The following is a 61,577-nucleotide window of genomic DNA, read 5'->3' on the forward strand; positions in this document are numbered from 1 at the left end:
ATTAGCATTCGATACCTTCGGTGGATAGAGCGTAAATAGCCAACTGTGTATCTTTGAGCTAAAAAAAATTAACGAATCCAATTTTATAAATAGAAACGATCGTGATCATCAGTACGAATATTTTGGTTCATTAGGTAATGTGAAACGAGATTCGTGTACTTTTAACTCAATGCTTGAACATTAAATACATCATAAAAAAAATGTATGTGATACAGAAAGTTAGCTCAACCGATTATTCTTGTAACTTGGCAAGAAATTTGTATAATATCGTGAAATTTGTTGGTCCTTTGGTAACGCTCTCTGCGAGTTAGTAGGAAACTTGAGAGCGTATAACGCTAAAAAATGGGGTTAGATACCTGCCTCAACAGAAGCTGACCATCCGGTTAAACATCGATAACGATTTATTTGCACGAGACTTTCACTAAAGCTTGTTCAGTGAACTGTTTGAAGAACATGATAGACAGGCACAAACGTTTGATAAAATGACACAAACGTTTGATAGACAAGCACAAACGTTTGTAATGAAAAATTAAAGTACCCTCTGTTTAGAACTTCAGTTAATTTACAAACCTTTGATAGTCTGTCAACATTTAATAAATTAGTGTTCATGGAAAATTAATCTTGAAAACTGGATCTATAGTTGAGTCTCATACTACTAGCTGATTTGTTCGTAGAATTTCAAACTGAAAGTGAAAACAGAAATCTTTAAGTTAACCGGTTGTTCGTGCGTGGTCGTCATGGTATTCCACTCTTGTTAGTTTCCTCGAGCTGATTTTGACCGCAAGTTTTCTTTAAAAGAACTATACTAAGAAACAGTGAGAAAAATGTTTAGGAAGCTCAGCACCAGAGTAGTTCAAGAAAAGAATACACTTTAAAAACATGTTTGTCTGGCTTGTTACGATTGAAAACATTTCCATACTCGAATTGGAGTACTGAAAACATTTATATTTAACTATATTAACTCTGATATCTGAGCCGTACATTTGTACCTAACAATATTAACCATGATGTCTGAAAAGTTCAGCCTTGTATCTATAAGAACATATACTTATTGAAACAATAATTAGTCTGCTACTTAACTATCTCAACTCTCATATACGAACTGTTCAGCCTTGTATCTACTGAAACATTTATTTATTGAAACATTTATTAATCAGGTACCTAGCTATCTTAACTCTCATGTCTGGACTGTTCAGTCTCGTATCTGTTAAAACATATACTTATTTAGACACTTATTAATCAGGTACCTAACTATCTTAACTCTCATGTCTGGACTGTTCAGCCTCACATTTGTTAAAACATACACTTATTGAAACACTAAATAACTATCTTAACTCTCATGTCCTGACTGTTAAGTGGCCCGGCATGGCCAAGCGTGTTAAGGCGTGCGACTCGTAATCTGAGGGTTGCGGGTTCGCATCCCCGTCGCGCCAAACATGCTCGCCCCTTTCAGCCATGGGGGCGTTATAATGTGACGGTCAATCCCACTATTCGTTAGTAAAAGAGTAGCCCAAGAGTTGGCGGTGGGTGGTGATGACTAGCTGCCTTCCCTCTAGTCTTACACTACTAAATTAGGGACGGCTAGCACAGATAGCCCTCGAGTAGCTTTGTGCGAAATTCAAAAACAAAACAAACAAACAAAGACTGTTAAGCCTCGTATCTATTAGAACATACACAAATTAATCTGGTATCTAAGTATAAGCACTTTCACGTCTAAACGGTTTAGTCTTTTAGTGGCTAAAACTAAAACATATGGTTAATTATAACTGATAAATGCAATAGTTCTTTAATAAACTTACTGTAATAGCTAGACTCTAAGATCAATATAAAATTATTTCTCTGCGTCTTAAAACTCTATTCGATGAAGAACTTATCACTTGAAACCGCTCTTGTCTTTACTGTTATTTGAAGCTAATCTCCAACATCATGTCATAATTGTTTATGTTAGTGATATTTTAGCATTGTCACTATATTTCATTATTCTTGTATCTGTAGAGTGTCCCTAACGTTTTGTTTCAGAGTTACAAGTGTATTAAAAGCTTGAATCTCCTGAGTAAGGTGTTGAGCAAGGTTTGTGCACTGTTAGGGGTGACAGGTTGCAGTTTTTCTTTGCTGTTGTTGGTACATGAATGCCGTAGTTAATATCTTTATAACAAGTACCCCACTACCTTTAAAACCACCATTTTCAACACCTTCTTAGTCTACGATATGGTTGTTCCTATCTCGTTTTTCATTACTTTTAAAATCAGTTTTCCATGTCTACCTACTTCTCTTGATGATCCTCCTTCTCTTTTAACCCTTTTCTAATCACAGTTCTCCACACCTACCTACTTAACTTATAATGTGGGGGGTTCTGTTTAATTTTTTTACTTTTAACACAACACCTTCATATACCAGTCAACCGTTTACCTTATATTGAAGTTGCTTCTATTTCATTTCTCACTCCTTTACAAACGTAAATAAAACGTAGTATCATTTTCAATATGAGATCACATTCCTATGTTAAACAGTAATCGATTCCATTTCTTGCAAGGCTAAAGATTCTTAGGATTCGGGTATAATGCTCCCTAGTTTTAGACCACTGACCACCTGCATTCTTCTTTACAAGGACTTTGTTTGACTATTTAAACTGAAAACAATTTACTGTTACTTTTATTACACACCCACAGGTGAAAGTGCGGGACGTATTTAGCGGTATCGTTGCTCGAATCCCGGGCCTTTTGATTCGATACTATAGTTTACATCTGATCCCTTTTGAAAGAAAGAAACGCAAGTGAACACGTTTTAGAAGAAATATATTTAATTTTAAGTTAAAAACAGAAAATATTACATAATCAGCAGGAATGACACATAAACAGTGCATAAAGAACTACCGACTTTTGTTGGAAATATACGAAACCGTTGAAGGTAAATGATTTGATAACTGAAACAAACAAAGGTGTTCCCACATTTAAAGTTTTGTTGTGTCCATTTTCACTAATTATATTCTCGACATAAGTGTATATAAAATTCAATAAACACGATGGCATGTTGCTGCTGAGATAATCAAAGTTATGTTCGTTTTAAAAGAAAAAATGCAGAAAAGGATTGAATAGAACACACTCTGCATGTTTCATACTTCACGACGTTAAGTTGAGATTCTAGTCATGTGCCTAGTTCAATGACATTACCCAAGCGTTTAACAGAGTGTAATGAATCATTGGACCGAATGAAGGTATCACGTGACCTAAACTACTTCGTTAATGGTTAACTCTGGTGTTTTCATGCTCAGCTGCTTAAGCCTTTAAAAGATTAGAAATAAGTGAAAATATTAAGATTATGGACATTTTCTAATGCTATTTAACCGAAAGACTAAGGAAAAACTTTAAAAGTTGTAACACAAAGAAAAAGTTTTCCTTGTTTCCGGGGATATTTTTAAATGCTCAAAACACTATAAAAGAAATAGTAAGGATATATTAGTTTGTCATATTACTCGATATCTTGATATCCCTTCGATAATCTTTCACTTTCTTTACTTTAATGGTAAAAAGGAATTCAGTTTTATCAGTTACATTGGAATAATATCAGTCTATATTATGATATCGGTTTAGCTCTGTAAGGCAGGCTGGTTACTTACTGTAATGATAAAAAGAAAGCACGTTTACAGATTACACAATAACATCAGTAATTCATATCTTGGTATCCGTTTATCTCTCTCTATGACATGTGCTTTATAGTCAATCTAATGAAAAGAGGAAAGCAGGTCTTTTGATCACACTGCAACGATTATAATCTTACATTTGTATTCGATCACTGCTGTATCATATACTGTTTAATCTAATGACAATAGGAAATCAGGTTTACTGATTAGACTTCACAACAATAATCTGTTTCTTGGTATCCGTTCACCGCTGTATGATATACTGTTTAATCTAATGACGAAAGGAAAACAGGTTTACTGATTAGACTGTAACTGTAATAAACTTATCTCGGTATCTCCTGTATGATTTTTTTTTTTTTTTGGTTCGTCTACTGTCTAGAAATACCTAGCGTGTGTACCAACAATTAAACATTTAAACTCAGTGTGAATGCTGCGAATGTAATTTCTATTAATTTGAAAATGTTTGGTTGGATATATTTAGAAACAATCATGCTGGACAATTTTGCGCAATTGTATCAAGTTTCTTTACGTAGTGAAACGTTAAAAGCAAGTATATGCATGACGCATAATAGAAATGGATGTAACAATGAAATGGTAGTTGCATATTAAACCAAGTTCTGTGCAGGAATATTGTGTTCGCCATTGCCTCGCTATATAGTTCTATTATTGATTGAAGTGTTTTGATTAATTAATAACTTCTAATAAAATATAAGTTATGTAGATCAGAACTGAGAAATAACTCATGGATTACATACTGTTGACAGTACTGTCGTTTTAACTAGCTAAAAAGAAATATTCAAACTCTACGTTTGTTATTTAAGTAGCTTGATTCTATGCAGAGAGGGCGTTGAAATCGGACCTGTGAGAAGTATTTTCGTTATAATACTTTAAAAGACGCGATCCATGTTTGAGTGGAGGAACCAATGAGAATAGCCTTTTATTTCACGTTTCCATGACGACGCTGACCTCGCTGACATATTACAATTGCATCCGCCCCTTTGCGTTTCTGGTAGCTAGCTGATCGAATACGTGTCATCAAAATTGGTAAATAACATAAAATATATTATTCTATTTTACACGTCTTGTTGCCTTCTCTATACACAAATATGTGCCACCCGAATAAAAGTGATTTATTATATTTAGCATATTTCATTCTTCCTAATTATAATTAATAATCTGAGTAATACGCTTTTATATGACATGCAAGTCATGCTGTTAATATAAGGTAGTTTGTATAGTGAAAACTTCCGTAGTGAATACATGTCAAAGTTGACTACTTACTTTAATTTTTGCATTGGTAATAATTTTAGAAAAAAAATGCTTTCAACGGAGGGGAAGTTCACCTCTGTATTTTCTGCAGATTTAAACTACAAGCGATGCTCCAGTCATGACAAATAATTAACATCTTAGGCGATCAGTCGTATCTGTTGATAGTCATTAACTGCATGCAACTTATATTGGGAAAACTTACATAACAAGAGTCATATGATTGGAAGATAATAAGGCAAAACGATGTACAACCAATCAGAACAAGAAAGAATGAAACATAATGATATTACTAATTGTGACATCTTTACAAAACGACGACTTTGTGTGTGTGGTGCCGATATACATATAGAATATCTTAATGTTTTACCAGCAGAAATATGTGGTACTGATACACATATACAGCAACGAATATCTTGTTGTTTCGCCAGCAGCAGTGTGTGGTACCGATAGACATATAGTATAATATATCCTGATGTTTCATCACCAGCAGTATGTGGTACTGATATACATATATAGTATAGTATATCTGATGTTTCTCTGGCAGCAAGATGAAACACGATTTATGAACGACTAAATAACCTTTCAGTATTCTCATGTTTTCATATAGTAACTCTGATACCTGTATCGTGTGTCAAAGTACAGCTAACTTCGATACCTGTATCATATATGAGAGTACAGCTAACCCTGGTAATGATAACCCTAAAACGTGTGAAAGTAAAGCTAAATGTGATAAGAATGGATCTGTCATATGTTAAAGTAGAGTTAAATCTGATAATAATACCATTATCATATGCCACACTAGAGCATATGATCATACATCTATCATACGTTAAAGCAAGCTAAATCTGATAATAATACATCTATCATATGTTAAAGTACAGCTAAATCTCATAATAATAATATTTGAAAATACGTCAAAGGACAGTTAAACCAGATAATAATATATGCACAATACATCAAAGAATAGCGGACTCTAATAATAAATCCTCGTGTCATATGTCAAACTCTGATTGTCTGATTTAAAAAAAAATAAATATTTACTAGCATAAAATAAGGAAGCGTATTGCAATATCTTTTCAGCTTAAAACTACATTAATAATATTTAAATTAATAAATTAACCTTGTGGCTTTTGTGCGAAGACTGTCCAAGATCTGTGATAGGTTATCTGGCTAACTTTGTTATTTTTGTGTCATTACTGTTACAGAGTTACAAGGGATTTACACCAGAGGGCTGAGTTCTCTGTTTTAATGTAAAACCTTCAAGACGTTTAGTTGTAGATGACAGATTTACGCTATTGACTTCATATTTTGTATAAAGATAAATAAAACTGAAAATATTAAAGCTTGACACTACCACGATTTTAATAACAGCAACACGGTATAAATAGTGATTAAATTTTACAGGTATCATAAACCAGGCCTTACTAAGTATCTGGATTTCTAGTTTCATATATTGAGAAATAAAATCACGTTAGCACAAAATAGTAGCTTAAAAAAGTCACCTGAAAAAATTATTGATTTGTTTCTACATTGTTTATATTAAAAGTCTGTTTCTATATTGACTTATTTTATGTTACAACAGTCCGTGAAAAGAACTATAACAAACAGGACAAACTGACCCATTTGCTCTGTTGAATATATAGAGAGACCTTGAGAATAATTAGAAGAATATTTCCGTTGACAATATATACATTTCTTGTATTTTCTTTCTCTCTTTCTCTTTTTATTACGGTAGCCTGTAACCAAAATAGCCACAAATCCACGAACAATCCTGTAAGTAAATAATTACGAAAATGTATTTAAAAAGCTGCCGAGGTTCAAGGACTCTATACGAGGTTAAAATATGTAATAAATAAAACAGAAATACTTTTTATTTCTGTCTAATTAATTCAATATTATTATTGACGAATAGTTTCAGAGTGAAATATCAGAAAGAGTAGATTCATTGTTTCAACATGAATGTTGTGGAACAGTTTCAGAGTGAGATATCAAATCGAGTAGATTCATTGTTTAAACATGAATATTGTGGAACAGTTTCAGAGTGAAATATCAGAGCGAGTAGATTCATTGTTTAAACATGAATGTTGTGGAACAGTTTCAGAGTGAAATATCAGAGCGAGTAGATTCATTGTTTTAACATGAATGTTGTGGAACAGTTTCAGAGTGAAATATCAGAGCGAGTAGATTCATTGTTTCAACATTAGTACTCTGCTGTCACTAGAATAATTAAAGACACGAAACTCGGAAGATAGTTTGTAGTAGTTTTTACACTAGTATAGAACTGAGATCAGATAAATAATGGCCTGAGCTAATATGAGTCTAGCGCTGGAAATTCCATGATCAACAAGTTGGCTTCTAGAGAGGGATGCACATCCATTGCACTCTGGGTGGGTTAACTGATGAAACTATCCGAAACAGTGACAGGTGGAGCACATGAAATGTGTGATTGATTTTCTTTCCAATGTTTCTAACACTTAATTAAAATATGTTATTATGCACAAGCAAGAAAATTAACGTTTATGTCAACATATTGTTACAAAACAGACATCTGATGACATTAGAAGTTTAATACAACAAGTTACACTAGGAATGTTCATCTTCACTCCATGTTATTTAATATGAGTGATTTCACAAATTGCAATAGATATAGCTGTCTTAAGAAGAAATAAGTTTTAATTTAACTTATAATGGGAATGGCCAGATCCAGTTACTTTCAATAGTACAATCGTACACTAGAAATAGTCTGAAATATATGAATACAACGAAGCTTACTAGGAATGTTGTGTCTTCAGTTAATATCAGTAGCTGAAGCAGAGATACTAAGAAATACGTATGAACAACGAATGTTACTCCTTTGTTGCTTTTAAGTTAAGTTTTATAAAATTTCAGCATAACATGTAAACCGTTCTTTCTGCAAGAAATTATGGAGAAACTTCGTTATGTATTTTATTACGTTTTGTGAATTTTCTATTAAAATGAAAAGGAGTAAAATTAAGTTTTCAGACGTATGCTTACCACAAAACATTAATTTAGACAGAACCCAGAAGAATGAGAGTTAGAACCACTGCCATATTGGGTTCATTGAGGAACCAACTATTTTTACTGAACATGGTAATATGAAAATTCTGAAGTATTTTAGCTCTTCTCAAATATTGATAGGAAACCACATTTATAGTGAATATTTCATTAAAACAACTAAGCAAAGGAAATCGCGCTAAAATCTACAATAATTGGGTTATTTCATAGTAAGAATGATAAGTACATTTTATTCGGAACTTGAAATTAACTTACGATTTGAGGAGAAATTATAGGCTTAATCAAAATTCGCGTCATTTTATCAGTCACCAACGTTTAGATTAATATTTAAAAAAAAAAGACATATAATACTTCGTTGTTTGAAAATTCTTCCACTATATACGAAACGAGTCGCTTCTTCGTTTCACAATGTTAAAGCTGTGAAAACCTAAAGTTCTTCAGCTTAATTAGGAAGAGGAAATACCCTCAGTGTCTTTGAGTGTCAAACATTTTTTCAGGTTATGCAACTTCAAGTCGTATTGTCTTTCTACTTTGTCATGCACGATATAACTTTGACAATATATATTTACATTAAAGTCAGTTATATTGGATCTAAATATTCAAATAAACTCACTTTAATATTCTGGTAATTGTACATTTTAACTATTTTAGAATATTGCAGGACAGGCTGAACTGTTTATCTAAGAGAATTATAAAAACGTCTCTTGATTTTGTTAGTTGTTAAGTGCAAAGGTATCGAAACAAGAGTTTTAGTGACGTAAGTCTGCTAACTTACAGTTGAGTCACTGTAGGCTATGTAAGAACATCAGTAGCTGGTTTAGTTCTATATGTTCATACGATTTACGATTGTTTGAACTAACTATTATTAGATAGCAGTCGCTTTTCTTTTACTTCCATCTGTAATGATGCGAAATATAGGAGTATATCTTGACATTTACGGTGTATTCTTTAACATTAAAAACAAACCAACAACATAACCACAGGTTGTAAAATGCGAGTAAACACTCGACGTACGTATGCACGAGATTTCAAGATAGGTAAACTTTGCATTCCACACTAAAGCTTACCGTAATAAGCTAAATGTTTTTCAACATGTGAGGCACTTCAAATTCAAAATAGAGCTCAAATACACAGAAACAAAATTTACCTAGAGTTTGTTCTGGCAGCTAGTGAACAGAAAGAAAAGAAATGTTACTTGCAAATGATGTTTTATTTAATTATAAAAACACCAAAACATGAAAAAAACCATCCACTTTACACAGAAAAAACTAGTTCTAATAAAGGATGTTTCCCTTTATAATAGAAGCTAAATAAAGGACTTTATCAAAGATGTTTTATTGAAAAATACAAGATCCAATATATTCTATTTATAAAGAATTTCTAACTTCATAGTAGAACAATAAGGGGGTAGTTGTTATGAAGGATGTTTTAGTGAATAATACAAGAACGAAGAGATTTTCTTTATAAAAGATGTCTAACTTCATAGTAGAACAATAAGGGGGTAATTGTTATGAAGGATGTTTTAGTGAATAATACGATAACGAAGAGATTTTCTTTATAAAAGATGTCTAACTTTATAGTAGAACAATAAGGAGGCAGTCGTTATGAAGGATGTTTTAGTGAATAATACGATAACGAAGAGATTTTCTTTATAAAAGATGTCTAACTTTATAGTAGAACAATAAGGAGGCAGTCGTTATGAAGGATGTTTTAGTGAATAATACGAGAACGAAGAGATTTTCTTTATAAAAGATGTCTAACTTTATATTAGAACAATAAGGAGGCAGTCGTTATGAAGGATGTTTTAGTCAATAATATTAGGTTGAGGAATAATGCGTGAGCGTTTTTAAATAATTTCATTCAAGCATTACATGCATGACTATACAATACTTCAATGCATGAACACATTACACCCAAAACATTTATTATGATACTTTATTTCATGTAATACCTAGGTATATAGTATGCATTGTTGTAAACGAAATTGCAAGAAATTAAATGCGAAAAGCAGACGGTGTCGAAAATGCTAGATTTTGTCCACTTGACATTCCATTTAATGAGCTGAAAATGAAAGCAAAAATTAAAGACTTATGAAAATCAAACACACCATCTATTAGAACAAAAAATTATCTACCAAATGACATGAAATATTTTGCGAAAGCGTTTCATTTATGAATATATTTTTTAACTTGAAAAAACGTTTACGAATTATTTCTCAACCCAATACAAGAACGAAGAGGTGTTCTTTATGAAAGACGTTTAGCTCTGTAATAGAACAACAGTGTAATAACAACAATAGTTTATCTAATAAAGACTGTCTTAACAGTGAAGGGACAAAGGTATTCTTTATAAGGAATGTCTTACTTAAAATAATAATTATTACACAAGAACCGATAATTTTACAAAGGAAGAAACAGGATGTTTGACTTTAAAGTAAGTTTTCTTTATAAGTAGAAAAAGAATTTTCTTTCATAAATGGTTGATTGGTTGATTTGTAATGAATAAATGATTTTTAATTTCATAATGGAATAACAATGGAATTAATCCTTGTAAAAGGGCTATCTTGAAATTGTTCATTTTCTAACTTATACTCACGCGGGGCAAAGGCCAGGTCTGAGATTCTCAGGCTCAGGTATAACCGTATGACTGTTGTGTTTTTTTTCGGTTCTATATACCAAACTTATGGATGAAGTATATATTGTTTGTTTGTTGTTTTTTTTTAAATTTCTCACAAAGCTATTCGAGGGCTATCTGTGCTAGTCGACCCTAATTTAGTAGTGTAAGACTAGAGGGAAGGCAACTAGTCATCACCACCCACCGTCAAATCTTGGGCTACTCTTTTACCAACGAATAGTGGGATTGACCGTCACATTATAACGCCCCCACGGCTGAAAGGGCGAGCATGTTTGGCGCGACGAGGATGCGAACCCGCGACCCTCAGATTACGGGTCGCACGCCTTAACACGCTTGGCCATGCCGGGCCTAGAGTATATATAGTTTTTATAAATCGCTCACAGATGAAAGATCGGAGTCATCATGTCTTATTGAATCCCAGACTTTAATCAGTGATGTCGAGAAACCCACTTGTTGAGAAATTTATATGCAAAAACGGCTCGTTTGGGTTGAGAAAATATTTTACATAGAAGAGCGAACAACGTTTCGACCTTCTTCGGTCATCGTCAGGTTCACAAAGAAAGAGGTAACTGACCGGAAGCTGACCACATGTTTGAAAGGGGTTGTGTAACTGTGTGTCGAAATGTAGAGGGCGGTATTAGATGTTTGAATATATAATTTTATTTATTTTATTTTATTAATATAGGTATAAAGGTGTTCCTTTATATTGGTTTATTTTGGGTTTAAGTTGTTGTATAAGTAAGGCTTCTTTGATTTTGCGTTTGTTTATGTTTGTTTCTTTATTTAGTATTTGAGTGTTTTCTATGGTTATGTTGTGTTTATTTGACTTGCAGTGTTCGAAAACGTGTGAAGGTGACTTTTTATGTTCTTTGAATCTGGTTTCCATTTTCCTACTTGTTTCTCCAATATAGAAGTCGTGGCAGTTATCACATTGTATTTTATAAATAATGTTGGTGTTGTGTTTGTCAGTGTAGTTTTTACATAGTATAGACCTCAGTTTTGTGCCTGGTTTTTGAATAAATTTGGTATTAACTGGAATGTCATATTTTGTTACTAATTTTTGCCAAATGTTGGTTATTTGTTTGCTGATGTCAGGAATATATGGTATACAGCAGTATATGGTTTCGTGGTTTTTTGATTCGTGAGCTGTATTTACTTTAGTTGGTGGTTGATTTTGCTTTTTGTCTAGGTGTGTGCGTATAATGTTTTCTACGGTTTCGTGGTTTCTTGATTCGTGAGCTGTATTTACTTTAGTTGGTGGTTGATTTTGCTTTTTGTCTAGGTGTGTGCGTATAATGTTTTCTACGGTTTGTGGAGGAAACTTATTGATGTTGATGAAGTATTGTTTTATTTTGTCTAATTCATCGTTAATTTTATCTGGTGAGCATAGTTTTATGGCTGTGTTTATTTGGTTTCTTAGTATGTTGAGTTTTTGTTTTGTTTCATGTGCTGAGTCCCAAGGAATGTATAGTCCAGTATGGGTGATTTTTCGGTGGATTTCTGTTTTGAATTGTGTGTCAGTTCTTGTAATTTTGAGGTTAAGAAATGATATTTGATTGCTTTCTTCCTGTTCACATGTGAAGTTAATGTTGGGATGTATAGAGTTAATGTGATTGAAAAAATTAAGTATGTGTTCTGTAGATTTGAATCCCGCAACCGTGTCATCTACATATCTGTACCAGTATAGTGGTGGATGTAATGCTGTGTTAATTGCTTGTGTTTCAACTTGTGTCATAAAATATTGGCTAGAACTGGTGATACTGGGTTGCCCATGCTTAGGCCATTTGTTTGTATATAGTTTTGGTTGTTGAACATGAAGTTGGTCTTTATCGTGGTGAATTCTATGAGGGTTGCTAACTGGTTACTGGGAATTTCTATAGTTGGGTTAGGGTCTCGGATATAGAGTTCTAAGGCTATCTTGCAGGCTTCAGTGGTTGGAACTTCTGTAAAGAGGGATATAACATCGAAACTGGCCATTAAGGCTTTATGATTAAGTTGATTTAGATTAGACTTGAAATTAAAAGAGTCTTTGATGAATGAGCTGGCTGATGTTACATATTTAAAGAATGCCCATGCTATGTATTTACCAAGATTGTAATTAAACGATTCATATGTGGACATTATTGGTCGTAATGGACAATCTGGTTTATGAGGTTTGGGGATGCCGTATATTTGCGGTGTGCGTGAGTCGGTTTTACGTAGGTAGGAATAAAGTGTTTGTGAAATTGTGTTGGCTTTTTTCATTTGTAGTAGTAATTTGTTCAGTTGCGTCTCGTGTGTCTTTGTTGACACTTTATTCCTACCTACGTAAAACCGACTCACGCACACCGCAAATATACGGCATCCCCAAACCTCATAAACCAGATTGTCCATTACGACCAATAATGTCCACATATGAATCGTTTAATTACAATCTTGGTAAATACATAGCATGGGCATTCTCTAAATATGTAACATCAGCCAGCTCATTCATCAAAGACTCTTTTAATTTCAAGTCTAATCTAAATCAACTTAATCATAAAGCCTTAATGGCCAGTTTCGATGTTATATCCCTCTTTACAGAAGTTCCAACCACTGGAGCCTGCAAGATAGCCTTAGAACTCTATATCCGAGACCCTAACCCAACTATAGAAATTCCCAGTAACCAGTTAGCAACCCTCATAGAATTCACCACGATAAAGACCAACTTCATGTTCAACAACCAAAACTATATACAAACAAATGGCTCAAGCATGGGCAACCCAGTATCACCAGTTCTAGCCAATATTTTTATGACACAAGTTGAAACACAAGCAATTAACACAGCATTACATCCACCACTATACTGGTACAGATATGTAGATGACACGGTTGCGGGATTCAAATCTACAGAACACATACTTAATTTTTTCAATCACATTAACTCTATACATCCCAACATTAACTTCACATGTGAACAGGAAGAAAGCAATCAAATATCATTTTTAACCTCAAAATTACAAGAACTGACACACAATTCAAAACAGAAATCCACCGAAAAATCACCCATACTGGACTATACATTCCTTGGGACTCAGCACATGAAACAAAACAAAACTCAACATACTAAGAAACCAAATAAACACAGCCATAAAACTATGCTCACCAGATAAAATTAACGATGAATTAGACAAAATAAAACAATACTTCATCAACATCAATAAGTTTCCTCCACAAACCGTAGAAAACATTATACGCACACACCTAGACAAAAAAGCAAAATCAACCACCAACTAAAGTAAATACAGCTCACGAATCAAAACCACGAAACCGTAGAAACATTATACGCACACACCTAGACAAAAGCAAAATCAACCACCAACTAAAGTAAATACAGCTCACGAATCAAAACCACGAAACCATATACTGCTGTATACCATATATTCCTGACATCAGCAAACAAATAACCAACATTTGGCAAAAATTAGTAACAAAATATGACATTCCAGTTAATACCAAATTTATTCAAAAACCAGGCACAAAACTGAGGTCTATACTATGTAAAAACTACACTGACAAACACAACACCAACATTATTTATAAAATACAATGTGATAACTGCCACGACTTCTATATTGAGAAACAAGTAGGAAAATGGAAACCAGATTCAAAGAACATAAAAGTCACCTTCACACGTTTTCGAACACTGCAAGTCAAATAAACACAACATAACCATAGAAAACACTCAAATACTAAATAAAGAAACAAACATAAACAAACGCAAAATCAAAGAAGCCTTACTTATACAACAACTTAAACCCAAAATAAACCAATATAAAGGAACACCTTTATACCTATATTAATATAATAAAATAAATAAAATTATATATTCAAACATCTAATACCGCCCTACATTTCGACACACAGTTACACAACCCTTTCAAACATGTGGTCAGCTTCCGGTCAGTTACCTCTTTCTTTGTGAACCTGACGATGACCGAAGAAGGTCGAAACGTTGTTCGCTCTTCTATGTAAAATATTTTCTCAACCCAAACGAGCCGTTTTTGCATATAAATCCCAGACTTTGTTGTACACACAGTATGACTCCTTAATAACTGAGTCACTGCAGGCCCAACAGATTTCCTCTTTAACAGAAGAAATTGAAATACATTTATTCAGTGCAACGATTTGTTTTGCAATCGTCGCAAACCAGTTATAGAGTTTCTTATGCAAAGATCTCTCAGTGGCACAGCGGTAAGTTTAAGGACTTTTGGTGTCTCATTCCCCGCGGTGGACATACCAGATACCTCATTCTGACTTTGATTTAAAAATACCCTTATGTATGCTATATCTAGCTTAACGATTGTAACAGAACCATTTTAGTTTGAGCGACAGTTTATTTTAACAAAAACTGAACTTATTATCGTACAAACACAATTGAGTTGTTTGTAACTGACAACCTTGTTTCCTGTAAAGGTTTATAATAACTAAAACTGAACTTATGAATCTTTCAAACACAGTTGAGTTGTTTGTTTATAACAACGTTTTTTTCTGCAAGGGTTTATAATAATTAAAACTAAATATGGACACAGCTGAGTTGTTTGTAACTGACAACCTTGCTCCCTATAAAAATTTGTGCGTTATGAATCTTACAGATAACTGAGTTATTTTAGGATGATCTTTCTCTGTGTAAAGTTTCATATATTTATAAACACAAAATAACCCTATCAGTTTTAAAAGAATGTCTGACAATGTTATTTTCCGGACAATTTGATTTTATGTGAAGTAAGTTTTAAAGAACAATGTACTACAACATGAAACTATGTAGAATGGAAGGCAGCTGAAGACGAAAGGCGAAAGACTTTCGAAACGTCGTCCTCTACACTTGTGTTTCCACAACAGGTAGTTGACGTCCATTCTACAAAGTTTCATGAATACTCTGCCTAAACAATCTATCAAAGAGTGTACTACATATTTCGCTTGAAGACACACTTGAAACTGTTTTTTTTCTTAGTTCAGTCTCTACCAGCGTGAAGATTATTCCAAAGTCACAAATGATAATGTTGATTTGAGAACAATATTGTAAATTAGGAAGGTAGAACACCTCCACCTTTAAAATGGTAATGTCTTAAAACCTGTTTATTCTAGAACTATTGACTTTACCAGAAGGACAGTGAAAACCATAAAGAAATTGTATTTAAAGTGCCTGTAATACATCTTAAGATTTATAATTTATATGTTGACAAAACTTCACCAAAGGCTCGTTCAGAACCAATGAAAACATACTTTAAATTAGTATGTTTTAAGATTTACTTAATTCTAGGGTGTACTAAACTTTACAGAGGCATGTTCAGAATCGTAAGAGCTACATATTTAAAGTGATTATGTCTTTAAAACTATCTGTTCTAAGTTTAATCAGCGGCATATTTAAAGTGCTTGTGTCTTAAAACCTACCTGTTCTAAGTTTACTCAGTGGCATATTTAAAGTGATTATGTCTTAAAACCTACCTGTTCTAAGTTTACTCAGTGGCATATTTAAAGTGATTATGTCTTAAAACCTACATGTTCTAAGTTTAATTAGCAGCATATTTAAAGTGATTATGTCTTAAAACCTACCTGTTCTAAGTTTACTCAGTGGCATATTTAAAGTGATTATGTCTTAAAACCTACATGTTCTAAGTTTACTCAGTGGCGTATTTAAATTGATTATGTCTTAAAACCTACCTGTTCTAAGTTTACTCAGCGGCATATTTAAAGTGATTGTGTCTTAAAAGCTCTGTTCTAAGTTTAATCAGCGGCATATTTAAAGTGCTTATGTCTCAAAACCTACCTGTTCTAAGTTTACTCAGTGGCATATTTAAAGTGATTATGTCTTAAAACCTACCTGTTCTAAGTTTACTCAGTGGCACATTTAAAGCGATTGTGTCGCAAAACCTACCTGTTCTAAGTTTAATCAATGGCGTATTTTAAGTCATTATGTCTTAAAACCTATCTGTTCTAAGTTTACTCACTGGCATATTTAAAGTGATTATGTCTTAAAACCTACATGTTCTAAGTTTACTCAGTGGCGTATTTAAAGTGATTATGTCTTAAAACCTACCTGTTCTAAGTTTACTCAGTGGCGTATTTAAAGTGATTATGTCTTAAAACCTACCTGTTCTAAGTTTACTCAGCGGCATATTTAAAGTGATTGTGTCTCAAAACCTACCTGTTCTAAGTTTACTCAGCGGCATATTTAAAGTGATTGTGTCTTAAAAGCTCTGTTCTAAGTTTAATCAGCGGCATATTTAAAGTGATCATGTCTCAAAACCTACCTGTTCTAAGTTTACTCAGTGGCATATTTAAAGCGATTGTGTCTTAAAACCTACCTGTTCTAAGTTTACTCAGTGGCGTATTTAAAGTGATTATGTCTTAAAACTTACCTGTTCTAAGTTTACTCAGTGGCATATTTAAAGTGATTGTGTCTTAAAACCTACCTGTTCTAAGTTTACTCAGCGGCATATTTAAAGTGATTGTGTCTTAAAACCTACCTGTTCTAAGGAAAGTAAACTTCACTAGTAGAACATTGAGAATTAAAAAAGAACATATGATATCTAGCTGTTGTTTGGTGCTCTAAACCTAATCACAGGCAGTGTACGTGTCATAAATATTGGACAGGAAAGTTTGAACACCGTAAAGTGTCTTTTAAAATCACTACTTAAATAGTTTTGACTTTATTCCTTACTCCCTTAATAATAGTAGATTGGTGATAATACTAAACTGTTTGTCATTGTGCCGGATATTAAAGGTTTATGAACACTACATTAATGTATTTTTGTAGGTATACAGGCAAGTTGATTGAAAATGACCGAAAGCACACAGATCATATCGTGTATCAAGTTTCGAAACATCGTGTTTCGTGTTACATTGTCTTGAATAAAACTTATGATTTTCATTGACTGTAGAGTGAAATTTAGTTTCTATTGAACAAGTACTTATTAACATATAACTTCCATGAAGTAACTAAACACTATGAATGTATACAAGATATAGCTGAATTTGAGTTTGAGAACGATTTTCTTCGAAGGAGAAACACGTTTACTTCACATAAAATCGACATATATCGATACCATCTTGCTCATTGCGGGTATTTAAAACAACAAAACTGCACATAAGATTTAGAAATACAGTTCATATAATTTATTTGACAATAATCGGTATTTCGGATGAAAGGAATTTTGAAATGTGTTGTCACTATTGACACAACATGAACATCAAAGAAACTAAAACAAAAATTCAGTAATAATTCGTCAGCAGTTGAAATGTATCTTTAATAAAGAAATATAAATTACACCTATTTATGATAATGTAGCGTTGATTTGATTGTTATTTGCTGAAAAACGTAAAGCTACACAATGTGATGTTTATGTTGTACATACCATAGGCATTGAAATCTGATATTTTGGAGTTGCAAGTCTTCTGACTAATTGCTGAACCCCTAGGGGCTTTTAGTGCTGAAAATTAGGGAAACAACTGACAACGTTTGTGACAGGACAATTCACTGAATGTTATAGACACAACTAGGTCTGTTTGTCATAGGACAATCCGTTGAAAGTTTTGATACAACAAGTTCTGTTTGTTTTAAGACAATCTGTTGAAAGTTATAGGCACAACGGTTTCTTGTTATGATGACACGATTCTTTAAAAGTTATAGACACAACTGGCTTTGTTTGTGAGAAGACAATCCCATGAAAATTAGAAACACAACTGACACTACTTTTGATAGAGCTGTCCGCTGGAAGCTAAAGACACAAGGAACATTGTTTGTGATAAGGAAATTCACTGGAAGCTAAAGGTATCACTGACATTGTTTATGATAGGACAATCCGCTGAAAGATAAAGACACAACTAACACTGTGTCATAGGAGAATCCCCTGGAAGTTATAGACACAACTGGTTCTGCTTGTAATGTGACAATTCGTTGAACGTTATAGATACAACTGGTTCTGTTTGTGATAGGACAATTCCATGGAAATTATAGACACATGTGACACTATTTGTGATAGAACAATTCGTTGAAAGTTAGAAACACAACTGTCTCTGTGTGTGATATGTCAATCCCCTGGAACATAGAAACACAACTGTCACTGTGTGTGATATGTCAATCCCCTGGAAGTTAGAAACACAACTGTCTCTGTGTGTGATATGTCAATCCCCTGGAAGTTAGAAACACAACTGTCTCTGTGTGTGATATATCAATACCCTGGAAGTTAGAGATACAACTGTCTCTGTGTGTGATATGTCAATCCCCTGGAAGTTAGAAACACAACTGTCTCTGTGTGTGATATATCAATCCCCTGGAAGTTAGAGATACAACTGTCTCTGTGTGTGATATGTCAATCCCCTGGAAGTTAGAAACACAACTGTCTCTGTGTATGATATGTCAATCTCCTGGAAGTTAGAAACACAACTGTCTCTGTGTGTGATATGTCAATCTCCTGGAAGTTAGAAACACAACTGTCTCTGTGTGTGATATGTTAATCCCCTGGAAGTTAGAAACACAACTGTCTCTGTGTGTGATATGTCAATCCCCTGGAAGTTAGAAACACAACTGTCTCTGTGTGTGATATGTCAATCTCCTGGAAGTTAGAAACACAACTGTCTCTGTGTGTGATATGTCAATCCCCTGGAAGTTAGAAACACAACTGTCTCTGTGTGTGATATGTCAATCCCTGGAAGTTAGAAACACAACTGTCTCTGTGTGTGATATATCAATCCCCTGGAAGTTAGAGATACAACTGTCTCTGTGTGTGATATGTCAATCCCCTGGAAGTTAGAAACACAACTGTCTCTGTGTGTGATATGTCAATCTCCTGGAAGTTAGAAACACAACTGTCTCTGTGTGTGATATGTCAATCCCCTGGAAGTTAGAAACACAACTGTCTCTGTGTGTGATATGTCAATCCCCTGGAAGTTAGAAACACAACTGTCTCTGTGTGTGATATATCAATCCCCTGGAAGTTAGAGATACAACTGTCTCTGTGTGTGATATGTCAATCCCTGGAAGTTAGAAACACAACTGTCTCTGTGTGTGATATGTCAATCTCCTGGAAGTTAGAAACACAACTGTCTCTGTGTGTGATATGTCAATCTCCTGGAAGTTAGAAACACAACTGTCTCTGTGTGTGATATGTCAATCTCCTGGAAGTTAGAAACACAACTGTCTCTGTGTGTGATATGTCAATCCCTGGAAGTTAGAAACACAACTGTCTCTGTGTGTGATATATCAATCCCCTGGAAGTTAGAGATACAACTGTCTCTGTGTGTGATATGTCAATCCCCTGGAAGTTAGAAACACAACTGTCTCTGTGTGTGATATGTCAATCTCCTGGAAGTTAGAAACACAACTGTCTCTGTGTGTGATATGTCAATCTCCTGGAAGTTAGAAACACAACTGTCTCTGTGTGTGATATGTCAATCCCCTGGAAATTTTTACTCCTTTGTTGTTAGGATACAAAAATTATGTTATAAACACAATGATATTAATAATGAGTTATTATTAACTAAAACTTAGCAGTAGAAAGATGTTTTAGTTCTGATGTTGTTGATAGAGCTTTTAATAAACTAAGAAACAGGAATAAAAATATTAAATTACAACACTTACTGAAAAAAAACCGATAAAATAACGTTTGGTACTGTTCTCTGTACCAGGCTTATTCTGTCAAATAATGAAGAAATGTAAAAAAATACATATCTTTCCGATATACAAACCGATAAAAAATTATCCAACTTCTTAATACAGTTAAATATAACATTGGTTTAATAGAAAACATTTGGTATATGTAAAATATGATGTGAATATAAAATTGCTTACATTGGGCAAAATAGAAGAAACATAAAATTAATGAACACGAATGAAACGTTAAAAAAAACAATGATATTACATTATGACCTTTAGCATAACACATCAATGAAACTAAACAGAATTTAATGGGGAATTTATTTAGTGTGGATACACTTGAATCTATTGAGATAATTAAATATTATAAAGTACATTTGAATTATTAAATAAGTATGATAGACCTGGTGGAAATGTTGTCAGTAGATGGTGAGAAATTCTATAATATATAAACTGGTCCTCTGGTAATTATGTAAATGTGGGTTATATTCTTGAAAACGTTACATTCCTGAAGATGGCGCATTTATGTACTTCGAAGCATGTAGGGCGTACGAGACTGTTTTCCAGTTTCGTCGGGTTGTTTATTGATTTTAATATCGTATCATAAGTTACTGGTATATTATTGTACTTTTAAGAGCGAAAACTGTCTTATTTTTAGAATTATGTATTAAATAATCATTGTTTATGTCATAATCGTGAGTTTTTAACATTGGCACTGTTTATGAGAGGACAGACCGCTGGAAGTCAAAGAAAAGCTGACACTGTTTATTACAAGACAATCCGCTGAAAGTCAGAGAAACAACTGACACTGTTTGTGATAAGGCATTTCGCTGTAAGTTAAGGACACAACTGACAGTGTTGTTGATAGGACAATCCCATGGAAGTTAGAGAAACAATTAACATTATTTGTGATAGGAAGATTAGCGGGAAGTTAAAGAAAAACTGACATTTTTTGTAACAGGATAATACACTGCAAGTTAGAGAAACAACTGGTTCTGTTTGTGATAGGACAATTCGGTGAAAATTATAGACACATGTGACACTATTTGTGATAGAACAATTCGTTGAAGGTGAGAAACACAACCGTCTTTGTATGTGATATGACAATCCCCTGGAAGTTAGAGATACAACTGGTGTTGTTTGTTTTTAAAATTCCTTGGCACATGTGTGATGTTATACGCTAAAAACTCACGATTAAGTGGAATATCAACTTCAGAAGTTGGATTACAATATCAGACACAATAAAGTGTAATATCAACTTCAGAAGTTGGATTACAATATCAGACACAATAAAGTGTAATATCAACTTCAGAAGTTGGATTACAATATCAAACACCATAAAGTGGAATATCAACTTCTGAAGTTGGATCACAACATCAGACACAATAAAGTGAAATATCAACTTCAGAAGACTAAAGAAAAGATTACGAATATTGTGATTTGGTAAAAAAACAAGTTTCTCAGCTGAAAAAGAAAAAAACATACAGTGTATTTATTGCATTTATCTCTATCTAAAGAAATGACTGAAGACTGGACGGCGTGAGAAAAGAAGTTATGAAAAACTAAACAGGAAAATATTTCTAAATGTAAAATTACATTGGACAAAAAGTTTAAAATTTTATTAGCAAAGATAAAACAAGCAAATGAAGAATATTATAAACTAGAGTTATTACCAGAGAAATACAGTAGATTTTAAATAATCTTAACTTTATAAAAAATAAATCATAGTTGGTGTTAAACGATAAACAGTTTGGTGTTTTAAAGACTACATTGGAAACTTTCATTTATGGTAAACCTTTTCTATAATCATTCAACTACATCGTAAGTCTTGTCACACTAAAAAAACTAGTGGTTTTTACTCCTTTGTTGTTAGGATACAAAAATTATGTTATAAACACAATGATATTAATAATGAGTTAATATTAATTAAACACAGAGCAGTAGAAAGACGTTTTAATTCTGATGTTGTTGATAGAGCTGTTAAGAAACTTAGAAACAGGACAAAATATTAACTTAAAACCATTTACTGAGAAAAAGCTATGAAAGGATGTTTAGTAATGTCATTTGTACTAGGCTTATCCTGTCAAATAACGAAAAAATGTAAAAAAATACATATTTTTCCGATATACAAACCCATAAAGAAAATTATCCAACTTCTTAATACAGTTAAATATAACATTGGTTTAATAGAAAACATTTGGTATATATAAAATATGATGTGAATATAAAATTGTTTACATAGGGCAAAATAGAAGAAACATAAAATTAATGAACACAAAAGAAAAGTTCAAAGCGTAAATATTACTTTATTACCTTTAGCAGAACACATCAGCGAAACTAAACATACAATTTAATGGGGGATTTATTAAGTATGAATATATTTGAATCTGTTGAGATAATTAAATGCTACAAAGTACATTTAAATTATGAAATAAGGGTGAATGACCTGATGGAAATGTTGTCAGTAGATGGTGAGAAATTAATTCTATAATATGTAAACTGGTCTTCTGAAAATTGTATAAATGTGGGTTATTTTCTGGAAAACATAACATTCCTGAAGATGGCGAATTTATGTACTTCGAAACATGTAGAGCGTATGAGACTGTTTTCCAGTTTCGTCGGGTTGTTTATTGATTTTAATTTCGTATCATAAGTTACTGGTATATTATTGTACTTTTAAGAGTGAAAACTGTCTTATTTTTAGAATTGTGTGTTAAATAATCATTGTTTATAAAATAATGGTGAGATTTTAGCACTTGTACTGTTTATGAGAGGATATTCCGGTAGAAGTTAAAGAAAAACTGACACTGTTAGTGACAAGACAATCTGCTGGAAGTTAGAAAGACAACTGACACTGTTTGTTACAAGACAATCTGCTGGAAGTTAGAAAGACAACTGACACTGTTTGTTACAAGACAATCTGCTGGAAGTTAGAAAGACAACTGACACTGTTTGTTACAAGACAATCTGCTGGAAGTTAGAAAAACAATTGACATTATTTGTGATAGGACGATCCAAGGGAAGTTGAATAAAAACTGGCATGGTTTGTAACAGGATAATCCACTGCAAGTTAGAGACACAACTGACATTGTTTGTGATAGGACAATCACTGGATGTTATAGAAACAATTGACATTATTTGTGATAAGGCAATATCCTGGAAGTTAGAGAAACAACTGGTTCTGTTTGTGATACGACAATTCGTTGAAAGTTATAGATACAGCTGGTTCTGTTTGTGATAGGATAATTCCGTGCGAATTATAGACACATGTGACACTATCTGTGATAGAACAATTCGTTGAAGGTGAGAAACATAACTGTCTCTGTGTGTGATACGTCAATCCCCTGGAAGTTAGAGATACAACTGGTGTTGTGTGTTTTTAAAATTCCTTGGCACATGTGTGATGTTATACGCTAAAAACTCACGATTAAGTGGAATATCAACTTCAGAAGATGGATTACAATATCACACACAATAAAGTGGAATATCAACATCAGAAGTTGGATTACAATATCAGACACAATAAAGTGTAATATCAATTTCAGAAGTTGGATTACAATATCAGACCCAATAAAGTGGAATATCAACATCAGAAGTTGGATTACAATACCAGACACAATAAAGTGTAATATCAATTTCAGAAGTTGGATTACAATATCAGACCCAATAAAGTGGAATATCAACATCTGAAGTTGGATTACAATACCAGACACAGTAAAGTGTAATATCAACTTCAGAAGTTGGATCACAACATCAGACACAATAAAGTGAAATATCAACTTCAGAAGACCAAAGAAAAGATTACGAATATTGTGATTTGGTAAATAAACAAGTTTCTCAGCTGAAAAAGAAAAAACATACAGTGTGTTTATTGCATTTATCTCTATCTAAAGAAATGACTGAAGACTGGACGGCGTGAGAAAAGAAAAACTAAAATTATGAAAAACTAAACAGGAAAATATTTCTAAATGTAAAATTACGTTGGACAAAAAGTTTGAAATTTTATTAGCAAAGATAAAACAAGCAAATGAAGAATGTTATAAACTAGAGTCATTACCAGAGAAATACAGTAGATTTTAAATAATCTTAACTTTATAAAAAATAAATCATAGTTGGTGTTAAACGATAAACAGTTTGGTGTTTTAAAGACTACATTGGAAACTTTCATTTATGGTAAACCTTTTCTATAATCATTCAACTACATCGTAAGTCTTGTCACACTAAAAAAACTAGTGGTTTTTACTCCTTTGTTGTTAGGATACAAAAATTATGTTATAAACACAATGATATTAATAATGAGTTAATATTAATTAAACACAGAGCAGTAGAAAGACGTTTTAATTCTGAAGTTGTTGATAGAGCTCTTAATAAACTAACGAAAAGGGACAAAATATTAACTTAAAATCATTTACTGAGAAAAAGCTATGAAAGGATGTTTGGTAATGTCATTTGTACTAGGCTTATCCTGTCAAATAACGAAAAAATGTAAAAAAATACATATTTTTCCGATATACAAACTCATAAAGAAAATTATCCAACTTCTTAATACAGTTAAATATAACATTGGTTTAATGGAAAACATTTGGTATATATAAAATATGATATTAATATAAAATTGTTTGCATAGGGCAAAATAGAAGAAACATAAAATTAATGAACACAAAAGAAAAGTTAAAAACGTAAATATTACTTTATTACCTTTAGCAGAACACATCAGCGAAACTAAACATACAATTTAATGAGGGATTTATTTAGTATGAATATATTTGAATCTGTTGAGATAATTAAATATTATAAAGTACATTTGAATTATTAAATAAGGACAAATAACCTGATGGAAATGTTGTCAGTAGATGGCGTGAAATTCTGTAATATGTAAACTGGTCTTCTGATAATTGTATAAATGTGGGTTATTTTCTAGAAAACATAACATTCCTGAAGATGACGTATTGATATTATTCGAAAAATATGGAGCGTATGTTTTCCAGTTTCATCGGGTTGTTTACTGATTTTAATCTCGTATCATAAATTATTAGTATATTATTGTACTTTTGAGAATGAAAACTGTCTTATTTTTTAGAATTGTGTGTTAAATAACCATTGTTTATAAAATAATGGTGAGCTTTTAACAGTGACTCTGTTTATGACACAACTATCCGCTAGGAGTTAAAGAAAAACTGACAGTGTTTATGATAGGAAAATCCGCTGAAAGTTATGGACACAACTGGCACTATTTGTGATAGGGCAGTCTCCTGGAATTTAAAGAAACAACTGACACTGTTTGTTACAAGAAAATACATTGGAAAGTAGAGAAAGAATTTATATTATTTGCGATAGGATAATCCACTGGAAGTTAGAGACACAACTGACAGTATTTGTGATAGGACAATCCGCTGGAAGCTAGAGACACAACTGACACTGTTTGTGATAGAACAATCCGCTGGAAGCTAGGGACACAACTGACACTGTTTGTGATAGGACAATCCGCTGGAAGTTAAAGACACAATCGACATTGTTTGTAATAAGACAATATGGTTCCCCGCTAGTATAGCGGTAAGTCTACGGATTTACAACGCTAAAATCAGGGGTACGATTCCCCTCGGCTGGCTCAGCAGATAGCCCGATGTGACTTTGCTATAAGAAAACACAATAAGACAATCTGCTGGAAATAATCGGATCTTTTTACTTGTATTGTTTCAAGTAGCTTTAACATAAATAAACACTATATATTGAATTAAGATTATCTTTAGATCACAGCAAATTCTTAAACCAAAAATAAAAAGTATAATTATTTATACAGAAATTGCTCCTAAAAATCTTCAAGAAAAATTACAGTTAATAATAATTAGCCCTAATAATGAGTGACAGGTAAACCACTAATAGCTTTTATGATCACTTTGTCTTCGGTCGTCATCACATGTGATCAGTTTTCCGCCCTTATCTTAAGAGCACGTGATTAGGTTGAGCTTGTTTAGTGAATTATTAATCACTAAGTTAGAACTGTGTATGAAAAGCTTCATGTAATATGTCTATCAGATTTTGACAAAGTATTTATTACTCTTTTCTTTAATAAATATATTAAAATCTATTTAATATTGTAAATACTAGAATGCTTATTGAATTAATCGAATTCAATGCTGTAATTTACATAAACACAAACTTACGTCCAGAACAATTTCAGAGTCTGTGTTTATATGACCTCTCGTATATAAGTTCTGATTGTTTTAATTCACTAGCATTTTTAAGGTGACCTTGCTAAAGTGAGTTTGCCAGATTTGAAAGTGGATTTTGGAAACGAGCAAACCAAAGGTAACTACTTCTTAAAAACAAAAACACGATACATGTTTAGATGTATGTTGGAGTATCTAAGATTAAGATAGAGATTATCAGTTATTGATGTCCTGAAGTTATTGTGTGAACTATGTGACCTATAGTGAGAAAACACGTGCACCGTGTAAAATAACTGACTAATCACAATCCCTGATAATGTTTAATAAAATAATAACTTTGAACAGTGAAGTGTTTGGTTTGTGTTAGATTATGTAAAAGTAGGCGCAAAGAACGTTAGCTGTTATGTTAATTTGTAAGATTAAATTTCATAATAACCTTATTAGGCTTTGTGAAAAGTGGCAAAACATTATAAATAAATTGTGCTTATCACAAAATTTGCTAAAAGAAAAAAGCTTTGAATCAATAATATACGTGTCAATGTTATTGCCCTCTTTCAGTGATGTTGAGAAAACCCACTTGTAGAGAAATATATATGCAAAAAAAGCTCGTTTGGGTTGAGAAAATATTTTACGTAGAAGAGCGAACAAAGTTTCGACCTTCTTCGGTCAAGAGCCGTTAGATCTAGTCAGGATTACGGAAACAAAACATTGTTGGTTTAAACAAAGTATCATCAACCTGCATGAAAATAACAATGTTACTTGATGTAATATGATTTTAAGATATCTAAACACTATTTATGGAAGTTGCAGACACAAATGTTTGTGACAAGACAATCTTACTTCGTGTGATATAATTTTAAGAGAAGTAAACACTGTTTATAAGAGTTGCAGACACAAATGTTTGTGACAAGACATATCTTACTTCGAATAATATATTTTTTAGAAAACTAAGAGAACTAAACACTATTTACAGGTGTTGCAGATACAAATGTTTGTGACAGGACAACCTTACTTCGAATAATACATTTTTAACAGAACTAAACACTATTTATAGGTGTTGCACACACAAATATTTGTGATAGAACAATCTTACGTGGTGTAATATGATTTTAAGATATCTAAACACTATTTATGGAAGTTGCAGACACAAATGTTTGTGACAAGACAATCTTACTTCGTGTGATATAATTTTAAGAGAAGTAAACACTGTTTATAAGAGTTGCAGACACAAATGTTTGTGACAAGACATATCTTACTTCGAATAATATATTTTTTAGAGAACTAAGAGAACTAAACACTATTTACAGGTGTTGCAGATACAAATGTTTGTGACAGGACAACCTTACTTCGAATAATACATTTTTAACAGAACTAAACACTATTTATAGGTGTTGCACACACAAATATTTGTGATAGAACAATCTTACGTGGTGTAATATAATTTTAAGATATCTAAACACTATTTACAGGTGTTGCAGATACAAATGTTTGTGACAAGACAACCTTACCTCTAATAATACATTTTTAACAGAACTAAACAATATTTACAGGTCAGTGATGTCGAGAAACCCACTTGTTGAGAAATTTATATGCAAAAACGGCTCGTTTGGGTTGAGAAAATATTTTACATAGAAGTTCGCTCTTCTATGTAAAATATTTCTCAACAAACTCTCGTTTTATATAAATATTTACAGGTGTTCCAGACACAAATGTTTGTGACAAGACAACCTTACTTCGAATAATACATTTTTAACAGAACTAAACACTATTTATAGGTGTTGCACACACAAATATTTGTGATAGAACAATCTTACTTGGTGTAATATAATTTTAAGATATCTAAACACTATTTATGGAAGTTGCAGACACAAATTTTTGTGACAAGACAATCTTACTTCGTGTGATATAATTTTAAGAGAAGTAAACACTGTTTATAAGTGTTGCAGACACAAATGTTTCTGATAAGACAATCTTACTTCGTGTGATATAATTTTAAGAGAAGTAAAGGCTATTTATAAGTGTTGCAGACACAAATGTTTGTGATAAGACAATCTTACTTTGTTTAAACACTAAACTATTTATGGGAGTTACAGAAACAAATGTTTGTGACAGGACAATTTCACTTCGTGTAATATAATTTTAACAGAACTAAACACTATTTATAGGTGTTGCACACACAAATATTTGTGATAGAACAATCTTACTTGGTGTAATATAATTTTAAGATATCTAAACACTATTTATAGGAGTTGCAGACACAAATGTTTGTGACAAGACAATCTTATTTCGTGTAATATAATTTTAAGAGAAGTAAAGGCTATTTATGGGAGTTACAAACACAAATGTTTGTGAGAAAACAATCTTACTTCGAATAATACATTTTTAACAGAACTAAACACTATTTATAGATGTTACAGACACAAATGTTTGTGACAAGACAATCTTACTTTGTTTAAACACTAAACACTATTTATGGGAGTTACAGAAACAAATGTTTGTGACAGGACAATCTCACTTCGTGTAATATAATTTTAAGATAACTAAGCATTATTTATGGAAATTGCAGACACAAATGTTTGTGACAAGACGATCTTATTTCGTGTAATATAATTTTAAGAGAACTGAACACTGTTTATGGGAGTTACAGACACAAATGTTTGCAAAAGGACAATCTTACTTCGTGTGATATAATTTTAAGAGAAGTAAACATTATTTACAAGAAAATGGAAATAAACTTACTGGGTTTACGTGAAGATATACTTGTTTTTCCAAGTTGTTTAAGAAAATGAAATATCTTAGGTACAACGTAAAAAAATAAATAACACTTCTCACAACTGCTACTGTTTGTTTTAGGACAGTATCGTACCGTGTGAATGATATTTGGTTAACTAACTACTAATCATATTATCTTAAAGACAAATTACAGTTTGTATTGCTTGTTCTACGAAAATTTTGTACTGTGAGGAAACTTGGAATAATTGAACACGATATACTTAACATTGAGATGTGATTGTAAAACAGTGTTCTTCACCATATCAGTGTTTCCTTCACTCCAGATACTCTGCGAAAGCCTCCCTAGGTTTGGTAGCTAAACTTTACCAGTTTGTATGCCCCAAGCAGTCATCACTCAGATCTGAGTTCTATCTGTTGGTGTGTATATCTTGATGTAAGTTTTATCTGTTGGTGCGTATCTCTTAATGTGAGTTCTATCTGTTGGTGTGTATATTTTGATGTCAGTTCTATCTGTTGGTGCGTATATTTTGATGTGAGTTCTAGCGGTTGGTGCGTGTTTCCTGATGTGTGTTCTATGTGTATGTGTGTGTATCCTGATGTGTGTTCTATGTGTATGTGTGTATATGCTGATGTGTGCTCTATGTGTATGTGGTTATATCCTGATGTGTGTTCTATGTGTGTGTGTGTATCCTGATGTGTGTTGTGTGTGTGTATCCTGATGTGTGTTGTATGTGTATGTGTTTATATCCTGATGTGTGTTCTATGTGTGTGTGTGTATCCTGATGTGTGTTCTATGTGTTTGTGTGTATATATTGATTGTTTGTTCAGTTTTTCATCGGAAACTTAATTTCCTGTAACTTGAAGTAACACCAACGCCAATGCGTTCCTAGTTCCATTTAAGCCAATAAATAATGTCTTGGTTCTCTGTTGATAATTAAATACCATAAGTGGAATCAACCCTCTTTTCGAGATATATTATAGTCCAAGGAGGCGCCGCTCAGAGTTTAATCTGAAACACTAAGTTTCAAGTATCTAATGGCTGTAATACTTCCTATTTTGTTGCATTATTCTAATTTGCATTTGATAGAATGAGCATTTCACTTTCTAATTAAATTCTCGTAGCCCATTATTTTTCAGCTTTAATTAACCATTTTAGGTGTACTTATCCCATTCTTCTAGCTGATCTGCTCCACAGAAGATGCACTGTAAAGAAATCATTGCAATAAGTCCATCCGCATGAGATGAACTAGAATCAGCTGTAATCTCCACGTCAGGCAGTTTGATATAGCTTACGTCATGTTGTTGATATCTTTCTTTGACCATCTTGCTGTGGCCACAACAAGTTGTGTTCCCTAATTCCCTTCTGTGCTCGAACTCTAGAGATGGTGCTTGCTCTTCACAAAAAGAATGTAGTTATCGATTTTTTTTTATTAAAAAACAAAAGTTGTCATAATAATTGTCTTGGAGCGGCTGCCATTCAGGTAAAATAACTGACTGGCTTCACTGAGACATTTTCTGTCAACTCAAAGATTTCGGAGCCTTCGAACGTTGGAAGTGTTTCTTAGTTGGCTGAAACACTGCAGATAGCTTCTGATATTTGGAGGTCTTATACAAATTATTTCAAACGTCATGGACACTGAGATTACGTCATGAGACACCAGAGCGACGCTTGTCAGACCCTGAATGAAGTTACATACAGTTGATCAGTTGGAGTCATGTCTTGCTGTGCAAATAACACAGATCATTGGTACCCATCGTCAAACATCACTGGGTCCTCTGCATCTGTTCTTCATTACTGCCACAATGAATAACTCAATATTCCGCAGAAACACATCTGGCGAACCTTTTCAACATTTAAGTCCTAGTTATCTAATTTGTCCTCAATGAGATATTCGACAGTGTCAAAGATTTAACCATCCATGATCAGCAGAGACATGTGTAGCTTTGTATTGCTTTCTAGCATTTCACTCTGATTCAACTGAAGAACTTGTTTCATTGCAGCATCCAAGTAAGATGTTTATCTGTGTAGCCTGTTCTTTTCATGCTGAGAATATTCTGCTTTAGTGTTTGTTTCAGATTAAATTAGCTGAATACAAACAGAAACAGAGTTTTGACTTTTCCTCCTCATATGGATGTGTGTCGTCTGTGTTATAGAAGTTGCATTGTCTGTATTTTCTCAAGTGGCTATCCTGGTTGTGTCTTCTCAGGTAACTGAACTGCTTGTATTTTCTCAGGTCGCTCCACTGGTTGTGTTTTTTCAAGTCACTACACTGGTTGCATCCTCTCAATTGGATACACTGGTTGTATCTTCTCAAGTGGTTACACTGCTTGCATTTTCTTAGATTACTGCACTGTTTGTATCTTTTCAGGTGACTGCATTGTTTGCATCTTGTAAGGTAAGTGCACTGCCAGGCCACTGAACCCTTAAAGGATATCAGGGTATCCTGGCTCGCTCGCACCTACGAGGTCATTGATTAACGTTTTCAGTATGGGCTGTGAGGGCAAACAAGTGGAATATTTGTTGGTGTGCGCCTCAGAACCAGGATCATTTGTTATCTTCCCACCTTAGACGAACTCGTGTGCACGTGTCTAAAGAAAGTAACGGGAGCAACAAACGGTGAATTAGAGACGGCGATCTTGACTCACAACTGAGTTTAGTAGAGACGGCGATCTTGACTCACAACTGAGTTTAGTAGAGACGGCGATCTTGACTCACAACTCAGTTTAGTGAAATCTCTAGTCATGGCCTCGATCGTTCTTAGATCCCTGCAGAATAATCAGTGGTTCCAAGAAATAGCAAGTGTGAGTTAGCGAAATGATAGACAAGAATCAACACTTAAATTTAAGCCTCTATTAAGTGCCACAGAAATAGGTCAAAGTCTTGTGTTAATTCAAGATTTACAGAAGCTCAGCATAATATTTGCAAGTTCATGGCATAACTGATAATCTTGCCTTCTGTTCGAAATAATACAAATAAATGCTATGTAATATAAAGAGATCTTATTTACTTTAAATTATTCTTGTTAAAGCAATAGCAGTTTTCGTTTTTTAACTGTACATGTCACTCAACTACCTCTTCAACAGCTAAAAAATCTTATGTTTATCTGTGTAATAATATATTATTTCCAATATATTAAAAATCTTTCGAGAAAAGATATAATACTGTGTTAGTGTGGACTGGCTATTTATACATGTAATGTTTGTATTATCAAAACTATACTGATGTTTGATGGTGTCCAGTGAAACAAATAAATTTTTCGGCCCTTAACTTACCCCATTATTTCGTTCTTTCAGTGATTTCAGTAGTCGCCCCTCCCCCTATTTGAGTTGTTGCCTTATGCGAACGCACAACCAGCATTACCAACGATACGGCCTTGGTCACTGTACACCAATCCTCAGAGAGATAAACTTCAAATCTAAATTTTATATATAATGTATTGTTTTTAAAATTCGAGATAAAGCTTTGTATGATATAAGATTATAGAGAAACAAATATGGACGACCAGTTTTTACTTACTTATTTATTATTGTTTTTTTTTTTTTTAAAGTTAGTGTTAAAAATGAACAGTCTTCAGAAGAAAGCTGTTCTTGTTCTTGGAACCAGGTTACAACTGAATATTCATCTTTTTACTTTACAGAATCTTTGAAACAGAAAGAGGTGTGAAATCGACTGAACATAAAATCATCTTATTTGAATTTGAGTATTTTTCTTTTAAAGAGAAAGTCACGTTGGACTATTTGTTGTGTCGACCAAACGGAATCTAGTAAATTACTCTTAAGTGATTTTAACGTTTTACTTAATGACCAGGAAACATTATTTTATTTTTGTTTGTCTAAACGGTATAACTAACGTGTAAAATATTCCAACTAAGTTTTAGTTCCGAGAAGTTATGTTGTGGTTTTATTTCTGAATACTTTTTGCACTATAAGGAATTATTTCAGAAAGTTTAAAAATTAGTTTATTTTATATTACTAAATATCTGTATAAAAATTGAGGGCTTTACTAAATGAATCCTATGCAAACCTTGTGAATAGTTTTTATTTATTCCTATGATGAAGTGGTATAGAAATAAAAACATACCTACCAGTTGAACTCTAGAACAGGGGAGAAAGCCACGTGAAACACGGTGTTCTGTTTGAGATTGTTACATACAGAAAGTCGAAGAAGGGTTTAAGATCACAGCTACTGACTTCCCACGACCCCGAACTTCCCGGGCTAGAAGGATTGACACCGCTGCGGACACGCCCACAGGGTTACGTAAGCAGATGGTGGCTGTGTCTATGAAGGGTTAAAACCTTTCTTTCAGCCGTTGGGAGAAAAAAAAATGAATGAAAGGAAGGGGATATCGACAAAAGGACAACAGGCAGGAAGTATCTGAGGCGTGTATAAACATACATATGTGCAGCGATCACATTTGGTGTATGCTAAAATCCGTCTGCAAGCGTGTGAGTTCGCTATAATGCCTGAAGCATGAGACGTTGCCATGGCCTACTGGCCTAGGCAAGGCAAGGGCGCCAGTGCTGAAAAACCTGCCTGGAAGTAACGGCGAGAATTCCTAGTTATACACACGTGATTACGTCTAAAAACAGACGCGTCACTGAGTTTTGTTTTTTATGACTTTGCTTGTTTAACGGCAGTAGTTCTGTGGTCAAGTTAGACATGTATTTTTCAACCGTAAGCAGACAAACACAAGCAGCCATGTTGATGCGATGACGTCATTGCGAGACGGAAGAGGTAAGCTTGCGAAAAACATCCTGGAATTGAAAGACTGTAACCGACGGATCTCTACCACTTCCATCATCGTCCCTGAGATAATAGTACCATCATATGAATATAGAATCAGACCTTATGTCTGTGTTGTGAACATCAGGAAGTATACGGTAAGTTGAAATACATCACAATTCTCCCGTTTGATGCAGCTTTATTTGACACAAGTACGTATCATTATTTACCTTCTATATCTTTCAGTACAGATTAATAATTGAATTAAATACTCATATGTATATATATATATAAATTAGAAGAAGAAATAAATCACTACTATTAACAAATCAAATTCATGTTGTAACAAGTCCGTGCTATAAACGACATTAAGTCTCATGCCAGACCAAGTGAATAATATCATAATGAAGCGTTATACAAACTTATAAATTAGAAGGAATATTTATTTCACAGTAAACCAGTCTTACAACTTATACAAACTGATAAATCAGAAGGAACATTTACTTCACAGTAAGCCAGTCTTATAACTTATACAAACTGATAAATTAGAAGGAATATTTATTTCACAGTAAGCCAGTCTTACAACTTATATAAACTGATAAATTAGAAGGAACATTTACTTCACAGTAAGCCAGTCTTACAACTTATACAAACTGATAAATTAGAAGGAACATGTACTTCACAGTAAGCCAGTCTTATAACTTATACAAACTTATAAATAAGAAGGAACATTTACTTCACAGTAAGCCAGTCTTATAACTTATACAAACTTATAAATAAGAAGGAACATTTACTTCACAGTAAACCAGTCTTATAACTTATACAAACTTATAAATAAGAAGGAATATTGACTTCACAGTAAGCCAGTCTTAAAACTTATACAAACTTATAAATAAGAAGGAACATTGACTTCACAGTAAGCCAGTCGTATAACCTAGACGAAAACATTAAAAAGAAATGATGGGAACGTGATTCATATAGTAGTTATTCGTGAGAAAGTGTTACCAGAAAACAACGATGAGCTCGTGCCATGACCATAAATGGAGAAGATTTTAAAGTTTATTTTACTATAATACAACACTGTAGAAACTTCTAAGAGTTTATCGTATATTAGAGTGTGTGTTTGTGTGAGTGTTTTTCTTATAGTAAACCCACATTGGGTTCTCTGTTGTGTCCACGAAGGAAAACCAACTTCACACATCAGAGTAACTAATATTGTATGATAACTTATACCTTGGTATATTATAAGTAAAAACAAAGAAGCAAATTAATAGGAAGACTAAATATAAATATGTTTACTTAATCAAAAGTAACACGGCATTAAAATAGGTTAAAACCTATCTCAAAGATAGTTATATTATAAATATTCAATCATATGAAAATCAAATAACAGTTTGCTCGATGGAGCAACTGACATAAATAATACTAAATGTACATATCACAAAACGTGGGCGACATAAGCAACAATAAATGTTGATGACACAAATGTAAGTGATGTATATATAATACTAAACGTTCCTAACATCACATGTAAGTGATGTATATATAATACTAAACGTTCCTAACATCACATGTAAATGATGTATATATAATACTAAACGTTCCTAACATCACATGTAAGTGATGTATATATAATACTAAACGTTCCTAACATCACATGTAAGTGATGTATATATAATACTAAACGTTCCTAACATCACATGTAAATGATGTATATATAATACCAAACGTTCCTAACATCACATGTAAGTGATATATATATAATACTAAACGTTCCTAACATCACATGTAAGTGATATATACAGTCATGTGTAAAAGTTAGGACACCCTATGAAAGCCTGTGTATTTCCGTAACATTTTTGGACATATAGATATTTAATCTCAATTTCAACAATACTGAGAGATTATAGGAATATAACTAAACAATTAAAACTGAAGAAAAGACTTTTCAAGATCTTCTGTAAATGTAATTCTACAAAAATGCATATTCTAACTGAGGAAAAAGTTAGGACACCCCATATTTATTCCCATTTAAAATGGCTCAACTCACACACAGGTGTATCACACCAGGTGCACGTGATTAGAAGATCGTTACTCAGCATTTTGAATGAGGCTTGCCCTATTTAAACCTCAGTTTTATGTGCTCCTGTTGAAGTAGAGTGAGCACCATGGTGAGAGCAAAAGAGCTGTCTGAGGCCTTCAGAAAGAAAATTGTAGCAGCTTATGAGTCTGGTAAGGGATTTAAACAGATCCCAAAAGATTTTGAAATCAGCCATTCAACTGTTCGGAAAATAGTCAACAAGTGGGAGGCTTTCAAATCAATTACCAACATGCCCAGGTCTGGTTGTCCAAGCAAGTTCACCCGGAGAGCAGACCGCAAGATGTTAAAAGAGGTCTCCAAACACCCTAACATGTCATCACGGGACCTACAGCAGGCTCTGGCTACTGTTGATGTGAAAGTGCATGCCTCTACAATCAGAAAGAGACTGCACAAGTTTAACTTGCATGGGAGGTGTGCAAGGAGGAAACCTTTACTCTCTAAGAGAAACATCAAGGCCAGACTGAAGTTTGCCAGAGAGAATGTAGACAAAGACCAGGACTTCTGGAATAATGTTCTTTGTACAGATGAGTACAAAATTGAATTATTTGGACACCAGAACATAAGACATGTTTGGCGTAAACAAATACAGCATTTCAAGAAAAGAACCTCATACCAACTCTGAAGCATGGAGGTGGAAGTGTCATGGTTTGGGGCTGCTTTACTGCAACAGGACCTGGACAGCTCACAATCATAGAATCCACCATGAATTCTACTGTGTATCAGAGGGTGCTTGAGGATCATGTGAGACCATCTGTATGAAAATTAAAGCTGAAGCGAAACTGGACCCTGCAACAATGACCCAAACATATCAGTAAATCCACCAAGGACTGGCTAAAAACTAAGAAATGGAAAGTCCTGAAATGGCCGAGTCAAAGCCCAGATCTTAATCCCATTGAGATGCTGTGGGGTGACTTGAAACGGGCTGTACATGCAAGAAACCCCTCAAACATGTCACAGCTGAAAGAATTCTGCATAGAGGAGTGGGGCAAACTTTCTTCAGAACGATATCAGAGACTGGTAAATGGCTACAAGATGCGTTTCACTGAAGTTATTTCAGCCAAAGGGGGTAACACTAGCTATTAGGGGGTAGGGTGTCCTAACTTTTTCCTCAGAATATGCATTTTTGTAGAATAACATTTACAGAAGATCTTGAAAAGTCTTTTCTTCAGTTTTAATTGTTTAGTTATATTCCTATAATCTCTCAGTATTGTTGAAATTGAGATTAAATATCTATGTATCCAAAAATGTTACACAAATACACAGGCTTTCATAGGGTGTCCTAACTTTTTCACATGACTGTATATATAATACTAAACGTTCCTGACATCACATGTAAGTGATACAAATGATAATAAAGAGCCATTTCATGGCATGCAAGTCGTATGAATAGTACTAAAAGTACATCCCCCAACATGCAAACTATAAACATAATTCTAAAGGTACATCCCCCAACATGCAAACTATAAACATAATTCTGAAGGTACACCCCCCAACATGCAAACTATAAACATAATTCTAAAGGTACATCCCCCAACATGCAAACTATAAACATAATTCTAAAGGTACATCCCCCAACATGCAAACTATAAACATAATTCTGAAGGTACACCCCCCAACATGCAAATTATAAACATAATTCTAAAGGTACATCGCACAACATGCAAATTATAAACATAATTCTAAAGGTACATCCCCCAACATGCAAACTATAAACATAATTCTAAAGGTACATCCCCCAACATGCAAACTATAAACATAATTCTGAAGGTACACCCCCCAACATGCAAATTATAAACATAATTCTAAAGGTACATCGCACAACATGCAAATTATAAACATAATTCTAAAGGTACATCACATAACATGAAAGTGATAAATATAATCCAAATCGTCTATTCTAATATATCTGGGAATGGTTGTCCTGCTAGTATAACTACAGCTTTATCTGATCTGGGTAGCAATAGAAACATAGTAAAATATATTATATTACTGTTTAACTAAGACATCATTATTATTAACCCTGTGTTTCGGATTAGAATATGTATTATATGATATTACTGTTTAACTAAGACATCATTATTATTAATCCTGTGTTTCAGACTAGAATATGTATTATATGATATTACTATTTAACTAAGACATCATTATTATAAACCCTGTGTTTCAGATTAGAATATGTATTATATGGTACTACTGTTTAGCTAAGACATAATTATTATAAACCCTGTGTTTCAGATTAGAATATGTATTATATGGTATTACTGTTTAGCTAAGACATCATTATTATAAACCCTGCGTTTCAGATTAGAATATGTATTATATGGTAATATTTTATAGCTAAGACATCATTATTATAAACCCCGTGTTTCAGATTAGAATATGTATTATATGGTATTACTGTTTAGCTAAGACATCATTATTATAAACCCTGTGTTTCAGATTAAAATATGTATTATATGATATTAGTATTTAACTAAGACACCATTATTATAAACCCTGTGTTTTAGATTAGAATATATATTATATGGAATTATTTTTTAGCTAAGACATCATTATTATAAACCCTGTGTTTCAGATTAGAATATGTATTATATGATATTACTATTTAACTAAGACATCATTATTATAAACCCTGTGTTTCAGATTAGAATATGTATTATATGGTATTACTGTTTAGCTAAGACATCATTATTATAAACCTTGTGTTTTAGATTAGAATATGTATTATATGGTATTACTGTTCAGCTAAGACATCATTATTATAAACCCTGTGTTTCAAATTAGAATATGTATCATATGTTATTACTATTTAACTAAGACATCATTATTATAAACCCTGCGTTTCAGATTAGAATATGTATTATATGGTATTACTTTTTAGCTAAGACATCATTATTATAAACCCTGTGTTTCAGATTAGAATATGTATTATATGGTACTACTGTTTAGCTAAGACATCATTATTATAAACCCTGTGTTTCAGATTAGAATATGTATTATATGGTATTACTATTTAACTAAGACATCATTATTATAAACCTGTGTTTGAGATTAGAATATGTATTATATGGAATTATTTTTTAGCTAAGACATCATTATTATAAACCCTGTGTTTCAGATTAGAATATGTATTATATGATATTACTATTTAACTAAGACACCATTATTATAAACCCTGTGTTTCAGATTAGAATATGTATTATATATTACTGTTTAACTAAGACATCATTATTATAAACTCTGTGTTTCAGATTAGAATATTAGCTAAGACATGATTATATAAACCCTGTGTTTCAGATTAGAATATGTATTATATGATATTACTATTTAACTAAGACATCATTATTATAAACTCTGTGTTTCAGATTAGAATATGTATATTATTACTATTTAACTAAGACATCATTATTATAAATCCTGTGTTTCAGATTAGAATATGTATTATATGGTATTACTGTTTAGTTAAGACATCATTATTATAAACCCTGTGTTTCAGATTAGAATATGTATTATATGGTATTACTGTTTAGTTAAGACATCATTATTATAAACCCTGTGTTTCAAATCGGGATATGTATCATATGTTATTACTATTTAACTAAGACACCATTATTGTAAACCCTGTGTTTCAAATTAGAATATGTATTATATGGTATTACTGTAAAGCTAAGACATCATTATTATAAACCCTATGTTTCAGATTAGAATATGTATTATATGATATTACTATTTAACTAAGACACCATTATTATAAATCCTGTGTTTCAGATTAGAATATGTATTATATGGTATTACTGTTTAGTTAAGACATCATTATTATAAACCCTGTGTTTCAGATTAGAATATGTATTATATGGTATTACTGTTTAGTTAAGACATCATTATTATAAACCCTGTGTTTCAGATTAGAATATGTATTATATGGTATTACTGTTTAGTTAAGACATCATTATTATAAACCCTGTGTTTCAGATTAGAATATGTATTATATGGTATTACTGTTTAGTTAAGACATCATTATTATAAACCCTGTGTTTCAGATTAGCATATGTATTATATGGTATTACTGTTTAGTTAAGACATCATTATTATAAACCCTGTGTTTCAGATTAGAATATGTATTATATGATAATACTGTTTAACTAAGACGTCATTATTATTAATTACGTGTTTCAGATTAGAATATTTAGTAAATGATATTACTATTTAACTAAGACACCATTATTATAAACCCTATGTTTCAGATTAGAATATGTATTATATGGTACTACTGTTTAGCTAAGACATCATTATTATTAATTACGTGTTTCAGATTAGAATATTTATTAAATGATATTACTATTTAACTAAGACACCATTTTTCGCGAATTATTGTTGACATTAGATTTATTATTGTCAACATTTTGTTCAGAATATCTAATTAAATAATTGGTTACTTAATTCGCTCGAGGATTGAGCAGTCCCGTTGAGTCTCGCTCACGAAAAACAACAACAACAACATAAAAACAAACCTATATGTACATACGTATATGTAATTTGGTAAAGAGAGGTAGACGTGAGATATTCTTCGACAAGCATTCCTTCAAACTATGATTTTTCAGGGTGAGCTGGGATCTGTTAATGCAGTGAAATATGTAGCTCTAATAACGTTTTGATACAAATGCGAGTAATTATTACAAATGTTTTATGATCAGGTTACTCTATTGTAGCACACATGTTTCGAAAGTACAGAGATTGTGAATACTATGTTAGTTCACACAATACTTGTGGTTTTTAGTTGAATGTTACCTCCCAGTTTTATCTTTATTACATTTTACTATCTATGAATAATTTTATTCAAAAGAGTATATTCTAAAAATTGTAATTGTTTTATCGTGTAAAATAAGTTACCATATCCTCACAACAACGTTTCAGTAACTGATGCTACAGCTTACGTGATTCCTCATAGGTCAGCGGTAGGTCAAAGGACTTACGACGCTAAAATCCATGGTTGTATACCACAGATAGAGAAAGCGTAGATGACTCATTATTTAGCTTATGTTATTGTTATACATAAGAAACGTTGTTTATTGACAACAACGCTTAAGGAGTTTCGAAACGAGTGACGTTTCGGTACTCATGATGAGGCTCCTTTTCTGGAGTTTAAAATATTTATGAACAGCAACACTTCTTTCGGCACTTGATAACTTTCTTCTCCTTTTGGAGTTCGAAACGTTCAGAAATTGCCTTTCGCTAAGCGTTCCTGTGTTTAAATCAGTCATTACTAATATCTAACTATAAGTCAGAACATGTGTTCGATGGAAAGGTGTGGGTTATGTTCTTCTGGCATTTTTGTTATTCAATGGGAATAATGCTGTGTTAGGGCCGAATTATTACTTAGTGATCACTTAGCTATGACACTTCTTTAATTCAATTAATTAATTTAATACATGATAAATAAGTAGAAACTGAACAGATTACGAACTTTTACCAGTCGCGAAGTGACTAGAACTTTTTCTATCAATTAGATCAGTAAAGCCTTAGATTGAAAACAGTATATTAAAAACTATTAGGTATACATAAAAATCTGATAGCAGATCACAGAGTAACAAATATATGACATAATGTATTTAATTCTTGATGTTCTACGACCAGATAAATGACCAAAGTTTCTCTTTCCTGGTTTCAGACAGATACAGTCTTATAAGTAATGTAAAAATCATGATGAAACAAAAACCGATATTTAAATTTTGACCACTTATCCATTTCTAGACATTAGGCTTAAGAAACGAACTATATTTTGGTATTTTTTTAAAATTATTATTATAATGTTCTTGCAAAAAGAAAAATTTAGGATATGGAAATTGAAAAGTACTTAGTTGTATTATGGCATTAACTTGAAATACACAAACGTAATAGTAAAGATTGTTCTAAATAAGACAAATAATTCGTACGATGCTTCAATTTTCAAGGTATATGTTTGTTATTACACTGATAGTAAAAGAAACAACCACAGCGTATTAGGTTTTTACATCTAATTAGTTTGCCTTCAGTAAAAGTGTGCATAGTGAGTGGAATCTTTATATTTTGTCACTTATCTGATATTCAGTAAACATGTATCCAATCAGTGAGATGTTTACGTTTTCCCCTTTTTTACACATCTCGAGAAATTTAGAGCACGTTGCTATTATCTTAATATTAGTTCTCTTTCTAAAAATGGTAACCTTTGAGTCCGACTATGTACAGGCAGGGGAACTTAAGCCTAGTCATGCTTACCTCGGTTTTATAAACCTTTTTATTCCCAGAAAAAAAACAAAAAAAAACAGGTATTTTTTTAATGTTGCATGGAGATGTCTTTGACAGTCAATATCACGTGTAAAAACACACATATTTGTGACACAAAGAAGTTTTGAAAGCGCTTTCCATGGACTTAAGCCTAACCACAAAAAATAACCCGAATCAATTATGCAATTGAACATCTGTACTAAACATTATTAGATAAAGCAGGTTTTCGGTATATAGCATAGTTAATATAAAATTATTATTAATTTAGTCGCTTAAAAATGATGTCATTGTTATATTAACTTGACTTATTACTTCTGTCATTGACATGAACATTCTTTGATGACCTAATTTACTATTTCTGTTATTTATCTGAACATTCTTTAATGACTTGATTTAGTACTTTTGTCTTTTACTTGAATATACTTTGTCGACCTGATTTACAACTTCTGTCACTTGTGTGAACATTTTTTGATGACTTGATTCAGTAATTCTGTTGTTTACCTCAACATTCTTTGATGACTTGATTCAGTACTTCTGTTGTTTACCTCAACATTCTTTGATGACTTGATTCAGTACTTCTGTTGTTTACCTCAACATTCTTTGATGACTTGATTCAGTACTTCTGTTGTTTACCTCAACATTCTTTGATGACTTGATTCAGTACTTCTGTTATTTACCTCAACATTCTTTGATGACTTGATTCAGTACTTCTGTTGTTTACCTCAACATTCTTTGAAGATATGATTTACTACTTCTGTTGTTTACCTCAACATTCTTTGATGACTTGATTCAGTACTTCTGTTGTTTACCTCAACATTCTTTGATGACTTGATTCAGTACTTCTGTTGTTTACCTCAACATTCTTTGATGACTTGATTCAGTACTTCTGTTATTTACCTCAACATTCTTTGATGACTTGATTCAGTACTTCTGTTGTTTACCTCAACATTCTTTGAAGATCTGATTTACTACTTCTGTTGTTTACCTCAACATTCTTTGATGAATTGATTCAGTACTTCTGTTGTTTACCTCAACATTCTTTGATGACTTGATTCAGTACTTCTGTTTTTTACCTCAACATTCTTTGATGACTTGATTCAATACTTCTGTTGTTTACCTCAACATTCTTTGATGACTTGATTCAGTACTTCTGTTGTTTACCTCAACATTCTTTGATGACTTGATTCAGTACTTCTGTTATTTACCTCAACATTCTTTGATGACTTGATTCAGTTTTATTTATTTGTTTGTTTGTGAATTTCGCACAAAGCTACTCGAGGGCTATCTGTGCTAGCCGTCCCTAATTTTGCAGTATAAGATTAGAGGGAAGGCAGCTAGTCATCACCACCCACCCACAACTCTTGAACTACTCTTTTACCAACCAATAGTGGGATTAATCGTCACTATATAACGCCTCCACGGCTAAAAGGGCGAACATGTTTGGCGCGATGGGGATGCGAACCCGCGACCCTCAGATTACGAATCGCACGCCTTAACACGCTTGGCCATGCCGGGCCGTACTTGATTCAGTACTTCTGTTTTTTACCTCAACATTCTTTGATGACTTGATTCAATACTTCTGTTGTTTACCTCAACATTCTTTGATGACTTGATTCAGTACTTCTGTTGTTTACCTCAACATTCTTTGATGACTTGATTCAGTACTTCTGTTATTTACCTCAACATTCTTTGATGACTTAATTCAGTACTTCTGTTGTTTACCTCAACATTCTTTGAAGATCTGATTTACTACTTCTGTTGTTTACCTCAACATTCTTTGATGACTTGATTCAGTACTTCTGTTGTTAACCTCAACATTCTTTTATGACTTGATTCAGTACTTCTGTTGTTTACCTCAACGTTCTGTAATGACTTGATTCAGTACTTCTGTTGTTTACCTCAACATTCTTTGATGACTTGATTCAGTACTTCTGTTGTTTACCTCAACGTTCTGTGATGACTTGATTCAGTACTTCTGTTGTTTACCTCAACGTTCTGTGATGACTTGATTCAGTACTTCTGTTGTTTACCTCAACGTTCTTTGAAGATCTGATTTACTACCTCTGTTGTTTTTCATATACTCATACTTTCCCAAACTGACTGATTACTTTTGACTTTTTATCTGGCCATAAACTGCAGACCTGAATTATTACTTTTTGTTTATCATCTTATATTTTTCCGACCAGATATATTTTTTCTGTTTTTGTTTTTATCTAACCACACTTTGCTGACCTGATTTTATTACTTCTTGATTTGTTTTCTTATCTGATCATTCTTTGCATACCTGAATTAAATGATTACTTCTATTTTATTTATTTAACCATGCTCTTTCCATCTGACGTATTACTTCTGTTGCTTTTTAATCTAACCATACTTTGTCTTTCTGACGTGTTACTTTTTGATTTTGACTCTACACGGGGTTTATTCGTAGCTTTTATTTGATCATACTTTGTCCACATAAATTATTCAATTCTGGTTTTTTCATGGACGTGGACTTTATTTCTGGTTATTTTCTGACAAAAATTAAAATTAATGCATGTAATATTTCTTACCGGCTTTTTTACTATCGGTAGTTTGACATTGAGGTACTGTTGACTAGCTGCCATCGTTCTGGAGTATCAGATGAAATGAGGATGACTTTGTGAAATATATTTGTGATGCGAGATCTGTAATGAGCGTAATCTTAAATCTGTCTTGGTTGGTGATGACGAGAAACTCACTCGAAGTAGAAATTATCTTAAAAGGCTGAGATGTGTATTAAAGCTTTTATTAAAATAAAGTAGAGAATCACGTTTCGACCTTCTTAGGTCATATTCAGGTTAACAAAAATTAAAATGGTTGCATTGCGAACTCATATTTTATTGGCGTAGTTAACTACACTATCCCTCCTAAGCCTCACCTCAAGTATAACCTTTAATATAATTTAAACTGTTATCTTCCTAAACTTAACATTGTCCCCACCCCACCAGCAGACAAAGAGTTAATACACTCTTTTTTCTAGATATTAAGCACAAATTTTGCACATATAATCCTTTGTGTAGGTTTGTGCAAAAACAGAAAAACAGTTTCACAGTTATTTTGCTAAACAAAACAATTAAAATTAATGTTGTTTTTTTTACTTCACTTCTTATACCCTGTGTTCATCTGACCAGAACTCAATACTACTGTTTTCATATTTATACTGGTACTTATCTGTATATATGTATACCGAGGTATTTACCTTGTGGTGTTTATATCATCGTCTCTTCATATTGATTCTTATTTGTAGACAACATGCTGGTATTACTTGATGAAAGTTACAACAGCTGGTAGGTTCTCTTGCCAGAATTTTTGCAGTTGAAATATCTTTTCTTGAACATGCTTACCACCACCACCACCACCAGCAGCTGATCATGCTACTTTTACCAGCATATCCATGACTAGTTCTATGAACACAAAGCAGGCGGTAGCTCTGCCTATATAAAGGTGGTTCGGGTTGTTCATTAAATGTATTCTAAATATCTCGTCAATAAGTCATCAGAACTTTACAATACAAACTACACAGTGGTTCCTTTAATAACAATTTATATGTAGTGACTGAGTCACAAGTTCTGGTAATGTCTGTAAACATAATAGTTAAAATGTTTGAATTTCTTGTTCTTTCGTCTGTTTCTTTTATATTACATGATAAATCAAAAACCAAAACAATGGTGTTAACCAGTTTCACTGAAGTGACATGGTTTTAAACGGTGTATTTGCTTTTACAAGTGTTATTAGATAGTAGTAATTTAATAAATTTATAATTCCAGCCTAAACGATGCTACCATTACCCCTTGAAGTTAACTTTCTTACAGAAATTTTGGGCTCCTTTCAAAAGCTCAAGTATACGATGAAACAGTAATTACCAACCAATAATAGATAAAGAGTTGGAGCCTCATTGTATTTAGAGCTTGGTTATAAATACTACTTTCTGTGTCTGTTAAAATAATGTATTAAAATAATAAGCAAGGAAGTAAAGAACAACTTTTCAAAACAATGATGTAATTGTAAGGATGTATAATATTAATCCTTCATAAACAATACAAACAAGATGGTATTGACATCATCAATACATGATAGCACAGGTAAGAATTAACATGTAACAACATATATAATCATTATATCACAGTTTGGTTTAATTTATTCTATTTTTGTATGTTAAGATTCTACTACACTGTGTGCATGTAGTATTATGTAGTGATGATGTGAACACCATCCCTACTTTCTTGTTTCTATTGTTTTTGAAGGACTGACACCAGCTATCATTGTTTATAAGTCTTCCCTTGATGGACTTAGCAGCTAGCCCGACGTGGCTTTACCGTAAGAAAAAAACAAACCTGTTTTTTTTAAAGTTTTTCTTTACTTGTTTATATCTAACTAGTTCTCCTGACATATAAGTTCTACCAGCATATATCAGACTAGTTTTATAAGCTATCTGAATACTTCTACCGGTATACATCTGATTAGTTCTGACACTATATATCAGATTAATTCTAACGGTATACATCTGATTAATTCTACCACTGTATATCTGATTATTTTTACCGGTATATACATGACTAGTTCTATCAGTACACATCTGACTGATTTTATCCGCCATATATCCGATTAGTTCTACTGGTATATCATGACTAGTTCTATAGGTGTATACATGACTAGTTGTATCACTACACATCTGACTGATTCTACCGCTATATATCCGATTAGTTCTACTGGTATATCATGACTAGTTCTATAGGTGTATACATGACTAGTTGTATCACTACACATCTGACTGATTCTACCGCTATATATCCGATTAGTTCTACTGGTATATCATGACTAGTTCTATAGGTGTATACATGACTAGTTGTATCACTACACACCTGACTGATTCTACCGCTATATATCTGATTAGTTTTACCGGTATACACATGACTAGTTCTATAGGTGTATACTTAAGCTAGTATTTCTCCGATCAGGTGTATTATTTAAACCTACACCTTGTTTACTTCAAGATCACGATATTAATGGCCAAGTGTTTCCTCTTACATCACGTGGTTAACAAATAGTTCTGTGTAAAGCGGATCTGGGCTTTTGCATTGTAATACACAACTGGTAGTTAAGGTTAGGTCTACCTGTCCTTTAAAATGTTATAAGATAATAAACACCTCTTTAATTGAATGTTAGCACTGTTTCAGGAAACATATTTGCTATTCAAAAATATCTGATGATGATTAAATAGATCCATTTAAAAGTAAGAACAATCACAACAATTATAACAACGAGGTAATACTTTAATTATAAGGTTACAACAGGTCGTTCAGGTGTCGATTTTGTAAAATACCTGATAAGTGACAATTACAAACTTTCGATGTGCAGTTGTGGACGCTCTCTAAAATTTGGCTTTAAATAATATTTTATAAGTGGGAAAACTCAGTGTTTTCACTGTAACGTATAAAATACGCTAGTGAGATCTGTGTTCATATTATCAAAGAAACACTCTAGTCAAATCCCAGTTTTCTCACAGTAGTGTATAAAATGTTAGTAAAATCCTAATGTTTCATTGTAACGTATAAAATACGCTAGTGAGATCTGTGTTCATATTATCAAAGAAACACACTAGTCAAATCCCAGTTTTCTCACAGTAGTGTATAAAATGTTAGTAAAATCCTAATGTTTCATTGTAACGTATAAGATACGCTAGTGAGATCTGTGTTCATATTATCAAAGAAACACACTAGTCAAATCCCAGTTTTCTCACAGTAGTGTATAAAATGTTAGTAAAATCCTAATGTTTCATTGTAACGTATAAGATACGCTAGTGAGATCTGTGTTCATATTATCAAAGAAACACTCTAGTCAAATCCCAGTTTTCTCACAGTAGTGTATAAAATGTTAGTAAAATCCTAATGTTTCATTGTAACGTATAAAATACGCTAGTGAGATCTGTGTTCATATTATCAAAGAAACACACTAGTCAAATCCCAGTTTTCTCACAGTAGTGTATAAAATGTTAGTAAAATCCTAATGTTTCATTGTAACGTATAAAATACGCTAGTGAGATCTGTGTTCATATTATCAAAGAAACACACTAGTCAAATCCCAGTTTTCTCACAGTAGTGTATAAAATGTTAGTAAAATCCTAATGTTTCATTGTAACGTATAAAATACGCTAGTGAGATCTGTGTTCATATTATCAAAGAAACACACTAGTCAAATCCCAGTTTTCTCACAGTAGTGTATAAAATGTTAGTAAAATCCTAATGTTTCATTGTAACGTATAAGATACGCTAGTGAGATCTGTGTTCATATTATCAAAGAAACACTCTAGTCAAATCCCAGTTTTCTCACAGTAGTGTATAAAATGTTAGTAAAATCCTAATGTTTCATTGTAACGTATAAAATACGCTAGTGAGATCTGTGTTCATATTATCAAAGAAACACTCTAGTCAAATCCCAGTTTTCTCACAGTAGTGTATAAAATGTTAGTAAAATCCTAATGTTTCATTGTAACGTATAAGATATGCTAGTGAGATCTGTGTTCATATTATCAAAGAAACACTCTAGTCAAATCCCAGTTTTCTCACAGTAGTGTATAAAATGTTAGTAAAATCCTAATGTTTCATTGTAACGTATAAGATAGGTTAGTAAATACTTTGTTTCTACACGGTAACAGACACAAAGGTTATTCAAATCTTATAGCTTTTGACAGCAACGAAGAAGAGTGTTCATAAAAACAACAGGTGCTTTTCCACAGTAACAAAGAAAAACATTACAAAATGTGTTTTATCACAGTAAAATATAATAAAAAATTATATATATTTCAGTGTTATCACAGTAACATATAATAAAAGGATATAAATATCTATGTCATCATAGTAAAATATAATATAAGGTTATAAATATCTATGTTATCATAGTGAAATATAATAAAAAATTATAAATATATCAGTGTTATCACAGTAAGATATAAAAAAGGTTATTAGATATCTCAGTGTTATCACAGAAAAATATCAAAAGGTTACTATATGTTCCAGTTTTATCAGAGTAACATATCAAAAGGTTATTAAATATCCCAGTTTTATCAGAGTAACATATCAAAAGATTATTAAATATCCTAGTTTTATCAGAGTAACATTTCAAAAGGTTATTGAATATCCCAGTTTTATCAGAGTAACATATCAAAAGATTATTATCCCAGTTTTATCAGACTAACATATGAAAAGGTTACTATATATTCCAGTTTTATCAGAGTATCATATCAAAAGGTTACTATATATTCCAGTTTTATCAGAGTAACATATCAAAAGGTTACTATATATTCCAGTTTTATCAGAGTATCATATCAAAAGGTTACTATATATTCCAGTTTTATCAGAGTATCATATCAAAAGGTATCAGAGTAACATATCAAAGGTATCAGTAGTAACATATCAAAGGTTACTATGTATTCCAGTTTTATCAGAGTAACATATCAAAAGGTTACTATATATTCCAGTTTTATCAGAGTAACATATCAAAAAGTTACTATATATTCCAGTTTTATTAGAGTAACATATCAAAAGGTTACTATGTATTCCAGTTTTATCAGAGTAACATATCAAAAGGTTACTATATATTCCAGTTTTATCAGAGTAACATATCAAAGGTTACTATATATTCCAGTTTTATCAGAGTGAAATATCAAAGGTTACTATATATTCCAGTTTTATCAGAGTAACATATTAAAAGGTTACTATATATTCCAGTTTTGTCAGAGTGACATATTAAAAGGTTACTATATATTCCAGTTTTATCAGAGTAACATATCAAAAGGTTACTATATATCTGTTTTATTACTGTAAATTTCCAGTATTTCTCAGTTTTATTCCAGCAAAATAATATTCGTTAGTCCTAGATAAATATTTTAAGCTAACAATCCAAAACAATCTGTACTGTAAAAGTATAATAACAAACAAAACTAACAAGAAGTATTCGTGTTCGATATACTAACTAGTATAACCAAACTGTTAAGAAAGTAACAAAATAATGTTATATATCACTAATGGAATACAGAAACACTAGCTCGAACCTTTGGTTTAGAAGTATATTTGTTTGTTCCTCTTTGTCTCTTTTAACCAAAGAGATTCATTAAGTCACTCATACTGTATGTAAATGTCACTAGCGAGTCACACCTTTAACAACCAATTACAAACGTTACAGTTATTGTGTCAAGTTAGCAGCAGTAATACAACCAAAAAATTTTTATGCAAGTACAAAAGTAATTAAGAACTTGAGCCAACCTTGATAATATAACAATTTTAAACAGCTATACAGAACATATGGAGTGTCATATTTTAATAAATACATAAAGTTGGCTACAGAAAGTAATAATTAATGTAAAATCTTCTGCAAGAGCCGAAAAGGAAAATGATAATTTTCTAGAAAGAAGAAAGTTCAGTAAAAATCAGAGCACATAATATGCAAAGATACAATATCAATTAATATGACAAATACAGTGACTATTAAAACTGACGTGACTAAACTAATGACATAATCTCGTATCATATATGGGACTATTATGTAACTCTTAGTAACTATATATAACAAGAGCTGAAAACAAATGGTAGGTAAAATCAGTAGTAGGCTACACAATAAAACTGTTTATTATCACCCTAAACAGTATTCCAAGGTATTAAAATGTAAACATGAAAATATTTAAAAGTCTGTGATAACCTATTAAACTTCTAAACACATAGTCTTTTGCAAGAATTTTGTTGACTTTTCCACAAACTAGAATGAATTTTAGGTTTAATTTCACATTGAGAGACCCCGATGATGTTGAATTAGCATGAGTTTACGAGCTTCGTCCAAAAAACCTTGTAATGATGAACAAATTATATTGTATGTAATAAGCTTAAAATATTTAATACTGTAACGTGTAACATTTGGATTATTTGTCTTTGGGAATGGAAACTTATAATTTCAAAGCTGAAAGTGTCTGTTTTATTGGAAACGTTAAACTACTTGAATGTTTGATACCGATGTCTAAATCCAGAAATTTTTCATTGTTTTAAGTGGAAGAATATTTTTTTCTAGAGTGACCTCTCTTGGATAACTTTGTCTGGTTGTGTATAGTAAACTCTGATAATTTAGTGTAAGAATGTCCTTTTTTTTTTTTTTGCACTTGCAACTGTGACCTTTGGGCTATGATTTTATTGGTGATATAGGCATAGAGTAATGTGTTTACTGACATAAAGTAGTAATTTACACGAAATATTAACTGACTCTGAAAGTGTTGTTGTTTACTTTTATCAATATGAAGACTATTGAATAACACTATGTAACACAAATTTTGCTCCTGGATACTATGTGTTATTTCTTAATTGCTTATTTTGTAAAAGTACAGAAAATGACCATCACAAACTTTGCTTTTGTGACCTGGATAATGAAATTTAGAAATTAACCTATTTTCTATGTAAAAACGGGCAAATTTGCACATTTTCATTGACATAAGGTCTGAATAAAACAATATATGAATCAAGATTTACATGTATTTATACTAACGGTATACAAAAATGAACAGAAATGTTTAGAAGTGAGTAGTTTTTCGAGATTTGCGACTCTAATGTAAATCACTTTCACGTATCAGCCCCCAAATATAGTTTTCGTTATATGCTCCCAGGTCACAAAAGGAAAGTTTGAAGAGAAAAACAGATCTTTTCCATTTACTTTAGGCATAACCAATTGGGACATAACACTTTCTGCCCAGGAACAATAAAAAGTATAAATTTTGTTACACCGTGTAATTATTTTAGTTTTACTTGTGTAAATATCACTGAAATCAAATGTTTCTGTTGTTACAGTTTTAAGGACTTTATATTCAACGATAATGAGTGCATAATACTGGTTCGTTTGACGATAACATATTCCTTCAAATGTTCCTTAATGTATTTCAGAACATTATCCATCATAGCTTACAAATCTTTCCTCATAACACTTTTAACTCCAGCAATAAGTTTGAATTTGTATGATGCTTTATGTAATACAAAATAATTTAGGTATAACATTGCTTGACTTAACTGAATGTAAAACAAAGTCTGACAAAAATACTAAAACGGAACTGTGTTAGCAAATAAAGATTGCTAAAACTTCAGTTTTTCACAATAATGCTTTCAAAAAAGGCTTATAAAATATCACGTTTTTACACAGTAGCTTAAATAAAGATTATTAAACTGTAAGTTTTCTACAATAATAATGTCTTCTACCAATACTTACAACATAGTGGTCATAAGCCTCCATGATTCATGTGATTAGGCACTCGACTCGTAATCCGAGAGTAGCGGGTTCGAATCCCTGTCCTACCACACATGTTCGCCCTTTCAGCTGTTTAGATGTTATAATGTAACGGTCAATCTCAGTATTCGTTAGTAAAAGTGTATACTAAGAGTTGGCGTTGGTGGTGATGACTAGCTGACTTCCCTCTAGTCTTACACTCCTAAATTAGAGACTGCGAGCTCAGATAGCCCGCCTGTAGCTTTGGGCGAATTCAAAAACAAACATGTAAACCTAGATATTTCAATTTGATTATTTTCAATCTCCCACTTTTGATAGCTTCGTTTTTTTTATGTTTATTCACTCAGACTGGCTTTTAAATTTGATTTTCACTTGTTAATCAAAATATTTTGTCTTGATGACTTCTATTGATTTAAACTTTTAATTTTAGTGTGAAATCATTGACCTAAAGATTTTAATTTTACCTTGGTAGTAATTTAGAGTTTTAATTCTATACTTATGTAGTTTTGTGGTGGATACCTTATTTTTGATTATAAATAGTTCTTGTGCTATGGTTATGAACAGAACTTCGTTGCTTGTCATGGGCTGTATGAGCTTCACTTTTGCTACATTATTTGTTTTATTTGACAATATTTGTTTTAAGAGTCTTGTGACATAACCTAGATAAACTATATTATTACTAGATAAACAGTAAAATATTTCAACAACAATCGGTTTATGAATCTTGTGATATGAGCTGTATGATCTGTGTTGTAACTGGATAAACAACAAAACATTTCAACAACAATCAGTTTATGAATCTTGTTATATGAGCTGTATGATCTGTGTTGTAATTAAACAAACAACAAAACATTTCAACAACAATCGGTTTATGAGTCTTGTGATATGAACTGTATAACCTGTGTTGTAACTGGATAAACAACAAAACATTTCAACAACAATCAGTTTATGAATCTTGTTATGAGCTGTATGATCTGTGTTGTAATTAAACAAACAACAAAACATTTCAACAACAATCGAATATTTATGAGTCTTGTGATATGAACTGTATAACCTGTGTTGTAATTAAACAAACAACAAAACATTTCAACAACAATCGGTTTACGAGTCTGTGATATGAGCTGTATGATCTGTGTTGTAACTAGACAAACAACAAAACAGTCTTGTGATATAAGCTGTATGACAAAGGTAAACAGCAAAATATTTCTCCGGCAGTCATTTTAATAATCTCGTGACAGATGATAAAGTATTGTTTATTTTCTCATATCTTTACAGCACAAATCGATCTGATCCTGCTCTGTGCTGATTGGTCTTATTGGAACACAGAAGGTGGGGCTGTAGCTAGGCGTGTCTTTTCTGAGACAAAAACAATTTAAGATTATTTGAATGGTAAGAAGTTTCTCTAGACGAAAATACAAGGATATCAGGTCTTCACTGTATGGTAGAGCTTGTAAGTGACACCTGAGCCTTGGCGAGTTACAGTTAAGATAAAAAAACAATATCACTTAGTGTTATTAATTAATAATTTCAATAAGATATTTGTAGCTGTTATAGTATAATTTGATGAAATAATTATTTTAGTGGAAAGTAGTACGTAACATGTTAAATATATGTGGGTTGTGATTGTTACGTTGTTTGCAATTGGTGTTCGTTCACTTTCACGGACCAATACAAAGAATCAATGCACAACAATTTGCTGGACTTCATCACGTGGGAACGTGGAACTGCCAGAACTAAAGTGTGCTATCGTAGTTTTAGATAAAGAAAACACACTGTAATGATTCTCGTTGACAGAGAAGGAGAAAACTCTTACATCAGTCAATGTTAGTCCATCATAGTATTCCCAAAACACATAATACTAAATAATTGACATCCCAATGTATCATGAATATTAGATTCAAATGGTTTACTTGTTACAGTTATAATCTTAACAATCAGGAAGTCTCAAATGGCTAAAATATGATGTTCCAAAACGTCATGTGTTACTGCTACCACCATCTGTTAGTAAACAGCTAATTTCTTATGTAAACTGTTAACTATATAAACTTTTCACAGATATTATCTTAACGTATAGTTAAAATACAGCTTTATGGCAGTAGTATTCTCTATTGAAGTTATAGACAGAATGATGTCATTCAAAACACTGATGGTAACTTATCACCACTTAAACTCAAAATATAACAGAAGTTATTAAATAACCTGACTCAGCCGTCATAATGGCTTAAATTATATAACATAAAAAATCATAAAGGAAGGGGGTGCATATTACAGTGTATATCTTATTCAAAGGTCATATAACAAGAGACAGTTGATCCTTGGACACAAAGTATGATTGTGTCACATAACAAGTGATACTAATCTACATCAGTTACGTGATGCTTTTCCTCTGTTTCTAACACTAACTTACCTACCGGGGTAAATTTTTAACTCACTCATCTTAATATGTTAATCCGTTCAAACAAACTTAGTAATTATATTAGAAAAATACCGGGTGTGTCTTTCACGTTTAATTTATGGTTAAAAAAAAAACCTCCCATTGTGTAGCAACACGAAGCAAGGGATGCCAGAAGACATTACTGGATTTCTTAATCTGTCAATATCGGACCCATTTCGCTATAAATGAAATATTATCTTGGGATGAATGATAAATCCAACCATTAGATGGAAAGGAACGTAGTGTAATGATTTTGGTTTCCTGGAAAGTAGTCATCATTGTCTAATGGTAATTTTTTGTGCTGTAGGTTTGAGAGGTCGATTAATAATCAGACGCGGATGACATCTAATAGCTCATGTATTTTCTAGTGAATACGTCCATTCTCCTTGTTCAAAGTATATACTGAGAGATCACAATCGTACTGTTTATTGATATATGATATTCGAAAATTAGATGTACATTTGGATGTTTTACTGAATTGTTGGGTTAATGTACAATTTATACAGTGAGATTATTTCAAAATTATATGCTAATTTTTGAGATGGGTACAGGTTATCTAACCGCATATTTAAAACCTACAACTTTTTAAACGTTCGTGTTTCTCCATAAAATAGTTCTAATTAACGCTGTTATAATATATAAATATATAATATTATTTATTATTTTTGCCATAATCAAAGAAATTATTCAATAAATGAGTAAATTTTGGAATACAGAATTAGTTGATAATACGGTAGTCTTAGGGATTAGGTAACAATGACGCTTTATATACAACTTTCAGATAAAAACTATTAATCGGGAACATCTTCGAAGCGTTTACTAGGATTAACTATTAATCCGTTATATTATTGGTACAAAATATAGAGTTAGTTAAGTTGATCAACTCCAAAGTAGACTAATTACCATTCAGATTCCCAGAACAATGTACAAGACTAGCTAATTACCATTCAGATTCTCAGAACAACCTAAACGGCGAGCTAGTTACCATTCAAATTCCCAGAACAATTTACAAGGCTAGCTAATTACCATCAACAACCTACAAGGCTAGCTAATTACTATTCAGATTCCCATAAAATCTAGACGGCAGTCTAATTACCATTCAGATTTTCAGAACAATGTACAAGACTAGCTAATTACCATTCAGATTCCCAGAACAATGTACAAGGCTAGCTAATTATCACTCAGATTCCCAGAACAACCTACAAGGCTAGCTAATTACCATTCAGATTCTCAGAAAAACCTACAATGCTAGCTAATTACTATTCAGATTCCAAAAACAGTCTACAAGGCTAGCTAATTACCATTCAGATTCCCAGAACAACATACAAGGCTAGCTAATTACGATTCAGATTCTCAGAACAACCTACAAGGCAAGTTAATTACTATTCAGATTCCCAGAACAATCTACAATGCTAGCTAATTACTATTCAGATTCCAAAAACAGTCTACAAGGCTAGCTAATTACCATTCAGATTCCCAGAACAATCTACAAGGCAAGCTAATTACGATTCAGATTCCAAGAACAATCTACAAGGCAAGCTAATTACAATTCAGATTCCCAGAACAATTTACAACAAGCAGCACACTCTCAAAGTAGATCTAAAATTTTAGGTACAAAGAATTTTTACTTTAACTTTTATTGGATTAGTTTCTTACCAACTGAAACTGTGTGAGACTTTAGGTATAGGATACAATAATAAGGATCACTATCTGACTTTGAATAGAAGAAAATAATCATCCTCTACTACTCTACAGTACTGGCCTGTCTTGTACTTGTTACAATAGAATATCACCCACCACTCAGTGATGTCGAAACAAACCCACTAGTAGAGAAATATATATGTAAAAACGGCTCGTTTGGGTTCAGAAAATATTTTACAATGATATTTCACAAAATAGAAAGGTAAAAAACAATCTTACAAAAAGAGACATTAATTTCATTAAAAACCTAAAACAAGGAAAAAACATAAAAATTTTAAAAGCAGATAAAGGTAACGCAAAAGTCATAATGAACACGAATGAATACATCCAAAAAATGAAGAACATCCTATCAGACACGAACAAATTTAAACCAATACACACACATCTAACAAAGACACACGAAACGCAACTAAACAAAATACTACTAAAAATGATAAAAGCCAACACAATTTCACAAACACTTTATTCCTACCTCTGTAAAACCGACTCACGCACACCACAAATATACGGCATCCCCAAACCTCATAAATCAGATTGTCCATTACGACCAATAACGTCCACATATGAATCGTTTAATTACAATCTTGGTAAATACATAGCATGCGCATTCTCTAAATATGTAACATAAGCCAGCTCATTCATCAGACTCTTTTAATTTCAAGTCTAATCTAAATCAACTTAATCATAAAGCCTTAATGGGCAGTTTTGATGTTATATCCCTATTTACAGAAGTTCCAACCACTGAAGCCTGCAAGATACCCTTAGAACTCTATATCCGAGATCCTAACTCATCTATAGACATTCCCAGCAACCAATTAGCAACACTCATAGAATTCATCACGATGAAGACAAACTTCTTATTCAACAACCACAACTATATACAAACAAATGGCCTAAGCATGGGCAACCCAGTATCACCAGTTCTAGCCAATATTTTTATGACACAAATTGAAACACAAGCAATTAACACAGCATTACATCCACCACTATATTGGTACAGATATGTAGATGACACGATTGCGGGATTCAGATCTACAGAACACACACTTAATTTTTTCAATCACATTAACTCTATACATCCCAACATTAACTTCACATGCGAACAGGAAGAAAGCAATCAAATATAATTTCTTAATCTCAAAATTACAAGAACCGAGACACAATTTAAAACAGAAATCCACCGAAAAAATAACCCATACTGGACTATACATTCCTTGGGACTCAGCACATGAAACAAAACAAAACTCAACATACTAAGAAACCAAATAAACACAGCCATAAAACTATGTCACCAGATAAAATTAACGATGAGTTAGACAAAATAAAACAATACTTCATCAACATCAATAAAGTTTCCTCCACAAACCGTAGAAAACATTATACGTACACACCTAGACAAAAGCAAAAATCAACTAGTAAAATAAAATATACCTCATGATTTAAAAGTCACGAAACCATATACTACTGTATACCATATATTCCAACATCAGCAGAGAAAAATAACCAATTTTGGCAAAACTAGTAACAAAATATGACATTCAGTTAATACCAAATTTATTCAAAAATCCAGGCACAAAAGCTGAGGTCTATACTACTGTAAAAACACTGACAAACACAACACCAACATTATTTATAAAATACAATGTGATAACTGCCACAACTTCTGTATTGGAGAAACAAAGTGAGAAAAAATGGAAACCAGATTCAAAGAATACGTTCTTTGAACGTAAAAGAATCACCTTCACACGATTTCGAACACTACAAAATCAAATAAACACAACATAACCATAGAAAACACTCAAATACTAAATAAAAGAAACAAAAACATAAACAAACGCAAAATTAAAGAAGCCTTACTTATACAAGAACTTAAACCCAAAATAAACCAATACAAAGGAATGCCTTTATACCTATATTAATATAATAAAATAAATCATATAAAATTATATATTCAAACATCTAACACCACCCTCTACATTCCGACACACAGTTACACAACCCCTTTTAAACATGTGGTCATCTTTCAGTCAGTTATCTCTTTCTTTCTTTGTGAACCTGACGATGACCGAAGAAGGTCGAAACGTTGTTCGCTCCTCATCGTAAAATATTTTCTCAACCCAAACGAGCCGTTTTTACATATATATCATCCACTACCACTCTACAGTACTGGCCCTATCTTGTAGTTGTTACAATGAGAATATCACCCACTACTACTCTACAGTACTGGCCATATTTTGTAATTATTACGATGAGAAACCACCCACTAGTTTTCTGTTGTAATTGTTGATAAAATAAAGTTACCAATATTCACTGCTTCATACAACTTTACGGTGCAGCAGTATCTAGTAGCTAGCACAGTAAATATCACAACCTACTACTGTAAATGACTTTTTTTCTAAGCTTATTAAATCATAAATGTCATGAAACCATATGCAACATTTTATTTCCTATGTATATTTATGTAGTTTTCCCACGACAGTTAAACTCTGTTGGCCTGTCTTGAAAGAAGACGTAAAAGACTGAGAGGGTTTGACTCCCACACTCAAGACGTCACGGACTGTCGACAACAAGTAAGAATATAAGATCCACAAAGGAAAATAATATTTTCTTCTGTTGTAAGAACCCCCCCCCTCCCTCCTTGTTAGTGACTTTAGCGTTTTCATTCTTTTTTGTGTCCTTTTTTATCATTATTGAGAACTACTTTTACTTTTATTGATGTGATTATTGTTAAATGTTTGGTTACGGTATACAGCAGAACGTGAGGGAGTTAAAATGCCACGTGACTATTGCTAAACTCAGAACGAGGTATTAAGGAGAACCTGGGGACATTGTAAAGCCACACGCTTTGGAGCCTTAGAAGGAAATTTTGACGAACGAAAGCCGACAGGTTGTGGTTGAAGACGTATAACAAAATACTGGCTGTAATCAAACTGTAATGCACTAGTCCCGTATAAAACAAGGGAAGTTTAAGTTATAGCCGATTTATCGTAAAAAGTGAATCTTAAGTGAAAGTATAATTTATAACAACACAAACACACAGAGCTTGGAAATTTAATCTTTCAACAACGAACTCTTCTGGACTAGTGAACGAACAAGAAAGTGTAATATGTTTATAGTTTCCTATCTAGAATATGATGGAATTTAAATACACCACCCTTGAGTTCTGGAAAATTCAATTGTTTAATATACATAAATACTCTTAGGAAAATGTTCATTCATGTAGGATTGTTGAATAATAAAGACGTTTAATTTCCACAAACATTTTAAGGAAATGTTTATTCATGTAGGACTGTTTATTAATAAAACGTTTAAAATACACAAACACTTTTAGGAAAATGTTTTTTTCATGTAAGACTGTTGAATAATAAAGACATTTAGTATACACAAACACTTTTAAATAAATTTGTATTCATGTAAGATTGTTGAATGATACGCGATTTAATATACAAAAGAACTTTTTAGAACAAATATTCATGCAAGGTGCTGAATAATGCAACTTAAAAAACACACACCAAGAACCTTTAAAACGAATGTTCAGGTGAGCGTACTTAATAATACAAGGACTTAAATACACGAGCACTTTTAGAAGAAGTGTTCAATCTTCTAAGAGTGTTGAATGACACATGAGTTTAATTACTAAAGCAGTTTTATATAAGTTGCACTATAAGGTTTCACAAAGAAACGGATTATATCTGAAATCATCACGGTTTCTCATTTGATTTTGCAAAACTCTGTAGATGGCGCTACGAAAAAAATATTCTTCATTATTAATTAAGCAATAATTTTGAATTCCAGATTCTTCTGAAATTTTAGATTAAAAACATGGTATTTTTTATAATACGTATGTACTAAATCGTATAGATTATGATGTATTGATACAAATAAGCTAATTTTACACTTCTATGTAAATTCAATTGATAATTCTCACGTGTCGTATAAAACAACATTGTGTAACTATCGTTCATTCTAACTCTAAAAAATCAGCTTTAAATAGCTTTATGAAAAAAAGTTGATTCATAATAGATTTAGATTTTCGAAGTAAAAAGAAGAAACACTCTTCTCGATAATTTTTGCATTTATAAATTATTCAGATATTTTTAATTGGTCCACGTAAAGCTATAAATATATTACCTGTTTTATTACCCTTATAAGAAAATAAATAATTTACCAATTCAACTAATATTAATTACTTGTGGCCTCGCCTTTTATTTACATGTCCTTACAACTACGTTATAGGTTTCATGTAGAAGAAGTGAGATTACTTTGCTTGCAACAAAACTACTGAAATATAATAGTTATATCTTAAAAGACGATATCCTGGTTTTAATATTTAGATACACGGGTACATTCTACATGTGTGTCTTATTGTATGGTTATAAAATGGGTATGTTTGCTTTAACCAAAGCTTGGTTTCTTCCCTCTTATCATGGTTTCAGTTCTGAAGTACCACGTTTATTAATGTTAAGTCCACGTTGTGCGTCACAGCCTTTCATTTTAAATAATATTACTTTATGATCCAAAAGAATTACCTACTTAGATCAAAACTATAAAATAATCCTGTAATTAGTATAGTTCATTAAATATAATATTCTCTCGTTCTTACATATAAATATCATTATACATTGTTTTGATCAGACGTTTTCGGGCGTAAGCCTAATAATATGTCACAGTTCGGCCAGTTCAGGAGATTTAGACTAAACTTAAATCCACATAATAATCTAAGAATGTAAATTAATATATAAAATAAAACATAATAATAATACATCAAACATAATCAACTTAGATATGTTAAAATTTTTTGATTAACACTTAGTGACAGTTGTCTGGACAGCACTCCACTGATGTTGACGTTATTTAGTTGCTTGTAAATTAATTTATTTATAGTTTATTTGATTATCTATTACCATTATATATATAGTTTTGTACACCAAGTTCTCAGTGCCAACATCGATGAAGTTTCAATACACACAGAGGAAGTCAA

At 32.3% G+C, this 61,577-nt stretch overlaps 1 long non-coding RNA gene across 3 annotated transcripts; it reads left to right on the forward strand.

The window, feature by feature from the left end:
* Positions 1-33,688: 33,688 nt before the first annotated feature.
* Positions 33,689-59,166, forward strand: LOC143231404 (uncharacterized). Of its 3 annotated transcripts, XR_013016901.1 has the most exons (3): positions 33,689-33,979; positions 53,737-53,850; positions 59,076-59,166. It is a non-coding gene; the product is annotated as an uncharacterized LOC143231404 (long non-coding RNA). The 3 variants fall into 3 exon arrangements; XR_013016900.1 differs by lacking the exon at positions 53,737-53,850 and having other exon boundaries at positions 59,076-59,162; XR_013016902.1 differs by lacking the exon at positions 59,076-59,166 and having other exon boundaries at positions 53,737-53,909.
* The last annotated feature ends 2,411 nt before the right edge of the window (positions 59,167-61,577 follow it).

This window comes from Tachypleus tridentatus, chromosome 11, assembly GCF_004210375.1.
Source record: "Tachypleus tridentatus isolate NWPU-2018 chromosome 11, ASM421037v1, whole genome shotgun sequence".
Lineage (NCBI taxonomy): Eukaryota > Metazoa > Arthropoda > Merostomata > Xiphosura > Limulidae > Tachypleus > Tachypleus tridentatus.